The 71,181-nt window shown below is 49.0% G+C and overlaps 1 protein-coding gene across 6 annotated transcripts; it reads right to left on the minus strand.

The window, feature by feature from the left end:
* Positions 1-1,180: 1,180 nt before the first annotated feature.
* On the minus strand, positions 1,181-59,224 carry GSN (gelsolin). 6 transcript variants are annotated; one of them, XM_071217026.1, is made up of 19 exons: positions 59,116-59,208; positions 45,267-45,355; positions 29,518-29,588; positions 27,895-28,099; positions 27,008-27,162; positions 20,281-20,442; positions 18,590-18,739; positions 17,373-17,462; positions 14,928-15,060; positions 13,262-13,350; positions 12,902-13,117; positions 10,850-10,983; positions 8,074-8,164; positions 5,643-5,813; positions 4,882-5,056; positions 3,700-3,824; positions 3,432-3,509; positions 2,157-2,217; positions 1,181-1,565 (listed from the first exon to the last, which is right to left on the minus strand). In XM_071217026.1, exons 3-19 carry the CDS (start codon positions 29,539-29,541, stop codon positions 1,396-1,398), a joined length of 2,229 nt encoding a protein of 742 aa, XP_071073127.1. In that variant the 5' UTR covers positions 29,542-29,588; positions 45,267-45,355; positions 59,116-59,208; the 3' UTR covers positions 1,181-1,395. The 6 variants fall into 6 exon arrangements, with proteins under 6 accessions (XP_071073127.1, XP_004483626.2, XP_004483625.2 ...); XM_004483569.5 differs by lacking the exon at positions 29,518-29,588; XM_004483568.5 differs by lacking the exons at positions 45,267-45,355; positions 59,116-59,208 and adding an exon at positions 29,988-30,140.
* Between the last annotated feature and the right edge of the window lie 11,957 nt (positions 59,225-71,181).

Genomic DNA, 71,181 nt, shown 5'->3' on the forward strand with positions numbered 1-71,181 from the left:
ATGAAGTCCCTCTCCCCTCCCCAGAGGCTGCGAACATTGAGATCATCTGGAGGCATCTCTTGTCACGGGAGCTGCTGCCGCAGAGATTTCTCCAAACAGCTTTGGGGAAGCAGTTACAAAACTCGGGGGAAGCAGAGGATGAGAGGAAGGTCTAGCAGATGCTGCAGGGTGTGGTGGCTATGATGATGCACCTTGTAGACCTTGTACTACAGGAAATGCAACTGATCACTGGCTGCAGCTGGTGGTTTTGAGATCCATCCCCACACGTGCTCCCAAGGCCACACCTCCTTAAGACCGACTGTGGTGGGTGATTAAGATCCACCTCCTCCTGGGAGACTGCAACTCCTTTGTTGGCCAACTTGGACTTTGGCTCAAGAACACTTTGACTTTGGCTCAAGGATTCCCCAGAAGCTTCACAAAACCCTCCTGGCCTGTGTACCAGTCTAGGATGCTTCCTCCCAACCTCCTCTCCCCTTCTCCTTCCCCTGGGGTCAGACTTGTATCTAGGTCTGATGACTTTTCCAGCCTTCCCCAGTTCCCTCTCTATTTCCTTTTTTTTCCTTAAAGATTTATTTTATTTATTTATCCCTTCCCTCCCCCCCGTTGTCTGTTCTCTGTGTCTATTCACTCTGTTCTTCTGCGTCTGCTTGCATTATCCAGAGGCACTGGGAAACTGCGTCTCTTTTTCTTGCGTCATCTTGTTAGTGCGCGCATTTTTCACGCAGGCGGCTATCCTTGCAGGGCACGCTCCTTGCGCATGGGGCACCCCTATGCGGGGGCACCCCTGCGTGACACAGCACTCTTTGCACATGGCAGCACTGCGCATGGGCCAGCTCACCACACGGACCAGGAGGCCCTGAGGATCGAACCTGGACTCTCCATATGGTAGACGGACACGCTATCAGAGCCAAGTCTGCTTCCCCCTATTTCCTTTTACACAAGAATTCTCCCTAATAAAATCCTTGCACATTTCATTTCACCTTGGTATCTGCTTCTCAGAGGATCAGGATTAACACACAGGGTAGATGTAGCTTATCTGCCAGTTTATAGGCACGTACAAGGCACCTCCCTGGGTATTCTCAGAATTACCAGGGGCACCCTCCAGCAGGGCATAGGCTGACATGTTATATCAGGTGGGTAGGGGCTATAGAGCGAAGAAAAAAATGAAGCCACACTTGGCTAACACACTTTAAAAGCTTTTATTAAGTTTCCAAAGCACAGATATTTGAGACAATTTGCAAGGACCCTTAATTTTAGCAGGGCTGTTTTTGGCTACTGTAAAAAAAAAAAAAAATACACACACACCAGAGTTTCCCTGCTCGCTGTAGGGTCTCTTTGAGGGATGGACTGTTCTCAAAGGCACTGACCAGAGACACTGGTGGGGCCTGTCCTTCCTCAGGCTCCCAGCTCAGCCATGACCCTGTCCAAGGGGTCCACAGCCCAGTAGTTGTCATCCCAGCCGAGGAACCAGCCCACAAAAGAGGGAGGCTCAAAGCCTTGCTTCACAACGGTGATGGGGGTCCGTCTGTCCCGATTAGCTGGGTCTGTCTCGATGTACCGTTTGGCTGCAGCACACAGAGAAGAAAAGGAAGCCCCAGGAGGTTTTAGTGCCTCCTGCATCAGGGGGCGGTCCATTCCGGGCAGGAGTTACCAAGCATGGTATTTGGCCTAATATTCAGCCACACCTTGCACTGGACATCCCCGTCCCCGCAGGCGATGCACCCACCCCCCTCCACCACGCTGCCCTGGAACCAGTATACAGGAGGGAACAGGTTTAACCCCCTGCTTCACAAGGCTCCCACTCTCTCTTTGGATATATCATTTTCTCTTGCTGTCCCCTCTTAGAAGATAGTAAAGAACGGGCTTTTAGGTTCCCTGCTCCCAAAGCAGAGCTTTTCTGCTACCAAAAATCTGCTTTGCAACGTCTGAACGCTGAAGACTTGAAACTGCTTCCCACCTGTTCTTCCTTCCCCTGTTAGACCTCGGGGCTGTCTGAAGGAACCCAGCTGCTCTCTCACCGCTGTGGGCAGGGCTTATGAAGGGCTTCCCACAGAGGAGGAAGTCCCCACCCCACTGATGCCACTCCCAGCCCCAAGCAGGGAGCTGTTCCCATCACACCAAACCCAACAGACCCACAGGCAGACCAGGATTCTCACCTGAGGTCAAGGCTTCTGTCTTTTCCTCTTCCTGAGAATCCTTTCCAACCCAGACAAAGACCTACAGGGGAGACACAAAATAAAAGGTGAATGAGATGTGCTGACCAAGTTGGCTACTGGAAAGAGAATGGTGGGGTTTCAGGTACAGGACTGACAAAGCCCACAGCGAACAGAACCCATAGGCTAGGACTGGAATTACCTGGAACAGAGGTTACAAGTAGTGGCCTACAAGCAGATTTTGCTTACCCATCCACTGCCCTGTGTTGGCCTGCAGTGCCTTTTAAAATAGATTTAGTTATCAACTGATAACATAAAAATCTAGATTTCTAAGTTCTCTTAAAAACAATTGGAGGATGGCACCCTGGGCCTTCACCCTCACTTGGATGAAGCTGAGCAGTGACTGGCACCCCTTTGCATGGGCAGTTCCACTTTGCCTCAGGCCCTACCATTCCATAATGTCCCCCTATCCCAGCCTGCTTCACTCATTAACCTTACCAGCCAGGTGCCATCAGGCATTAAGTTCGAGACCCCTGTCTAGAAGCTCATGAATTATTCTTTAAAGGTATTTATTTCTTCAAATGAATGAATGGCCAAATATATGCCCAAACTCATTTATTCACCCAACAAATTATATATTGAGAGTCCACCATGTGCCGGTCTCTGTAGGTCTTGGCCAACATGGCTCTAAGGCTTGGCATAAAAACATTTGAAAACTATAGACCAATCTCCCTTATAAACATAGATGCAAAAGTCCCCAATAAGATACTAGACAACTGAAGCCAACAGCATATTAAAAGAATTATTTATCATGACCAACTGGGGTTTATCCCAGGAATGCAAGAGTGGTCCAATATAAGAAAACCAATAAATGTAATACACCACATTAATAGAATGAAGCAAAAATCACATGATCACCTCAATTGATGCAGAAAAGGCTTGACAAAATCTAACATTACCTCTTGACTAAAAACAAAACAAAACCAAAAACCACTCCAAATAATAGGAATAGAAGGTAACTTATTCAACGTGATCAAGGGTACATATGAAAACCCACAGCAAACCGTATATGTAATGGTGAAAGACTGAATGCAGATAAGGGAATAGAAACTCAGAAGCTCTGAAAGGGGAAATGTCATGTAGCAGCTCAGGGACTTTTCTAGTAACACCTTGCACTACCTCTCATAAGCCCTTCTGGCAAGCGATCTTAGCGCTGGAAGTCCAGCTTCTCCTTTCCCCTCAGACCCCGACGGCCTTCACCTTCTGTCCTTCACCCACCTGGTCCCAGGTGTCCAGGAGCATGACATCATCAGTGGCCAGATCTTCCTGCATGAGCTCTCCAGGCACCTCTTCAATCTGAAAGGAATGGAAGGGGTTAAAGAGAGAGCATCAGGAAGGGGCTCTTTTGCCCCCAAGTAGAGGGGGATTGTGTCCTTCCTCCATGCTGTGTGATCAGAACTTTTCCCCCTCCCCTCTGCTGACTGGCCCTGCTCCTTGGGACCCACCCACGGAGGGGAAAGCAGGTGTGACCTCTGCAGGGGCTCACCACAAAACGTCCAATCTTGTTGGAGCAGGCAAAGAGACGAGGAGGGTGGGCGTCCATCTTCTTGTCCTTCAGCCGCGGGGACGTGCGGTAGGGGGCCTTTCCACCCAAGGCCTCCCAGAAGCTGTCTGTAAGGGGAGGCCATGGCAGTTGCTCAACTGGCAACGCTGCCTTCCAAGCTCTTCTCCTCAGACCCCAAGACACACTCTTCCTGAACCCAGCCAAATCCCCACCCTCCATCTAAAACTCCCAAGGTGTCAAAGATGGAATTTGCCTGAGAGAATTTGAAGGTGATGAAATAGAGGCCCGGAGGGGGCAGACTTGGCAGGAGACTGCTTCTGGCTTGAGACTGACAACAGCACAGCGGGATGAGGATAATGATTCCCACTCAAGAAATGAGGTGACTGAGGCTCAGAGAGGATCAGCAATTCACCCAAGACCACTCAACTATTACATGGGAAAGCCAGAATGCAAATCTTAACCTGTCTGACCCCAATATTCTTCCCACAATACTTGTGCTGTCCAAGATGGTAGCCATGGCCACATGTGGCTATTTCAATTTTAATTAATTAAAAATTAAATACAACTCAAAACTCGGTTCCTCAGTTGCACTAGCCACATTGCAAGTGCCAACGGCCTCATGTGACTAGTGGTTAGCAAAATGGGCCTGCATATCCAGAGTATGTCCAACCCCACAGAAGGTCCCCTGGGGCTCTACACCAGGCTATGCTTCCCCTCTAATAAGCATCAAACAGAGTGAATGAGCTCAAAGTAACAGCAGAAAAGAATGAGGGTGCATAAGGAGGATGGCCCTGACCTTATGATTCTGGAAACAGAGCAGGCTCGTGGCACTGCTGTCCACGAGGACACTAAATATTAGGCAAGGCCCCTGCCCCTCTGATGCAAAGACCTTCCCCACGATCCTCCAAGGCTTCCTGGCAAGTTACTGCCTCCTCCAGCAATCTTTGCCAGCTGCCCCAGCTGAGCTCCCCTTTCTCTAACTCCTGGAGCTGCCCTCCCACTGGCCACAGCCCTCGTTTTAATCCGCCATGTTTCTATTGAGCACACCTCGGGTGGCTGGCACTGGGGAGGGGCGAGGATAGAGAAGTCCCCAAAGCAGAAGGAAGAGAGAACCCAATAACTACAGTGCCCCGAGAGCAGCCGGCCCCTCCACCCCCGCTTTACCTGGCTCGCTGCCTTCTGCCACCTGCACGGGCCGGGCCCGCAGCACCCTGAGCAGCTCCTGAGCCCCCGTCTTCTCTGCCTCACTGGCTCCTGCACCCACCCAAAGGTAGGCGGCCGAGGGGGTTTTCAGGACAAAGGCATCATTGGAGTTCAGGGCACCAGCCTTAGGGATCACCTGGCAGGGACAGTGCTCAATCAAGACCCAGACAAAAAGCCCCTGGTCCCTTCTTCACAGCCCAGGAGTCCCCACAGCAGGGCTAGCTTTAAGGTGGAAACTTGGAGGAACACACCCCACCAGGTTAGGGCATTAGTTACACCCATAAGTCACTAATACACTCTGTGAGCCAAGAGGATTCTAGAATTCTGGGCTGCATTAACAGAAGCTAAGTGCATAGAACAAAGGAGATGATAGTCCTGAGCTCCCCTGGGCTGCTCACACATTCTTAGAGGCTTTTGTCCAGGTCTGCACCTTCTGCCATGAAAGGGCCAGGGACAGCCAGAAAGACTATCCAGATTGAATAGAATGAACTAGCTAAAAGGTGGTGAGCTGCCCATTCTGGGAGGTATGCAAGGGGCACTGAGCATCCTTGAATCGGAGGGAAGTCTATGGCATACAATCCTGCCGCCAGATCAGGAAGGCACAAAAAGCTGCTTAAACCCCTCACCTAACCCCAGGGCTCCGTGCCCCGGGATCTGCCCACCTAGCCTGGGAGGTTTCAGCAGGACCAATCCCTCCCTCTGGTCCAGGACCTGGGAGTTACCTCAACAGCTCGCGTGGCTCCAGAGCTGCTGGCCCGGACCTGGAAGAGGCGGGTGCTGGCAGGGGCCGTCTGCCCGCCCTCACGGGAGGTGCCGCCCTTGTAGATGATCATGGGCTTCCCGCCGAACAAGCTCATGAGGTGGGCAGGCTCCTTGCCCTGGACAACGCGGCTCTGGCAGGGAGACAGGAGACGGAGTCAGGGAAGGAGGAAGGCACCATGCTGCTGGGCAGCACCGGGCTCAACCCCCCACCCCGGCATGGCCCGACCCCCCACCCCACATGAGGCCATCACGCCTGCGTCTCAGCAGCACAGAGCACGCGCAGGCGCCAGGCAGGGAAGCGGGACCTCCAGGAAGGCTGGCGGCAGTGCTGTTGCCTAAGGTGCCCCAGGCACTGCCCCTGCTGCCCTCCCCCTCCCGCGAGGACCTGGCTGGCCCACCCTGAGTCTGGGCCAAGAACTCGGAGGGCCCATGTTTGCAAATATTCCCTTAAATGGGAGCACAGGGATTGTCTGTGGACATTCTTCCAGGATAGTGACGTCAGCCCCGGGTCTGAAAGCCAATGCGGTGCTGAGAATGGAGCTTTCCAGATCTGGAGAGACCCCCCAGATGCAGGCTGCAGTCAGGGGCTTGTGGGGAGAGGGCAGACAAGGAGAGCTACACCGAGATTTATCCCAGCTGCTCACAGCCTGTGTGCCCACCTCATTTCAAATAAGCTTGGTGGCTCTGGCTAATAACATTGAGATAATCTCATGTGTACATTGGGTGTATGGGACCACTTCCCACCATGAGCCACCACCACTCGATGAAAGTTCAAATCCACAGCCACCCTGCAGGGAGAACTTGGGCATGTGATTCAACCTTTTAGGTTCTCTTCTGTAAACAGCCCGTGAATGCTCCTCCCAAGGCTGTTGTTGGGATAAAATAAGACACAATCATCTCACTTGGTGCCTGGCACCCAAAGGGACCCCACTGTCACAGTCAAAAGTCAGAGCATCAACCCCCAATCCAATTCCTGAGCCCTGCCCACTCTGAGGCTCTGAAGATGCAGCTGAGGTCAGCTGGAGGAAGGAGGCTGCCTTGGTCGGGGCAGGGATTCTTATCTGCCTCCCCCACATCTCCCTGACCTGGTTCTGGCCCATGCTGTAGCCAGAGGAGTCTTTTAAAGGCATAACTTGGGAAGCGGACGTGGCTCAACTGACAGAGCATCCATCTACCATATGGAGAGTCCAGGGTTCAGGCCCCAGGACCTCCTGACCCGTGTGGTGAACTGGCCCATGCGCAGTGCTGCCATGCACAAAGAGTGCTGTGCCACACAGGGGCGCCCCCAAGTAGGGGTGCCTCAAGCACAAGGAGTGTGCCCTGCAAGGAGAGCGGCCCTGTGTGAAAAAAGCGCAGCCCACCCAGGAGTGGTGCCACACACATGGAGAGTTGATGCAGCAAGATGATGCAACAAAAAAAGAGTCGCAGTTTCCCACTGCCACCAGATAATGCAAGTGGTCGCAGAAGAACACACAGTGAATGGACACAGAGAGCAGACAATGGGGGGAAAGGGAAGATACATAAATAAAATAAAAATCTAAAAAAAAAAAGAATATGTTTAAAAAAAAAAGAGGCATAAACTCCTTCCTGTCAGACTGACCATTCAGCAACTTCCCGTTGTCCTCGGGATCAAGGTCAACATCCTTTCCATGGCCTCATCTCGCAGTACTTTCCCCTTCGCTGTAATACCCCATCCTCCCTCCCTGCTCAGGGCCTTTGCATATGCTGGTCCTGCAAAGTGCCTTCCTTCACTCTTTGCCTGGCCAGTTTCTACTCCTTTTGGTCCCAACTGCAAGGTCCCTTCCTCAGGGGACCTTCTCTAATCCAATTAGATCTATCTGGGATTTATGTCTTTAAAATGCATATATAGGGGCTTACTGTGTGCTAGACAGGGCTCTTAATGCTTTATTTATAGATGCTGTTTCTTAATCCTCACAGCAATCCTGTGAGATAATGACTGTTATTATGCTCATTTGAGAACATGGAGGTAGAGAGGCCACGTAACTTGCCCAAGGTTTCCCAAAGGTGAAGACAGAATTCAAACCCCAGCAAGCCTGCTACAGAGTCCACCTTCCTCACTACTCAGTCATGCAGCCACACTCACTACACTCTCTGTGTCTGATCATTTTCATTTGGGGTCTGCTTGCACCTCCATCTGGACCCATGTTTGCTGAATGTCATTCACCCACTGAGACTGTCAACCCTATCAGCGCAGCGGCCGTGGCCATGCGTTCACGCATGCAGTACCAGTGTCAGGTACTTGGAAGCCCTGGATAAATATCTGTTGCTTGGATGGAGGGAGAGATGGTTGACCGGCAGGCTGATGAATGGCTGGAGGGACAGACGAATGGACGAGGCCCAGAGTACAGTCGGAGGCAGTAGGAGGCTCACCTGGACAGGGGTTCCTCCCAGCTCCTCATCCAGCTGGGCCGTCAGGATGGCAGACGCGGCGACCTCATCCTGGGTAGACTGGGCGCCCTGCCTGGAGGAGGAAGTGCTACTCAGCCCAAGGCCACAAAGTGCTCCCAGTCGGTCCCTTGCCCTGGGCCTGAGTAACCCACAAATCTCCACATTACAGGTAGTGAAACCAAGACACAGAATGGGAGAGGGAGTCTCTCGAGCAACCGGAGTCAGGAACAAACCAATCTCCACTTCCAGCTCAGGATCTTTCCTTCTCTTATGGCATAAAGAATGAATTTCCTTCTCTTAAATGTCCTCCCCAAGGGACTGGACAGTCATCCCATTGTGGGCAGCCACAAGAGAAGGTGCTCTGAGACTCGAGCCAGGGATGCAGGAAGGTGGCCAGGACATTTCCCCACGTGGATAGCAAGGGCGACACGTGCCCACTTGTGGGAAGAGACATTGGTCAGCCTGGACTCATGTGGACACATGCAGAGAGAGGTCTGCACAGATGTTCACCAAAAGGTCCATGCCGATTGCCCTAGAGGGGAGATTTGGGGGTTTCTGGCCTTCTATGTCGCCTTTTCCTACGTTGTCTGAGTTTCCCATAACCAAAGTATGTTATCTATATGAACATACAAACGAACAAACTTGACAAATCAATGTGCTGGTAAGATAATAACTACAAAAATGTTTTCTTTTGAGTTTTGACCCATGTGTGTACAACACCTAGTCAAAAAAAATTATTTTTAAATAACTGATGAATATTTTTCAAAAGTGTCAACATCATAAAAGAAAAAGAAAGATGAGGAATTGTGAAAGACAAGGAGACTAAGGAGGCCTGGTGGCTAAATGCCGTGTGGGATCCTAGATTTGCTCCTCGTCCAGGAGGATTAGGTGGGAAAATCGATGAAATCTAAATAAGGCCTATGAGTTAGCAATTAGTATTCTATCAGTGTGAAGTTCCTGGTTTTGACAGTTTGATCACTGTACCAGGGCTATATGAGATGATAACACAGGGGAAGCTATTAAGTGGGGTGTGGGAACACTCTACTATTTTTGTAACTTTCCAGCAAGTCTATGAATATTTCACAATAAAAAGTTCAAAATGAAGCAACTCAACAGGCAAAACTCAAACTAACAAACAAAAAGTTGGAGACTGGGAAACAGATGTGGTTCAAGTGATCAGGCTCCCATCTACCATACGGAGGCCCGAGGTTCAATTTCCAGGGCCTCCTGGTGAAGGCTAGCTGGCCCGTGCCACCACACTGAGCTGAGAGCTCGGCCATGGGGAGCAAACGCAAACAACGGGGGAGGTGGGGGAAATAAATAATCTTTAAAACAAAAAAAAAGTTGGAGATTGAGTTGGTGCTCTCCAAAAGGTAGATAAGAGAAGTGCAAATTAAAAGTACACTGAAATACACGAAAAAAAAAAACAAAAACAAAAAGTACACCAATAAAGACAAAAAAATTTAAAAAATAAAAAATAAATAAAAAAGTACACCAAGACATCATTTTAGAAACTAGAAGACTGACAAGGGAGCAGATGTGGCTCAAGCAGTTGAGCACCTGCTTCCCATATGAGAGGTCCTGGATTTGGTTCTAGGTGCATCCTAAAAACAAAAAAACAAACAAGCAAACAAGTGAAAAAACAACTCAGGGGAACCAATGTGGCTCAGTGGTTGAGCACCGGCTTCCTACATATGAGGTCCAGGGTTCAATCCCCAGCCCCAGTACCTCAAAAAAAAAAAAAAAAAAAGATTGACAAACATCCAAAAGTTTGACAGCACATTCTACTGTTAAGGCTGTGGGGGAAACGGCACTCTTATACAATGCTGGTGGGAATGCAAAATGCTACAAATTATCAAGGGAAATGCACTATCAGAAATGACGATTGCATTTACTCTTTGACCTGATAATCATACTTCTGGGAACTTACTCTACAGATATCTCTGTACACATTCAAAATGACGTTTGTTTAAGGTTGCTAATCACAGCAATGATTCTAACAGTACAAGTCAGGAATCAACCCAAGTATGCATCAACAGGGAATTTGTTAAATAAACTGTAGTGTAGCTACACAATGGAATATCGTGCAGTTGTAAAACAAGAATGAGGAGAAAGCTCTCTATGTACTGACATGGACTGACATCCAGGAAAAATTAAGTGAAAAAAGCAAGGCACAGGACATCATACATAGTATGCTATCGTTTGTATACAAAAGGAAGGGAATAAGGAATACAGAGTCCTATTTCTTTATATATAAGAAATTACTGAAAGTGGTTATTCCTAGGAGATAGGTAATGGGATGAAAAGGGATGGGGGTGGGAACAAGATTTCTCAGCAAATACCTTTTTGTTCTGTTTTTGATTTTTAAACCACAAAGATGTATTATCTAAAGAATTAAAAATAGAGTTTCGAAATTAAACGTATCTGGGAAGTTAGATACCAAAGTGTGCACAGCACTCAGCTCAGCATGGGATTGTGGGAGGGGATTTGTCTGCCTGTTTGTTTGCTTCTCCCTGGTCACATCTTCTACAATGGACAAGCAATACCTTTATAAGAGGAAGTTTAAAAGTTGTTGTGAGAAATAAGTGGTGCTGCCCTGTGGATGTGGCCTTTGCAGAGGAGGCTGGGTGTCCCGCCTGAGGCCCGCACCCTCAGGCTTCCCTCAGGCCTGCCCGCCCCCACCACTCTTGCCCTGCTCAGGGCCCAGCTAGTGCCCTCAGCACCTACCCACCCACCCCCAACGGTCCCAGACCCTCACCAGTTGTAGATGATCTGTCCCTGGCGGCCGCCGTGGCGGTAGTTGTACAGAATAATGTAGCTGTCTCCACCATAGAACTGCCCATACGTGGAAGGGTCCACGGGCACTTTATTGGTGCCTTCAATTCTCCAGATCTGCCAAAGCAAAGCTGGGGTCAGACACCCGTGCAGCCCCCCAGCCCCCAACTCAGGCCCGCTGGGAAAACTGCAGCTCAGTGGATTGAGCTAGACAATGGGTCAAGCTTCTTACACATGACATCACTCGGGATCAGGCTGAAGTTAAATAATTTGCCCAAATCACAGAACCATGAAACGGCAGGGCTGGGATTCAAACCCAGGTCTTCAGACCTTCCTACCACACCTCTGCCCCACCCTCTACTTTCCCCCTGGTCTGGTACCTACATGAGGTGCTCAGCACGTGCACTTAGTGAGTTTAACACAATGAGGGTTAAGTGGACAGGTCTGAGTTAGCCTCTGCATTAACTCTTAGAGGCTGTGTGACCTAGGACATCCTGCTTAACCTTGCCAAGCCTCAGTTTCCTTGTCTGAAAAACGGGGACAGTAAGAATACCTACCTCAAAGGATTGTTGTGCGATTCAAATGAGATTATTCACAAAAGTCTTTAGCACAGCGCAGCAGCTGTCCTTAGCATTGTGTTATTGTTGTTATTACTAGTGTTATCACTCTCCATTACTATTATGGACTTGACTGGAAGTGACCACTTCCAGGAGCAGGGCCATCACCAAATAACCTCAGAAAGACCCTGGCTGGCAGGCCTTATTGCAAAGCTCCTGCGACACCCATTTTTACAAGCGGGCATGAGGTCCAGCAGCGCCACCTGGTGGTGCTATGGAGACGTGGTCCCGGATCTCCAGATCTTGAAATTGGTGATGATGGATGATGGGATTAAACCCCATCATTAGGAACACAGTGAAGGAGGCTCAAGGAAGAAATTTGCTCAAGGTCACATAGTCTGTTAACCAGGGGTCATACACACTGCCGCATCCTTCATACTTTCACTATACTCCTTCCCCCCCAAAGTAATGAATTATTAAAACCATTGAGAGGATGTAGTTCAAGTGGTTGAGTGCCTGATTCCCATGTATGAGGTACCAGGTTCAATCCCCAAACAAACAAACGAAAACCCCAACTCTCATTGGGGAGCAAATGTAGCTGAGTGGTTGAGCACCTGCTTCCTATGTACAAGGTCCTCGGTTCAAACCCCGGTACCTCCTTAAAAAATATATAAAAGACTAATTCATTAAAAATGAACATTTTTGCTATTTCTAACATGAGGAATAGAGTCAATCTTTGAAGTGGATTTACCTCATAAATATCTCTGAACCCTGTTCCTCACCTTTCCATCACCACCTTGACCATCTTACTCTCAATGTCATATGCCTTTTCTCTCTCCGACTATTAAACTGACTTCCTCTTGAGGTCTCTTCTCTTTGTTTTCCTGTGTTCCACCCATTCGCACAGTGAGTTTTTAAAGCACAGAACTGAGGATGTCACGATTCTGCTTCACCAGCACCCACTGGCTCCCTGCCCTTGCACACAGCATTCAAGCCCCTTCCCTGAGAATGCCGTCGGTAACAGCTTCACGGGACAGCTCCCTCTTCCACAAATATTGGCAAACTCTTACTCATGTTCTGAGGTCCCACTCAAGGGTCCTCTGTGAAGGCTGCCCCAAACCCTGCCCTTAGGGCTGGATTTATCACTGTCCTCTGTGCTCCCCAAATCCCCTTTGCTGGCCTCCAATCTTCCCAGGACCACACAGAGTCTGAACAAATGACAGTGGTCTTCTCCCCTTCCAGACCAGACCCTCTTTGGGGACAGGGCAAGATGTGAGGCATTAGGCACATAGGAGGTGCTCAGGATACATTTGTTGTAAAAATTAAGTGAAACAAAACTCTCATCCACCAGAACTGTGATCAAAGTCTCACAGAAAAACCTCCTCAGGGAAGCAGGAGGCTGAGGATGGGCCAGAGGTAGCTGCAGATGGAGTGAGGGAGTGGCCTGGGCGACCCCATCCCCAGCCCACCCCAGGTACCTGTTTCTGGCCTGTGCCGTCGTCATCCATGCCGTGCTGGGCGGCCATGGCGGTGGAGGTGTGCAGGGTGGCTGCGTCGAAGGGCACCCGCTCTATGTTAGCAATGTGGCTGGAGAGGTAGGCCAGGCCGGGGCCATCCGTCTGGTCTGGGTCCCGCCAGTTCTTGAAAAACTGCTTGAATAGCGGGGTCTCACCGCCCTCGGGAAGGACTGCGACCTGGGAAGGACAGGGGGTTGAGCAGGATGTGGCTGGGCCTCAGGGGTCCACAGGGGAGAAGGAGATACCCAGGTACAGAGGGGGTGGGATGCCCACCCCAGCCCATCCCCATCCTCACTGTCCTACCAGGCCTCCAAACCTCACCTGGGTCTGCTTGGGGTAGCCCATCTTGGAGATGAAATCAGAGGCTGTTTTGAGCGCGGCCTTCCTCTCCTCCGTGTTGGCCTGCTTGCCTGTGGGCAGCCAGAGAGAAGGCAATGGAAGTTTAGGAACCTGGAATTAAAGCTACACACCAACAGCCAATGGTCCAGGGACATGTGCTCTCTCAGACCCTAAACTTCCACATAACGGAAAGGACCAGCAAAGCCTTCTGCCCTACCCTTCTTTTCCAATCCTTTTTCTTTTTCACCATAAGGGCTTTATTGAGATTTAATTCACATACCATACAATTCATCCATTTCAAGTGTACAATCCAATGATTTTTGGTATATGCATAGAGTGGTGCAACCATCACCAAAACCAATTTTAGAATATTTTCATCACCCTATAAAGAAACCCCATACCCATTATCAGTCATTCCCCATTTCCCCTCAAGTCCTCAGCCTTATTCTGCAGATTTCATATAAACAGAATCACAATATGTGGCCTTTTGACTGCCTTCTTTCACTCAGCATAATTTTCATCCATGCTGAAGCACGTATCACTACTTCAGTATGTCATTTCTTTTATCTGCTCTACCCTTCTTGGACTGGATAACCAAGGTCAGAGACCCCTACAGCTCCTGGGGTCCAGCTGGGGGGTCCTGGCTGATGACAGCAACCACGACAGCCATAAAAACAGCTGTACCTGCTTATGAACTAATATTTTGTGCTCAGATGATTCACAGATTGTATCATTTAATCCTCAGAACAACCCTGTGTCGTCTTAAAGACCATTATTATATTGCCTCCATTTTATACATAAGGAAACTAGGGTCTTAAAGAGGTTAAGAGACTTTACCAAGAACCACTCAGTAAGTGGGAAAGCTGGGACTGAAAGCGGCCCATGGACTCCTGAGGCTCTGCCCCGTACACTCGGCCGCCCTCCTGCCGCCCAGGCCCCTCATCCCCAGTGAAGGGCGCTGCCCCACCACAGCCTGAAGTTTATTCCCACCTGAGCGCTCCTCGTGCCAGGCGAGCTCCCAGCCATCTGGCACAAGGGCGTGTGGGTCCTGGGTAAAGCAGCCTCGAGCCTGGTCTCTCATTCCCTGCCCACCCACCAGCTCCCTGCCTTCTGCCCTCTTCCCTGCCCCACTGGAGGAAGGCGCCTCAGAACCATCTGGGCCACAGTTTTCCAAGGGAATCTCAGAACCAGTCCCTCAAGACAGGCTACCGAGTTCCATGGACCTCCAGTACACTGCATCCCAAACAGAACCCAAACCACCCTCTTGAGAAGCCCTGCAAACATTAGCAAATTAAAGGCTTTAAAGTCCTGCAACAAACAAGCTTGTTTAACATGATCTAACCCAATGTTGCATGAACTTATTTGACCATACACCTTTTTTTTTTAAATAGGATGCCAACTAACTTCTCAAAACACTTGAGAAACAGCAGTTTTAGCTCATATGGAGAATCTAAGGCCCAGAGAGGAGTAAATTGCCCAAGATCACACAGTGAGTCAGACTCGATTTCCTCTCGGGACTCATCCACTGTACCAGGGTGCCTTGGACATTCTCTACCCTCCTTTGTGTGCTGAGTTCCTGGAAGGCTGCTGGACCTCCCACCCAAGGTCCTGAAGGCTGGTTGGGAACCCCTGCTCCTATACTCAGTACCTTTCCAGATAAAGATTTTCCCATCACTGCCATGGTCCAGGATGAAGCAGTCCTCTGACCTCAGGGCCCCCTGGGCGAAGGGGTTCTCATCAGCCACGAGGGAGACTGACATTGTGCCCGCGTCGTTGGAGACCTGCGGGGAGGAAGGGCAGAGAGCGCGGCCTGTGAGTGTCTGCAGCTGGGAAGGGCCGCCTAGGCCTGCAGCGCCCACCGTGAGACTTCCATCACCTTGGCCTGCCCAGTGGGGGTCCCCACGCAATGCATGGGCTGGTCTTCCCCCGTCCCCTTCACCCATCGACTCTACGGAGGAACACCTGGACTTTCGCCATCAAGCTTGAGGCACCTTTCAATTTTTTCCCTTTTCTGCCACATCTGCTGGCCTACACCTGGTATCTGTATAGCAAACAGATGACGGAAAACTGCACTTTGAGGAAGGGGAGATAAAATGCAGGATTACAGGGAGCACAGAAGAATTGCATGGTTTACTGAGAAGATATTCAACCTCATCATTGGTAGAAAATAAAAGGCTGCCAGAACGGAAAACTGGAAAATCTGACTAGTCTGTAGTTTAGTTAATAGTATTGAACCAATGTTAAGTTCTCAGTTTTGACAAATGCTAAGATGTTAAGGAGAAGCTGGGTGAAGGGGAACTCTCTGTACTACCTTTATAACTTTTCCGTAAACCTAAAGTCATTCCAAAATAAAATGTTTATTTAAAGACCTGGGGGTAAAAGCAAGCCCTAATGTAAACTATGGACTCTAGTAAATGGTACAATTATAATAATATTCTTTCAATGATTGTACCAAAAGGTACCATACTGATCCAAAGTGTTAATAAGGGCAAATGCAGGGATATATGGGAACTCTATTTTGTTTTCTGCATGATTTTTCTGTAAACCTACCATTTCTTAAATAAAATAAACAAACCTGGGAAGAAAAAAAAGTATCATGCTTGCCAAAATTCAAAACACTGGCCATACCCAGTGTTCACAAGGCTCTGGATAAAAAGGTACTTTCACTCCCCCATTTGGCAATATGTATCAGAACTTTTAAGAGTAAATGTTCGACACGTATTAGAGCACTTACTTTATGCCAGGCACTGTTCTAAGCAATTTATGTAGTTTATATTATTTTCATTATATAACTCAATCCCTGCAACAACCCTATGAGAATTCTATCACTATCTCAGGTTTTATCCATAACGAAACCAAGGTACATGGAAGTTGAGTAATTTGCACTGATAGAAAGTACCAGAGCTGGAATTCAAACCCAAGCAAGCTGACTCTAGAACCAGTATTTTCAATCATCGTTGACTCGTTATTCAGCTTGTGACCCAGCAATTTCATATATAGGAACTTGCCCTAATGTCATAATTATTAGCACAAGTGCACAAAAGGGACTGATTGCAATTGGAAAAGGTGGAAACAATTCCTCAATTAAGCATCTGCTTAAATTCCATGTTTATAAAATAGAATACTATACAGCTGTTAAAAAAGACCATGTAGCCCCTATTGCAGCTAGATAGTCCTGACCGTGTGGAGTGGGAAAAAGAAGTCCACAATACAGCATGAACATGGTGTTGGAGCCACTTACTTAAAATAGAGATGGGAAGGTGCACAACTGCTACAGAAAGATGCCTGGACATACTTTCATCAAAATGGAAACCATGCAAACATGGTAACCCATGAGGAAGAGAGGGGAGGGAAAGAGAGGTTGCTTTCTATTTATACAGAGTATTGCTGTTTCTGTAATTAAAATATACATCTAATTTAATACTGGTTATATTAAACTAATAAAATTTTGACTTTTATTTCTATTTTTATATTCTTGAGTACTGATCACCATTGTTTTTTACAATGAACATGTATTATCTTATAATCAGAAAAAATTGGAGGTGATGGGAATCTGCACCCCATTTTGTTCTTGCTAGAGTACAAGTCTGGGCTTTCTCCCAGGGTTCAGCCAAAAGAACCACTGGCTTGAGAAATGCTTCAAATCTCCATGCTTTAAAAATCACAGGGAATAAATCACTAAGTTATTAACCCTAAACCACCCACCCACCCACCCAGCCACACACACACACACATTCCGTAAAAATCCCTCAGAGTATTTCCTGAAGACATCTTCCCATCAATTATCTCTTTGGACTCCCAGAAATCCTGCCAAGTTGACCCTACTGCCCTTCTCCCCACTTCCGAGACTGGGAAGCTGAGGGCCAGAGAGAGGACATACGGACATTACACAGCAGTGCGTGGGGTGTGTTACATTTCCTGATTTTTGGCGCAGGGAGGCTAAGAAAAGGCATGAGTGTCCCCTGCAGAGAGGAGGACGCTGAGGCCCTCCAAGGGTGCACTTTGCTCAAGGACCCCAGCTATGGAGCCGGGAGAGGCCCAGGCGCCTCACCTCCCCATCCCACCAGGGCCCCACAGAGCACCCTAGGCTCACCTTGTAGAGCTTGGCCAGCTTGCGGTTGGCTGCATCCTCCTTGGCTGTGTCCTCAGTCCCCGCGGGCAGAGCCGGCTTGGGGCCCAGCACCTGTGAGAGGTGGAGTGATGCGGAGAGGGATGGCATCCTCCCTTGGTAGGTCCTGGGGTCCCGGGAGAGCTCCAGTGCTGGCAGGGTGCATGCAGACACCCAGGGCAGCTCTCCACACGGGAGATCTCCCCTCCAGCGATGCCTGCATCTGCTCACATGCCCCCTATTGGGCAGAGATCCCACAGACCTGCCTGTCAAGAGAACTTCCTGCCCCCTCTCCCTAACCCAGGAGCTCCGAGAGGACCCCCTATTCCTCTGACCCCAGGAAAGCCCTTCAAAAGTTTACTTTATTTATCATTTCCTCCTAGGCCTTCTAGTAGTGATAACTACAGCTACTGAACATATTCCACATGCCCTTAAAAGATTCCATTTAATTCTCACACCCACTCTAGAAGGCACAGATTATCACCCCCATTTTATAGAAGAGGAAACTGAGGCCCAGAGAGATAAGGTAACTTGCCCCAGATCCCTGTGACTTCAGACCCTACTTGGACTCCTCAACCCTGGGCTGCTTTCAGCCTCAACAACCCCAACCCCTACCAAGCCATGGTTGATGTCCTAATACAGGATCTAGAAGCCCCAAACCAGCAGGGGCCAAGTGGCATGGCACAGAGCCCATGGTCTCCTCCTTTTCCTACTGTACTTAGCCTCTATTGACGTGTCCTGAAAGATCAAGAGCTGGCAGGCTCATCAAGCACATGACTATATGGGCCATAAACTACCAGGCTTGTCAAAAGAGGAAAGAGAGGATTGGAACTCAGTTTCCTCTTGTTGACCTGCTCCAGCACCAGGCTTACCCTCAAGGGATGCTCAAGACCCTCCTCCTCAGCCCCTTCCAAGGACCTGGCCTCCAAACAGAGGGTGTGGCCCCAATCCCAGCATGCACCACGCCCTGGGACTCCAGCTCCACCTCTCAGGGGAGTCTGGGAGTTGCCCAGGGAAGCTGTTTCCCACCACTTCCTAAAGAATTCCCATTTGGAGGAAAGACAAGCTGTCTTAAGGTGGAGGAAAAACATTTTTTTTCTTCACATTCACTTCAAAATTGCCTGCTGAATGGAAGAAAGCCGTGAGCACCCTGGCCCTGCGCCCAGGCCCACCCTGCACCTCTGGGATGTGGCCGCAGGTACCTGAAGCATCGCTTCGGGCTCGGCGCCCTCCTCAGACACGTGCACGCGGGCCCGGCCGCTCCGCTCATTGTCACGGATGCCCTTGGACACCTGGGTGGCCTTCAGTCTCTCATATCTGTTGCTGTTGGAGCCACACCACTGGTGGATGTCCTGTAAGACAGACTCCACATGAGGCAGCGCCCCGGCTGTCATCAATGCCCCACCCCAGTAACATGGCAAGGAAGGAAGGCAGGCCCTGGGGATGGGCGTGCATGAGCTCACCTAGTTCTGTGTTTGCCCAGGTGAGGGCTGCACAGAGTGCACACGTGCATGTCCAAGTTCAGTAGGGGTGACCCATGTACACCAGCATACACGAGAGCACATCTGGGGATATGTGATTTTTCACAGGTACAAATACATGTGGAATGTGTATTAAAATGTTTGCCTGCTGGTAGGATTGCCCATTGGTACAATCACTTTGGAATTCTGGCTACAGCTACTAAAGCTCAGTATACTATGCCCTATGACCCAACACTTCCACTCCCAGAAATAAACCCAATAGAAATGCATTCTAATGTCCCCAAAAAATCTATACAGGAAAGTTCAGGGCAGCACCACTTGTCATAATAGCCCCAAACCAGAAAGGAGCCCGAGGGCCCCTCGACAGTAGAGAGGACAAATAAATTGTGGCATAACCACATGCCTGAAGCTTATGCAGCAGTAAGAATGACAACCTACAACTAAATGCAACAATCTGGATGACTCTCACAAATGTAACGTTGACCTAAAGCCAGACATAATAGGGTATGGTTGCATGTATATGAAACAAGCAAAACAAAGCCGAGCTATTTAGAAGGCTCAAGACGGTGGCTACCCTTGTGGATGAAGGGACTAGAAAAGGGCAGGCACAGCCTTCTGGGGTTCTGGTGATGTTCTGTTCCTTGATCCAAGTGTCAGTTACTGGGCGTGCTCACTTCATGAAATCCACCGAGCTGTACGCTTAGGATCCGTGTGCTTTTCTACCTGCCTGTTATACCTTAAAGAAGAAGCTTGTACTGAAAACAAAGTGTGTGCTTAGGTTTGCATGGACATTTTCCTGTATGTATATATGCACAAGAGGCTTGGAATGGAATTTCTGGCCATAGACACTTGCAGCAGATATGAGGTCATATGGATTTGTAAGGTGAAAGTACGCAAAGCAGCACACATCTGTAGATGGGCCTGGGTGAGTGCATCCCATACACATTTTCATATACAAGGATACACAAATGACTACATGTAAAACATACAACTATGTGGGTCCCAGAGCACATCTGAGTTTACATGTGTTATGGTGCACACATTCATGCACGGTGGGCAAGAAGCTATAGTTTGTGCACATACCTAACATGCATTTTAACTGCATGAGTATATGTAAAAATGTATACAAGATGTGCATAAAGTGTGTATTTGAGGTCTATACACCAGTATATGATAAGCTTGAGTCTACACGTGTGGGAGTCTATGCATGCTGGGCACATTTGTACATAGGACTTGGTAGGTGTGTATGTTTCATGTGCAGAGCACATGTGTACCTGGGGGCCTACTACATTCTGTGGCTTGCCCTGCCCAGGCCTTCATATGTGTGCATGTGGACATGTGGGTGTATTTACCACCCCCCCCCCACATCCCCCGAGTCAGTGCCTCCTGGGAAAGGGCAGGTCAGCACTCACGTTGCCCAGGTCTAGGATGAAGCAATCACCGTTGTTGAAGCTCTCCCAGGACACGGGTACCTCCGTGGCACGGACCACACGCCGCCCTTTGACCTGGAAGAGTCTCTGTACCACCACTTCATTAGGTACCACATGTTTGAATCCTGATGCCACGCCTCCTTTCTGCAGAGTCAAAGAGACAGTGTCAGTCCAGGAGAGAGGGTCCAGGGAAGCAGGCATGGGTGAAAAGGAGAGGACACATTGAAGGCAATTCTGCCCTATGGGCCAGCATCTTCCAGCAGCACAGTGAATGTCAGTTAACATAGGACCCTGACACACATTATCTTTTTTGAGCCTGGAACGTACTTATCCCCATTTCAGAACCTGGACTAAGACTCAGGAAGGGAATAAAATTTCCCCAGGGTCACACACTTAGGAAGTAGTAGACCACAGATCTCCTACCACTGCACTCACTGCCAGACCTTTGAATCTCACACTCCACTAGCAAAGACACCCTGGGTCACTTTCCTGGATCAAAGAACTATAAGCATTCCATTCCCCAAACCAGTATTCTCCAAGGGATGTTCTGTGAAATCCTAGTTACTCCAAGACATTCTGCAAGGAGAGGGTTCCATGATCAAATAACAGGGGATGTCTTCTACTCATCTTCCCCCTGACTGATACACAATGCACAGGAGCATAATAAAGGCTCTGGGAAGTCCTATGGCAAGTAAACCCATTTGCCTTTTGTTTTCCACAGCATTTCCCTACTTTATCGAATCACATCCAGCCTGCAGCTCAAGTGTTCTCAGAGCCCACTTTGAAAAGTGCTAATCTAAATTGCTTTCCTCCTTCAGCAAGTCTTCTTAGACTACTCCAGTCTACCCCATCCTTTCTCTCCTCCCGTGGCACCAGCAAGCCCCACCTGGCTGTGTGCTCACAGGTAACTGTAGCTAAGGGACAGCACTCTGATCTTGTGCTCACAAGCTCCTGCCCCACCACTATAAGGCTGGGTGGCTTTGAATAAATCTCTTGCCCTCTCTGAGCCACAGGCCTCCCGTTTGGGAAATGGAAACATAATCCTCTGCTCTGTCATGCTCTGTAATCACCCAGAGAAGGGACCACCAGGAGGGCTTCCCTGTAGCCCCAAAACTGCCCTTGGCTCAGCAGAAAGCCCAGTAAAGACAGTTGGGCCTTCTTGTAAGCAGCCTCCAGCCCCAGGTGCACACCAGCCTGAAGCCCCCAGGGTTTTTCTATCAAATTGGAGCTGAGAAGGTCCTTATGGAGCATCACATTTTGCCCTTAGAAAAACGGAAGCCCAGAGAAGTGAAGTGATTTACACAAGGGCGATCAGCAAGTGTGTGGCAAAGTCAAGGCTTGGTTGGAACTTTGGCCCCTGTTCCAAATCCAGTGCTCATCTCCTTGGTCTATGTGTCATGGGACAGAGGCAGTTTCCAATAAGGCCAGAAATGCAGCCACCCAATCCAAGCCCCTCTCTGCTGCCTCACTTTACAGAGGGAAACTAAATCTGACTCGAGACACACAGACTTAAGGGCAAGGAGGAAAAGGTTGGGTGCTGAAATTATGTGCCTGCCCTTGTGTATTTTGCACGCATCATCTATGAGGGAGCTATCACTACTCCCATTTTTAGATGATAAAGCAAAGCCCAGAAGTGAAGTGACTTGCCCAAGATCTTTCAGCTGATAAATGGTGCAGCTGAGATCAAACCCAGCTATGTCTGAATCTCTAAGGCCCTCATTCTTCCCCTGACTCAGGTTCTCTTACAGCAACGGTCATCAGGATCATCCAGGATGGGAGGCAGGCACAAGTCACTGTTCAGAGCAAGGTCAAGTACAAATTGTAGTTTTTTCTAGTGCTAGCAATTGGAGCGCCCCCTGGTGTCTTCTTCATAGCAGCCTGAGACCTTTGAAGAAAGTCCCCTTTAGTTCAGCAGCACAGCCAAAATGTTCACAGAGCAAAGGGTAGGATCATGGCTTTCACCCCTGGCCTTGCTGCCCACAACTGAGTGTCAGGGCAGTAACTTTTCCCATGGTCAGAGGAGGAATGAAGTTGGGCCTGGAGTGGGACCAGGTCTCAGGACAGCCCAGGGCTGGGATGGTTTTGCTGCCTGGGATCTGAGAATAGAGCAGAATGCAAAGGATGGATCGAGGTGGTAGCGGGGAAGTACGAGAAATGGGAGAAAATAATCGGAATGACAGGTTGGCAAGAATGTGGGGAAAAAAGTGCAACACCCTGTATCCGGCTAGAAATGATTGCAGTGGCTGCTACTGAGCTGTTTCAGGGGTTCAGCCACCTGATTTACGTACGTGCAGTCCTCCCAGCAAGCCCATGGGGTAAGGACTCACTTCACAGGCCTGGAAACGGAGGGCCAAGGAGGTTAAGCTTCGTGCCCAGGGTCACAGCTAGTGGGCATCCGTGCTGGGTTTTACCTCCAGGTTCACTCTTCCAGGCTCCCACCCACCTACCTCGCCCACCAGTCCAGGACCTGGGGACAGCCCCGACCTGGGAACTACATTTAGCTTGAGGTAAAAAGACAGTGAGATTGCAGATCTTTTCCAAAAGGTCCTAGAAGGACACACTGTTTGCACTGATGCCTCAGGGACAAGGAAAGAGGGAGGTGTAGGGCAAGAAAAACCATTAACTTTTTTTTTTAATACAACTTGAAATTATTTTACTTGTTCAAGCATGCATTTTATTTTTATTAGTAAAAAGTAGAAAACGTTTTAAAAGGAAAAGAAAAGGCAATTTTTTATGTAGTAAATCTCAGTTACAAAAAATTCCCTGCCTATGAACTTAGAAAAGAATTCTTGATTTTTAATGATTGTGACCATAAGTTTCCTGATTGATGAACTAATCTATTGATATAGGAAATTACACTTTGGGAGATTAGTTACCAGAAAATAAAAGCAAGCTCATAGAAAGCAGTGGCTCTATAAAGGCAGGAGGAGGGATTTCTAAAAATTTTCACTCTAACCTTCAGGCTTTATTGGTTGTTGTTTTCTATGGTCTAATCATTAGGTGGGAAGAGCCTGGCATCAAATTATTTGAGCAAAATTCAACAGGATAAATGGTTTAAAAAGCCACTTTCCAGACTAAAGTGATGATAGACACACACATGTTGAAAGAAAGAGAAAAAAATTGTACACCGTATTGTATACAATATGTTTATCTCCAGGGGTGGAATTAGAGGGGACTTTTACTTTCTAAAATCCTTATTTCCACAATGTTTGACCTTTTCACAATAAGCTTGTATTACTCTTGTAATCAAAAGTGGAAAAAAAAAATCAATAAATACCTATGTGAAAAAGGATTTTACGCTGTTTATAGAAAAAACAAAAAAGTATTCATCAGACTCGTTCTTCCATCCTCTAAAACTCAGGGATTCGTCTCTGAGAAATGGGATGGAGGAAGGGAAAGGGTCAAGTGAAGCTGTGGTTTCCCAATCTTGCTCCGCAGGTCCAGGGCCCCCTAGGACTCTGCTCAGACCAGATTTCACCAGAACAAAGGGTTTCAAATAACACCAGCCCTAGGGGGTCTCCTGGGTTCGGTCTCGGAGTTGAGGAAGGGGAGGAGGAAGAAAAAGAGGAGGAGCAGGACCTGTGTATCGAGGGATCCTGAGCCACTTGCAATAACTTTGGGGGATCCAGGGGTGGAGGACAAGGCAGGCCAGGCCCCGTGGCCCCGCCTTGCCCCTCCCCAACTGGGAAGAACACAATTGGCTGGGAGGAGGCGGCTTTCACAGAAACAAGTCTTGCGGAACCGGCCCTGCTCCTTGGGGATCTATAATTGATGAGGGCCCCAGGCCGAGAACCTTGGGCTGGGCCTGCCAAGTGCGGGGGCAGCGAACGGCTGCAGAAGGTGGAAAACAAGACCCGCCTTGGCCATTGCGTTTCCCCCAGGGTCCCGTCCGTGCCTTTCAGAACTGAAGCCCCATGTCTAGGCGGGGTCAGGGACCTACCTCCTAGAGCAAGGATTCTTAACCAGGGGTCCACAGAACCCCAAGGGGTCCATGGAAAGATTTCAGGGGGTCCGTGAGCTTGAACTGAAAATTCAGAACAACATTATTCTTATGGGGACGGGTTGGTGTGGGTGAGCCATAAAAACTATCTGCCACTACATTCTGAGAAGGGGTCCATTGTTTTCACCTGGCTGGCAAAGAGGTCCATGGAACAAAAAAGGTTAAGAACCCCTGCCCTAGAGGATTCCTCAGAGCACAGTCCAGGAACAGCCCAAAAGGCACCTGGGGGCAGTGGAGGCTTGCTAAATATGCAGATTCCTAGGTCCACCCAAGCAATGATTAAAGACCAGGGAACCTTGAGGTATCTATTCTGAAACTAGCTGTGTGCTCAGCCCTTCCTACACGGGCTTCGGAGTCAGCAGACCTGGCTTTGAATGCTAGCTCCCTCACTACTAGCTGTGTGACCTGTGGCAAGTTACTTAACTTCTCTGTGCCTCAGTTGCCTCATTTATAAGATGAGACTACTAGTAGTAACTACCTGATGAGGTGAGATGAGTTGAATGAGTAAAGCCCTCAGAAGAGTTCCCGACACAAAGTGACCAATATGTATGTGTCTGTAAAATGATAAACATCCTTTACTAATTGCGGGATCTTAGGTGAGTGAGTTCATCCCTCGGAGCCTCCCGCTTCCTCGTGTATGAAATGGGACTATTAGCATCCACCTTAAAGGCTGTGGTGACAAGTACATGAGATCATGTAGTTAAGGCTCGACATATGGAAGTGATTCTTATTTTCCTTACAAAAACACGGGGAGCCTGTGTCCTGTTCCACAATTCTCTGTTGGCTCTGATGGAACTGTCCTTCTTGTGTTTATAAGCACTTGCATATTTGTGGCCACGTTAGAGTGTCAGGCTATCTCCTAAGAAACAAGTAACTGAGGAAAGACAAATGGACAAACTCCTCCTCACTGGTCTAGTCCCTGAAACCCTTGCAGAGCTGCCAACTGCCTGTGTGTCCACCTATCCCCCCATTGGGCACAAAGGATTGTGGTTCCTTGTGAGTCTGGACACTCAAGGCAAGGGTCCACCTTCTTCGTTGGGACACCCCAGTGCCCAGCCAGCTCCTGGCACAGCGTGGGGGAACACGCCTGTCTTGAATACTGCTCCTGTCATTTACTGGTTATGTGAACCCCGAGCCTCGAGGTCCCTGATCTGTACAATGGAGCTCTGATTACCCATCTCCCCGGACTGTTAAGAGGCTTACATGAAAGAGTGTAAGTTCCTGGTACAGGGCCTGCCGCACGGCAGCAACAAGAGGCAGGTGCTGCTGTGTTTACAGAGGCTTCCTAAGTGTTTGTTGAGTGACTGACCAACGGAGAATGTGTGCATGCATATCCCTGAAGTACTTGCCCAGTCTTACAGCAGTTACAAGGGCGTTACTGGGATCTGAACCCAGACCTACCTGACTTCTGGTCAAATGCACCTTCCACTTCCTGCTTCACGACATGCAAAAAAGCCTGATTTTCTCCAGGCAGGGGGCCTGGCTCCCAACCTTCTCATCTCTCCTTTTTCAAAGGACCAAGACCCCAGAGGGGGTTTCAGGAAGATGGTAAAGCTGGACGGCTCAGCAAAAGGAGCCCTAGGCATGGTGGACTGGTGTACAGGGCCAGGAAGGTCCCAGGGAATCAGCCCAGCTCCACCCAGCCCAGGGCTGAGGCCCCTTTCCCAGGCCACACCCTGCCATTTCCTTCTCAGTCTCATGGCACTTTCCAATTCCCTGTGTCTCACTGGGGCCATCTCACTGTCCCCGAGGACACTGAGAACCCGAAGGCCCAAGAGGGTCAGTGACTTCTCTAAGGTCACACAGTGCCTCTATGGCACAGATAGGGCTTGAGCCCTCTCCTAGACCCCTGCCCATGAGAGGCCGGTTGTGGAGTGGAAAGAATGTTAACAGTCAGATGTGCACTATGGTCCTAGCTCTGATACCGACTCCCTGCATGACCCTGAGCCAGTGGCTTACCCTCTCTGGGCCTCAGTTGCACTGCTGTAAAGGGAAGGATGTGGACTCCACTGTGTAGGCCATCTTACTTATGAAAGCTTGTGATCCTCTCCCTCTCCTGACCAGAGAAACCCCAGCCTTACAAAATGACAGCAATCCTCGTGCCCTTCCAAGGAGCCAAGTCATTTCCCAGCTACCCCTTCACCAAACCCACTCCCTGGCCCTGTAGGGCAGGTAAAACTGGCTCAGTGGAGGGCAGGCAGCATGACAGGGACTCACCCTCTCAGGTCTCCCAGCCTGCTTGGCTTTGCTCAGCCCCAGCTGGCTGGGGACTTGGGGGAAAGAGCTCTGTGTTGACCCTGAAAAGTTCAAGTTCAAAGGGAAGGCCAAGGGAGTCCTTTCAAAGACCTTACAAAGAGCCCTCTGTCGGCAGGGCCCTAAGAACAAAGGGGTATGGGAGCAGAACTGGGCTCAAGGTCCCTGGGTCTGCAAGCCCCTGGGGCTGGGAAAATAACTCTATGAGGTTACGGGGATTTTCTTTTACCCATTTAAAGATATGGAACCCAAAGCCCAGAGAAGAGGTGTGATTTGTCCAAGGTCACACAGCTAGGATTGGGTCAGGATTCAAACCCAGGACTGACCAGCTCCAAAGCCTGAGATCTGACCCATCTGCACACACCATTCCACAAGGCCCAAAGATGAGCTGGCATGAGCTAGTCCCGCCACCGGTGCATCTGTTCCTGCCGCCACGCAAGGTGGGGCCTGACCCACCTTGTACTTGAGGCCAGACTTGAAGTAGCCGAGGAAGGTGGCCGACTCGAAGCCCTGGACCTCGCGGTGCTGTATGGCCCGGCCGTTCAGGTAGTCATCCAGCTGCACAGTGAAGATGGCAGCCGCCCCACTCTCATCCTGACTGCACTCATTGCCTAGGGGGTGGCAGAGTAGTATGAGTCTGGCTTCCAGTAAGTGGTCCCAGCCCTCCGGGGGGAGGAGTCCAGAAGCCTGGCACTCCCCTGGCCTGGCTGCAGAAGCTGGGCAAGCCCTGCCTTCTGTGAGCCCCAGTTAGTCCCTCTGTACAGTGGAGGAGTCCCAGATCTGACTCTTTCCCTATACTCAACTCTCCTACCAGACTCTCTGCACTCTAGGCATGAAATTAGGACTAGATGCATCAGCTCATTTCACAGATTAGCAAACTGAAGTGCTGTGGGGGACAGGCCTGGCAGTCACACAGCAGAGCTGCAGCAGGGACTCCAGGCTCCAGACTCGGAAGGACTCTGGGCCAGAGAAGCTGTGGAAGGGGTCCAGAGTCTCAGAGCACCCACAGTTCTGAGTGGTATGCAGTGCTGTCATCACACCCACTTTCCTTTTTTTTTTTTTTTTTAGGAGGTACAAGGGATTGAACCTGAGACCTCACATGGGTGAAGCAGACACTCCATCACACTCACTTTCAGGACATGGTCAAAGGGCAGACAGTGGGTAAGCGACAGAGTTAGGCTTTGAGCCCAGGCAGGCTGGCTCTAGAGGCTGAGTGTATAACTCCAGGGTCTGGCACATACTTGGTGCTCAGTAATCAGTTAGCTTCCTTGGGTTCTTCCATAACCATCCCTCAAGGTCCGTGCTTTACAGGGTAGGGCTGATGGGGCAGGGGCAGGCCTCACCCAGCCAGTAGTGGAGGTCGTACTGCAGATTCCCGTTCCTCAGCTGCACCGTCTTCAAGATGACATAGGCATCGCCGGTGAAGAAGTCTCCATAAAGGTTGGGAGGCACGGGCACCAGGTCGAACTTCTCCACTCGCCAGACCTGCAGGCCAGGCTCCTTGCCTGCCTTGAGGAACTCTGGGTGTTCTACCACCATGGTGCTGGGCTGGGAAAGAGACAGGGCAGAGCCTGAGCAAGAGGCAGGAGCTCCAGCCAGGGCAGACAGTGCTCGGCAGACCCAGGGGCACGAGGGAGGCTGGTTTCCAGCACTAAGAGCATCTCACTTGAGTCTCTGGCTCTCCGCACCCTGGAGGCAGGTCAAACCCTTCTAAGCCCACCTGTACCAATGAGTTGGCAAACAGGGCAGAGTGTGTGCTCCAAATCTTGTGCCTAGGCTAGCGTTCTAGCTTTCCTTTTCAGCTCCTGGTCTTTTCCCCAGGGATGGGAGGACAAATGACTCCCCCTTCCTCCCTTGGCTTCTTAGAGCCAGTCACATGTGGCAACTGAGGGACAGAGAGGTGAAAGGACTCTGCCAGGGACCCCCAGCTAGGAGATAGCACAGCTGGAATTGCCCCAGGCTCCAAGAGCATGGGCTCCGGGGACCACGGGGGGAACCCTCAGTGGGCTACGGTAAACTGGGGCCCCCAGGGGTTTCATCTGCTCTCCTCCACATCTTCAGTGGCTCTTAGAACCTTAAGGGGCCCTCTCAGAGCTCACAATCCAATCCCACCCTTGCAGGTGGGGAAACTGAGGCCCAGTGAAGGTTGGGGACTGGCCCAAGGTCACACAGCCTGTTTGCTTTTACTTTGGAAGGGGGACGATTTCCCACGCCCCCTCAATCCCCCCATCACACCCCCAAGATGGGCCTAGATAGCTGAGCCCATGTGGCCTCCTGCGCTGTCTGCCTCCTCCCTCCTGCCCCCTAACATCCCACCCCCAAATGCCATTTCTTGGAAAAGGCAGCGAGGACACAGCAGGAACTGCAGGAGCCTGTTGGAGAGGAGGTGGTAAAGGGTGGGGGGAGGCATGCACTGGGCACGACAGTGGGCACAGGAGGGTTAGGCTGCAGCCTGAGGCTAGACGTCAGCAGGGCACCTCAGACCCGAGAAGGGAGCTGGTGGGAGTAAAAATCAGACCAGACCAGAGAAGGAGAACTCATCAGAGGGGAGGAGAAATTTAAAGGTGGAACAGGAGAAGAGGAGAAACCAGATAGGGCTGAGGAGAAATCGGAGGGCAGAGAATAAATCACAGTAATAATGGTAATGGCGTAGGTGACACCACACGAGGAAGAGGAAAGAAATATTGGAAAGGCAGAGAGCAACCAGATGGGAAAGAGGAATGTGAAGTGGAAGAAGAAAATCAGACGAGGGAAAGGGGGAAAAATCAGGAAAGAGAAGAAATGATGCAGGAGGGAGGAGAAATTAGACTAGGAAGCTAAGAAATTAGGCAGCAAAGAGAGAAGAAATTAGAGGGGCGAGGGTAACGATCTCCGGCCAAGGTGAAGTTAGCTTCCAGGGAGGGAAACAGCCAGGGTCCCCGATGCTCCCACCCCCATCCGCGGCGGAAGCAACAGGAGATACTTACAAAGCAACAAAACAGTTTTTCCATTCTAGACCTGAATTACTCCCCTTTTCCTAGCGCTGTATCTGCAAGAACTTACAATAGAGAGTTACTCCAGGAACCCCCGGACCACCCGGGCACTCACCCGCGCCTCGGGCACCCGCCCCTGCGGCGCCTGGGCCGCCCGCGCTGGGGCCGCCCCCCTCGACGCGGTGGCCCCGCGGGCCGGCGGCGACAGCGCGCACAGCGCCAGGACCAGCGCGCCGAGCAGCGCGGGCGCGGGGCAGCGCGGAGCCATCGCGGCGACGGCGGCAAGGACCGAGTCGGCAGCCGCGGCCTCGGGGTCACCAGCCTTAAGTAGCCGCCCGCCCACACCGCCCAGGCAGGGGCCCGCCCCGCACGGAGCAGCAGAGCAGGGCGAGGCTCCCGGGGCCCGCGAGGGGCGGGGATCTGGCCCGGATCTCAGAGACATCGGGGTTTCCACCCCGACAGACCCAGGTGGGCGCGGCCGCGCTGCACGGAGGCCGACCCAGGATCTGGTATCCAGCGGGTGCTAACTCAGTGCGCGCTGAACCTGCGCATGCACGAATGGAGGGGGGCCCAGCTCAGCGAGGCCCCTCCCCTCTCCACGCAAGAAAATGACGAACTCACATCTATGGAAAGCTTTCCACCAACGGACACATCTTAACACCCTTAACAGAGCGGGGACAATGGACAGTCCCGCTTTACAGTGGAGGGAAACCCAGCAAGGCCGCTGGGGAACTTGCCCCCAACGGCACCCAGGCAATGTGTCTGGACAAAGCCTTCGCGCCCTTCCCGCCCCACCCCTCCCCGCCCCCAGCCCGGGCAGCAGGCAGGGCCACCAGCTAAGATGAAACAAGATCATAAAAGCAAGGCCCAGAGAGCTGGGAGCCCAGCGCTCAGCTCCGGGGACTGCTGGTTCTTTCTACTTTACTAAAGACCGCCTTTCTTTACAAAAAGTTTATTTTCTAATTGTCTTATTTTCATCAAAACCTAAAAGTCATATACTTGTTGGCAATTTTTCCCTCTCCATCCCATTTACCTCTTGCCAGAGGCAATCACGTCTACCTCCTCTAGCTGATGATTCAGTACATAAGGTATTCTCCAAATGAGAAACTTAAGGGTTTTTTCACTGTTAGGTGCTACCTATTGCCTCCTCCCCTCTCCCCACCCCCGCAGGAAGATGAGGATTTGGCTCTCCCCCACACCTTAAGAGTCCTGCAGTCCTTTCAGCTAGGAATAGCCCAAGTCACTCACCCAGGCCCGATTCCCACCTCCACCAAGCCCTCTCCTCTGGGCCGCCCAACTTCTCTCTCTTTTCTTTTTTAAAGATTTATTTTTGTTATTTCTCTCCCCTTCCCCACCCACCAGTTGTCTGATCTCTGTGTCCATTCGCTGCGTGTTCTTCTGTGACGGCTTCTATCCTAATCAGTGGCACCGGGAATCTGTATTTCTTTTTGTTTCATCATCTTGTTGTGTCAGCCCTCCCTGTGTGCGGTACCATTCCCGGGCAGGCTGCACTTTCTTTTGCTCTGGGCGGCTGTCCTTACAGGCGCACTCCTTGCACATGGGGCTCCCCTATGCGGGGGACACCCCTGCGTGGCAGGGCACTCCTTGCACACATCAGCACTGCGCATGGGCCAGCTCCACATGGGTCAAGGAGGCCCGGGGTTTGAACTGTAGACCTCCCATTTGGTAGACGGAAGCCCTAACCACTGGGCAAGTCCGCTTCCCCAACTTCTCTTTGCATTCAGATTCCTCCCCTCCCCCGACCACCTGGTGCAGTAAGAGGAAAGCGAACTGGAGAGCCAGAAATCTGGGTGTGATCCACACCTCCACCTCTCTGTAGCTGTGTGACCACTCCTAGATTACGTCCTGGGTCTAGGCCTTAGTCTCCGCATCTACTAAATGGGTATAGCAGTTGCTAAGAATAAATGAGGCTGTGTGTGTGAAAATAGCCTGCACTTAGATAAATGGGAGTTCCCCTTTCCCTTCCGCACAAGCGCTTCGCCCACACCTGCTCCTCCTCCAGTCCAGCTTCTATCTAACCAGGCTGAAATTTGTCCCCAACCCCCCCACATCTTTACACTTAAAGGGGAATGTGGGTCAGATAAAGGGCTAAAGAATCACAGAGAGGAAGATAATTCAGACTGCAGGGATTACTATAAATGAAGCCTTCACGGAGAATGGGACTTTTGGCCTGGACCTTGAAAGACAGGGAGGATGGTGACATTTGGAGATCGATCGGGAAGAAAAGGCATTCCAGGGAAGGGAACAGCCTGGGCAAAGAGCAAGCAAATGCAGGGCACAGCCAGTGACTACGGAGCGGGCCGGCCTGAAACGGGAGCAAGAGGAGAAGAGGCTGGAGGGGGGCAGGGGTCCTAGGGCTTTCGCTGCCACACCAAAGTGTCTGAAGTTTAGCCTGGTGTCTGGGGGGTGGGGTGGGGGAGCCACAGAGGGACACCTGAGGTCTCGGGGCTTAATGTCCCGGTGTATCCAGCCGGCAGTGGGCCAGCTCTGGCCTCAATTCACAGGGCTCCTCTCTACCCCCAGCCATTTGGGGGATTATAAACATTACCGCAGCTCTCAGCTCTCGCAGGCCCTCGGTGGAAGCATAAAATGCAAAGCAATTTGATTCTACCCATCCAAATGTAAAACACACAAAGCAACAACAGTTCTACTTTCTACAGAATGACTTACTGACAAACAGAAAGATACATAAACAAGGATGCTCACTGAAGCATTGTTTGAAGAAAACTGGAAAGGACCCAAGTGTCCTGGTTAAACAAATTACAGGGCCACCACACAATGGACCACTATGCTGCTGCAAAGAAAGAACGTGCTAGATCTGATTGTGCCCAGCACATAGTAGGCACTCAACAAACACAGAGAGATCTCCAAGTGAAAAAGTAGACTGTACAACGGTGTGTATGGTATGTCCCCCTCCTCTTTTTTATAAGCCAAGGAGGGTGAACACCAAAAAATTAAGGCAGTTTGCTTGAAAGCAATGAAGGAGGGGATTTCACCCTAAATATTGCTGTGTTTGCCTGGATTAAGGGTAAGCAGTGAGGGAACTCCTGGGAATGATGAAAATGTTCTAACACTGGATTATGGTGACAACTGCAAAACTGACTAAATCTACAAAAAATCATAGAACTGTATACTTGCAATGGGCAAAATTTTATAGTATATAAAGTACACCCCAATTTTTATACCTGTTAAAAATTGCTGTTGTATGTATCCAGTGCAGGTTTAAAAACAATAATAAAACACTAATATGGAAACAATACATTTGAAAAATAACTCAAAGCGATGCCTGTTCATTAGACAATCTGAAAAATGCAAGCAAGTAGGAAGAAGAAATTTCCTCATCATCCCAATCCAGAGTGAACCTGAGCCAGCAGCTGGCCCCGCTGAGCAGCCCCGTCTTGGGCAGTGTGGCCCCAGCGTGCCTAGTTGGTGATTAACAGAGGACTGCTGTGGCTTGGCCTTGGCCCCAAGGTCCCTGACCCCCAACCCAGGGTCACCAGCCCCCAGGTTAATGATCACAAAGGCCCTGAGCTTGGCCTGGAGCCTGGGCCCTCGGCACCCTGCCCTCTGGGATCCCACAGCCTGGAAACCCTTACTTACAGGGTAGCAATATTTGGAGGTTGTGGCAGGAAAAACCTTTTCTTACTTTGCTCCCTGTCTGGAAGAGGATTAAGAGTTCAGGGAAGCGAGGGGATCAGGGTGCAAGAGACGCTGCACCGCTCCTAGGCACTCAGGTCTGGGGTGGTTTTGTTGACTTGGGAGGCAGCCTGGCTCGGCCACCGCCTTGCTTTGTGAGCTGTGAGCACATCCTAGTTCCTGCCCATTTCTGGGCCTTGAAGAGCCCCGTGATCTCTGACCTTGGGTGTTCCTGTGTCCTGCTGAGCGCCATGCACAGTACACAGCTCATCAGTGGCTACCACAGGATGGAGCTGTAAAGCCCACATCCTCTGGCAGGCCTCTCTCTTTCTGTCATTGGACCCAAGACCCCCACATCCAGCTCACTTTGTGATGGTCCCAGTGTCTCTCTGGGCCTCCAGAGGAGGCGGCCTCACCCTTCCACCCCCAGCCACAACATACAAAAGGCCTTGGCTCGGCCTGCAAGACACCACCCTGTTCTTTTCTGTTCACCCCAAACGCTGTTGTTCTTGATTTCCCAAGCAGCCGGCTACTCATGGGAAGCCCTCTCAGAGCCTGTTTGTTTTCTGGCTCCTGGCTGTTCACTGGGCCCTCCTGGGAGCACCCACCCCTCTGGCCTGGGATTTTGCTAATCAGGACAATGGTCAGTAAACAGAGAAGCCAGTTACGAAACCCGATAAAACTGGACAGGGCCTTGGCAAATTGTGGGGAGTCCTGTGGACTTGAGAGAACTAGTGTTTCAGAATCTGGCAGGCTCAGCTCCTGTGATCAGGGCCTCAGTTTCCTCATCTATAAAGTGAGGAGGTGACTGGTACCCAGCTCATGTTGTAATGAGGAGGCCAAAGGCCTGACACAGTAAGAGCTCCCCAAAACTGAGCACCCTTCTTCCTGAACAGAATCTGGTTTCTTTGAAACAGAGGTCTTTGTTTAGCACGTGTGTACCAAGTGAGAGCAGCACAGTGGCACAAATTTCACAGGGAGATTCTTGCAGGTCTGGGCTGTGTGACCTAGACCAAATTACTCCCCCTCTCTGAGCCTCAGGTTACATATTTGTAAATAAACATAGTGGGACCCAGATGCAGGATTGTTGGGAGACCTGGAACTAACATGTGTGGCAGCTACGTTCATTTGTCCATCCATTCTTTCATAGACAATGGCTCTAAGAACAAGAGGGTGACTTCTCAGGGTCACACAGCAAGTTCCGGCAGAGCAGGCCTAGGCTCCAGGTCTCTCCGTTTCCAGGCCAGAGTTGAGGTCTGGGTCTCTGTGACATAACATCCTGTAAGGGCTGGTTGGGCCTCTGCTTTGGCCAAGTCCATCCTGGGTGTGGACAGCTGTTGGGGGAAATGGCCAGTAGGGCTTGGCTGAAGCTACCTCCAAGAGGCCAACTATTCCCGGGACCAAAGCCACTGGCCTTTTCCCAGCTTCTGGAGCCAACCCCACCTTGTGCTGAGAGCCAAGGCAGAACACTGGGAGCAGGCCCGGCCCCACCATTTCCTGACCCTGAGCCTGAAAACAGTCAGATTTGGCCATGGGTACAGGCTCCAGCCCTGCCTGCCAGCACCCACTTTGGCAGTTTGTCCTCCCTCCGTGGGTGAGAAGCTGGCTCTGGGACGCTGGGCAGGCTAGCAGCTGGGACTATAAGTATCTGTATCCTAATCCCTTCCATACCCCACAGCCCAGCCCCGGGGAAGCCTGGGAACAAACGTAAGTCAGCAGCAGAGAGAGGAGGTCTAGTTGCAGACACTGGGATAGTAGAACCAGCAGAAGACCTGGGGGGACACCAACTTTGATGGCAAATGTCCTGGGGAAAGGGGAGCAGAGAGGCTCTATGAACCCCCAGCCAGAGACAGAATGAGCAGGAGAAGCTACAGGAGGCAGCTTCCTATTGTACAGAGGAAAGACTTTCCAAGAAGGAAAAACAAAATGAGCAGCCTCTGCGCGTGATTGTCAAAGAGCTCTCTAACCTACTACTTCTAGCTGTTTGGCTCTGAGCAAGTCATATCAACTCTCTGAGCCACAATTTCCTTATCTGTAAAGTGGGAGAAGATCCTAGGACCATGCCTTGCATGAAATAGATATTTTAAAAATGTTGGTTTCCTTTCCTTGCTTCCCGAGAGATAATGAGCTGCCCACGGTGCCACAGCCAAGAGGACTCAGATGACAAGCCCTGGGAGTCTAGGATCCTGAAAGAAACAGCAAAAGGCAAACAATGTTTGTGCAGCTGGTCATCTCCTACCAGTCTGGGGATCAAGTTCTGACCTGCCTGGGATGGTGGAAGCTCCCTAGGCCAATTATCATTAGGATGGGAACAACCATGACAGGAAATCATTGTTGGCCACATGCCCCTCCTGTTGCCAGCTCCAAATTAAGCCCGTTTCTGTCCTCAAGCCTCACACAGCGGCTACAGCCAAGACTTCCTCTGTGCTGGGCAGGAAGCAGGTGCCCATTAGTCTGCTTGTCATTTTGGATCCTACAGGCAGAACTCCCTGAGAAAGACAAAAAGGGGCAGGTGCAGGGAAGAGGCAAAGGCAACGGGACCCAGGGGTGTGTTCCAAGCCTCCTGGGGCCCAGTTACCAAGAATGACCAATAGGGTGAAGGTGAGCTACCTTTGTCCAAAGGAGGACAAAGCAATGTGGGGGGAGAAGTCTGGACAGAGCCCAGGTCCAAGGGGCCTGGACAAGTGGCTCCTTCCACAAAACCTCATTTTCCTTCTCTATAAATGGGGTGAGGATTCCTACTCTGCGGGATGGCTGGGAGGATTGAAGAAGGGACCAGCACTGTGTCTGGCATACAGCAGGTGCTCAATAACCATAACATCCAAAAACTGAACCTCCAGCATGTGTCCGGCCCCAACACACACAGAGCTCACAGGTGCCTGTACCCACCCTTGACTCCTACCTCTGGGTTTTTGCATCAAAGCAACCGAGGCCCAGAGGAGGGAAACATGGCAGGAGAGGACCTCAAGCCAACACTTGAAGAGCCAGCCTAGCTACCCACCCCTCCATGAGTCTCTCCTCCCCGTCCTCTGAATTCAGTGTGTTCTGCCTCTACACAAAAGAACAAAGTCTCCGAGACACCGTCTGATCCCAGCCCCTCCACTTACTCCCTGGGTGACCCTGGGCAAGTTACTCAGCCCCTCTGAGCCTCAGTCTCCCAGGTCGAGAATGGGCAACCTCTATTTCAGAACTTAATGCTAGCAAAAATCAGTTGTAGAAAAACTCCAAATGGTAAACAGCATGTTTATGGAGCCTTTTTGCAATTTCTCTTAAATTTTTAACTAAAACTATCAGCAATTTATTGTTCTTAATCATTGTAATTCTAAGGGGGCTTTTTAAAAAAGTCATGAACGGATGTATAGTTGGAATGCTTTTTTTCCTTTCCAGGCTGGAGGATAATTGCAACCAGATGGAAGAACTGTAAACAAGATCCAGCATCTAAAGTGCAGTGCCTTGCACGAGTGCTGCTCTCTCCCGGGTGTGCTCCCAGCCTCACGTCCATCCAGGCACCTGCCCGATCACCAGCATGGCCCTCCAGGGCCCACCTCTCTAGGTGCTGTAGGAATGCTCTGGGACACCCTCGGAGGCAGGGCCCAACCGGAGTCATCCCACCAGGACAGTGTACCAGGGCGGAGACCAGAACTGAGACGCTCAGAGGAGCCGAGGACCTGCAGCCCTTCCAACGCCCCACTTTACATCCACCTCCTGCCCCATCCCCAGCCACTACCATGATCCAGTGACCTCCCTGCTTCCCTGGAAACTGCACCAACTGTCTCACCGCCTCACTCTCCCCACTCCCAGCCCATTCTCCATCGAGGCGGTACTGTTCCCTGCCCAAGGCCCTTCCATCGTCCCCCAGAGCAGACAGAAAGAAGCCAGGGCCCTGAGCTCTGTATGAAGGTCCTCTGTGACCTGGTGTCCACAGGCCTTCGCAGCCTCATCTCCAACTGGCCCCCCAACAATATCCTCTGCTCCATCCCGTCTTGATCCTATAGGACCACAATTTCCTGCCTCCACCCTAGGCAAAGATAAAAGGTCCCTGGGCCAGGAATGAGCCCTGGGGTCTAGTGCAGCTCTGCCTCTGACTTCCTGTGTGGCCTTGGGCAAGCTCTGTGCCTGAGTACTGGTCTCCTCATCAGGGTGGCGGGCCTCTTGTGCAGATGAAACAAGAAAAGATAGTGAGTGCCAGGTGCCAGGAGGGCTCAAGAACTGTTAGCCTGCAACCCACTGCCTCCTCCCGTGCCTCCCGCCCTGCTCTGGCTGCAGCTGTTAGCAATCTGCTTCCTCCATCTCAACAGCAGTGCGGGCTCACACTCTCTCCCTCAGCCTAGAAATGCAGTGGGCAGCTAGGGAGGGGAGCAGGAGTGAGCAAGGCTTAGAGGAAAATTACCCCGCTCTGGCCCCAGCTAACAGGCCCTCACAGCTCCCTCCGAGGAAGGGGGCCTGGGGGTGCAGCAGCCCCTCCTGAGCCACTGAGCTGGCCCCAAGCCCTGACCCCTGTCTGAGCTGGTGGGTTGGGTGGGCCCCACCACTCCTCTGGGATACTCCCACTCTGTGGCATCCAGAGAAACAAGGAAGAAAAGGGAAAAAAACAAACAGGCCTTTGTGGGGAGAGGAAAAAGAGGAAAACTGGCTCCTGCCATTGCCTGCTGGGACTCCAGGTGCTGACATGGGTGGGGATTCCCAGACGAAAAGGGGTCTCACTGTGGCCCAGGAGCCTGCCCCAATTTCATACCTTAAGTCCCATAGGCTGGGTCCCTTGCCCCTGTATCATACACCTGTGCCATGCCAGTGTCACGTGCAACCATGGCTCTCAAGGCCAGGTACCAGGCCCTGTGTTCTCTATCTGTTGTCCTGTGTGTGTACCTTGTGGTATGTACCACAGCACAGAAGGACCATGTTCCATGACTATCACTTATACCTTAGATCATTCTCTGTGCACCCTATCATGTTGCTGCATGAAGCACTCTGTACCATCTCTCACATCCCATGACCACTGGGCCAGGTTCTGTCCCTTGATGGCGGGTGCCATAAACCACGTCCTGGGTCCTGAAGGCCAAGAACTGTGTCCCTTGCTCCATGACTCATATCCGGGGTGGGGGGGAGTTGCAGTGTAGTGTTATGTTTGTAATGGTTAAGGAGGGCAGGCTCTGGGACAGACCCCCCAGTCCCAAAAATCACTTCTGTGACCCTGGGAAAGTTACTTCCTTTCTCAGTGCCTAAGTTTCTCCAAGTATAAAATGGAAATGGTATGATCACCCACCTAACAGAATTGACTTAGGGGATTAAAAGACATCATGCATTTGGGGTTCTTAGCCCAAGGCCCGGCACAGAGTGAGAGGTGGAGATATGTGTGCTCTTATTAGTACCACTGTGTCTGGGTAGCTCTATTACGTCGTGTGTGCTGTGGGCCAGGCTCCCACGACCCCAATCCTAGGGTGCATTTCCTATGCAGAGTAGGACAACAATGCATAAAGAAGGCATGATTATCACCCCCTCCCCCACAGAGAAATCCAAGGCTCAGGGAGGGGCAGTAACTCGCACAAGGCCGCTCAGCCAGAAAGAGTGAAGTGAGAAGTCGAACCTGGTCTAGGCAGAAAGACAAAGAGACAGAAAGTAGAGGAGGGGGTGGCTGGGGGTGGGGGTAGAGATTGACTGCAAACAGGCACGAGGGATCTTTTGGGGGTGATGGAGATGCTCTGAAACTGGATTGTGGTGATGGTTGCCCAAGTCTGCAAGTTTACTAAAGAGCATTGAACTGTACACTTAAAATGGGTGCATTTTATGGTAAGTCAAGTATTATACCTCAATCAAGCTGTTTTAAAACACACCCGTGCATCTTCTGGGCACCATTCTGTCAGAGCATAGAGCAAGAGAAGTGAGCTCTCCATCAGCGAAGATGTTCGAGCAGAGGCTGAGCCAACACTTGGAGGCCCAGCTGGGAGTATCCTTCAGCCACGTGGTTCCCCAAAGCCTCTGCAGACCAGGCGTGCTTCGGAATCACCTGGCAGGTTTCAGAGAACTATAGGCTCCCGGGCCCACCCCCGGTTCTGAGTCTGTAGGTCTGGGGTGGGGCCCGGGAACCTGCGATTCTTAGGCTCAGTCAGGACTGGGAACCACAAGAACCCAACATCCTCCCTTCACGCTTGTGGAAACTGAGGCCAGGCAGAAGACGGGACTTGTCAGACCTGTAGTCGGACAGCAGGAGAGCAAGAGCTGGAATGGGAGCCCCTCTCTCCTCCCCCCCTCTCCCCCTTCCGCCTTCCCCCCTCCTCCCCCTGTCCTCAACCTCTGGGTGACTCAAGGCTCTGAGTCATGAGCAGCCCCACAGAGGAAAGCTTCTTAAGAAAAACAATCCCAGAACAAAGCTTCCCTAGATTTGGGGAACAGAATAGGCCCAGGGGGGCCCCACCCAGCCTGCCAAGAGGCTGAGCGAGGGAGTGAGGAGAGGACACCGGGTAGCCTCACAGCAGGATTCCCAAGGCCCAGTCTCTCCTCTTGCCCACTGACTTGTATGGGACCCGTGATAAGGGGTGTCCCTGCTCTGAGCCTCACTTTCCCCACCTGTAAAGAACACCTATTGCTACACTATAAACAGTATGGTCTTGTTGAATTTTCCCCCAAAACCCATGGCTGGCATCATTTATATTTCATAGATGGGGAAACAGAGGCTCAGAGAGGTTTAGCCCAAGGTTACATAGTTAGCAGAGTGCAGCGCAGGTTTGAATCCAGGGCTGTCTGGCTCTGGAATCTTCTCTCACTCCCATGCATCTTATTTCTAAAAAGTTCCTACTGCTTGGAGTGGCACAAAGAGTAAAGTGAATGGCCACAGCAGGTGCTCAGTGGCAAAAGCTTTTCTCCTTTCTTTCTCCGTCTGTGCTAGGCCTGCCTTGGGAGTTTCCGGCTCGCTCCAGAGGCTGTGGGCGGTGGGAACACAAAGCTGGGAGCAGCAGCTGCCTGCCGGAGCCTCAAAGGAGGAGCAAGCGAGCAGCACCTTGAGGGATCAATGGGGTTTGTCTGCTGGAAGAGCGGACACCAGCCTACAGCAGGAGCAAAGCCTGGAGGTGTGGCCCAGGCAGGGAAACCTAAGCCTCATCTGAAGCAGTGCAGGATTCTGAAGCAGAGTCAGAATTGGATCAGAACTGGTATGTCTCTGCAGGGGGCCTGGCTGGAGGCAGAACTGGGAGTCCAGCAGGAGCACGGTTGCCCATCAGACCTCCCTGGCGCTCCCCCACCCAGCAGCATGCTGACCCACCCCAAGTCTTGTTACTCACCCACGGGTCAGAATCCCCCCCGAGGGCCTCTTCCTCGGCCATTGCTGTGCGGGGTGGGGGTAAGGCGGGCCTCTCCTGACCCACGCCAACCTAATCACATCAGCCTATAAATAGGATGCTGTGGTGAGTCTGAAATAGCTGTGCCAGGCCCAACTCCACAGGCGTCAGGACACACAGTCCCGGAAGTGGACGTTCTCCTTGTTACATTTAAAAACCAAAACTTCTTCGGGAAGCCATGGTTCACGCTCTACTTCCTTATGCCAGAGGCAGTGCGGGGAGAGCCCTGCCTACTGCTGATTTTTTAGGGGTCTGCCTTGCTGCACCTCTTCTGCTTCCTACCCTCTGGGGACCCTGGACAAGGCACTACTTCACTCTGGGCCTCAGTTTCCCCAAGCTAGGGAGGTAGGATGCGATGCCCTCAGGGCCCTTCTAGCCAAGACAGAGTTTGGGGATGGGGGAGTAAGGGTCCTATCCCCAAATGCCCATTTCATTGTTGCCACTGCCCCAGGCAACTTGGGGACTTTTAAATTATCAGCATCTTAAAATGAGAATTGCAATAAACATTTGAGCCAGGGAAAGAACAGGCCCAAGCCCTGCCAGTGAATGGTTGGGCAACCTTGGTAAGTCACTGTCCCTCCCTGGACCCAAGATTCCTCAGCCAGAAAATGAAGATGCTGGCATTGATAATCCCAAGGTCTAGATTTTGTTTTGTTTAATTGTTTTTCTCTTTCAGTGTTTATGAAAAACCAGACAGCCGGCCATGATATGCCAGCCTTGAGCTAAGTGCTAGATTTAAAGAAATAAAGGGAAGCAGACTTGGCCCGGTGGTTAGGGCGTCCGCCTACCACATGGGAGGTCCATGGTTCAAACCCTGGGCCTCCTTGACCCGTGTGGAGCTGGCCTATGCGCAGTGCTGATGCGTGCAAGGAGTGCCCTGCCATGCAGGGGTGTCTCCCGCGTAGGGAAGCCCATGTGTAAGGAGTGCACCCCATAAGGAGAGTCACCCAGCGCGAAAGAAATTGCAGCCTGCCCAAGAATGGCACTGCACACACAGAGAGCTGACACAACAAGATGACGACAATGGGGGGGGGGGGAGGGAATGGGGGGAGGAAGAGAGAAATAAGTAAAAAAAAATAAATCTTTAAAAAAAAAAAAAGAAAGAAAGAAGACCCTGATTCAGGGTCAGTCCTCTGTGCCCAGCCCACTGCCAGACAACAGTGGGAGAAATGTCAAGGCATTTCCAAACCCTTCAATGTCCCACCAGAAGGCTCCTTTGTGGCTGCTGGGCACACCTTGCTTCTAGTCCAGATTATGGACTCAGGCAGCAGAGAACTCCCTCAAGAGCAGATTGTTGTATGGACTGGGGCCATCACCAACCAACTGGGAAATTAAAAGATAATGGGGGAAAGTGGATTTGGCTCAATGGATAGAGCATCTGCCTGCCATATGGGGGGTCCAGGGTTCAAACCCAGGGCCTCCTGACCCATGTGGTGAGCTGGCCCACGTGCAGTGCTGATGCGCGCAAGGAGTGCCGTGCCACGCAGGGGTGTCCCCTACATAGGGGAGCCCCACGCACAAGGAGTGTGCCCCGTAAGGAGAGCCGCCCAGTGCGAAAAAAACGCAGCCTGCCCAGGAATGGCGCCGCACACACGGAGAGCTGGTGCAGGAAGATGACACAACAAAAAGAAACATAGATTCCTGGTGCCGCTGACAAGGATCCAAGGGGACACAGAGGAACACACAGCGAATGGAGACAGAGCAGACAAGGGAGGGAAGGAGGGAGGAAGAGGACAGAAATAAATAAAAAATAAATCTTTAAAAAAAAAAAAAAAGATAATGGGTACCACTGACCAAGAAGCTGTCACCAGGCACCAGGCATATGCAGAGGACTTTACTTGCTCATCGTTTAATCGGCAACAACCCTGTTATCGCTCCCAGTTCACGAATGAGGAAACTAAGGGAGGTTAAGGGACTTGTCAAGGCACACACAGCAAGTCAGTGATGCTTCAGGCTCAGGCCTGTTGGTCCCCGGAGTCCAGGGAGCCCATGCTCCCAGCTATGAAGTCACTCCTCAGCTAGAGGCCTAGGGCTCCCTACACCCACAGGATCAAAGTTCACCATTCTAGGACTCATCCCACCCATTCACTCCTCTTCTACCACCACTTCCCACTTCAACCCTTGCACTCTTGCTTCAGCCGCACTGCTCAGTACTGCTCATCACTCCCCAGCACGGTGGCACTTTCAGGCTGCCAAGCTTTTTGCAGGGGACGGCTCACTCGTCTCCTCACCGCGCTTGCCTCCCCAGGCACCCAGCCAGGAAGGCTCTCCCGCACAGCCTAAGCCCTGACGCTGACAGCAAGGCACTCAGCGTTGGCCACCCTCTTCCGGGCTAGTGTGGGATCTCCAAGGGCGGGCGCGGAAGTTCAGCAGGGATGGGCGGGGTAAACGAAAAAATGCCAAGAGCCAAGAGAGGACATTTCCCAGGCCCAATGCCAAGCCCCGTAGCTGAGGCTCAGGATCAGCACGCCACGGTGTGGAAAAAACAAAACTTACACCCTCAGAACTTATCAGGATGGTCCTTGGTGCTCCTCTGTTCCAGGGCTTGTTTCCAATCATGAAATCTGGGCAGGTAGTTACCCTGCTTCAGAGCTTCCAACGTTTTTGGTCTAGGCTAAAATCCAAATGAGGCCCCCCAGGCCTGCATGACCCAGCTGCCAGTGGGTCTCCAGCCTCTTCTCAGGCCAAAATCCCCACCCCCTGCAGCAGCCTCCCTCCTTTCGCAGTTTCTCAGAGGCTCCACACATTCACACTCCATCCTGCCTCAGAGCCCTTCCCCTACCGTTCCCTCTGCCTAGGGGCTCCTCCTTCCCTGCTCACTGGTACCTTCCACTGCCCCTTCAGGTCTCAAGGCTTGCCCTGACCTGTCTAGACGAGATCCCATCATGCCAACTCCATGCCACAGGTGCTCATAACCCTGCGTTGTTTCCTTCACAGCTGAAGAAAGAATTAGTTATGTGTGTGATGACTTAGTGTGCATCTCCTTCCCAAAATTGTGAGAATCCTGCCTTGTTCTTTGCTGATTCTCCAACAAATGTCAAATGAATGCATGAATGAATGAGTGAATGAATGAATAGATGAATGAACCTATTTATGTAGCTTAAGACAAGAAAGTGGTCAGGATCCTGACACATTTGAGGCAGAAAAGCAGGGCTGAGACAGAGGGTCTAAGAAATAACCAGCGAGGTAGGGTATAAACTGGACAGTGCAGCCTCCCAGAAGCAACAAGGAGAGAGAGCTTCTAGAAGAAGGTATCCAACGCGGCAGAGCAGTTGTACATGGAGACCTGAGGAAACACCACTGGACTCAACAACTGGGAGCTCATTGGGGCCTCCTTGGGCCCAAGTTCAGTGGAGGTGGGTGTGAGGCAAGAGGGGCACATTGCAGGGGGTAGAAGAGTAAAGAAGGGTGATAAAGTCCAGCTTGGAGCTGAGAGGTTCTGAGCTTGGCCTGAGCAAGCCTGACCTTGCAGGATCTACAAAGCGGAAGAAACCAGAAGAGAAGGTTCCCAGGTCATCATTACCAATTGCATTAACAGAGGCCCTTTTTGGTGACAGATATCTTGGAGGCAATTCAGCTTTTGGAGTTGCCAGGGCTCAGTCTCAAAAACAGGAGCATCGGAACCAAGATGCCACCCTCAGTCCCTCCTATCTGGGTGGTATCAGGCTGCCCCTTGATCAACAGAACCTTCGGGCTGCAACTGAAGTAGGACAAGTCCCCCACTCTGGGCCCAGCAGGCCTGCTAAGAATCCCGGACTCTGTGGACAAAACTTTTTGGAGACCATCAAAAGGCCTTTTCATCTTAGCTTTGGGAAAGAAGAACAGTTCTGACTGCAGCTGGCTCGTGTCACCACCAGGAAGCCAGATAGGCCTTGAATGATGAGCAAGTCATGTGGGTTTGGCCCCTTCTCCTTTTGGCAACCACAGGTGATGTCATGAGCTTAAGGGGTGTTTTCTAGGCTGTTCTCACAATTGCTAATTAGGAATTTACTTCTGTTCCAGTGGTGGAAACTAGACCATTTCCCCTAGTAGTAATCCTTCCTATTTCACAGCTCATGAACTCCTTGTGCATCAGGAAGCTCATTCGTTCCTCACGACAATCTTGTGAGGTGGTTGGGGGAGAGACTAAAGCACTCATTTTACAGGTGGGGAAACTGAGGCCTGAACTAGACTGTGAACCCAGGATCAACTCCACCGCCTGCCTCCCAGCCTACTTCAGTGGGTCAACTGTGAATCTGATAGTCGGGTGTCCCATCCCCGTCACTGTCCCATCCCCCCCTTAACCCCCCACCTGCCATCCCCAGGTGAGCGTGACTCATCACCTGCTGGTAACTCACACTTCTCAGGTATTCCTCACACAGTCAACAATAAGCAGCCACGCCACACCCCAGCTTTCCTCCAAAGCCTCTAGGGAGAATTCCCGCACCACCCCCTCGTGGGAAATCTACCTTTCTACAGAACAGCTAACTGGGCCCTGGAAAAGGAAAGCAACTCCCCGAAAGTCACACAGGGAGCAAGCAGCAAAGCCAGGTGGGAGCCCAGGTGTCCCTGTGCCCAGCCCAGGTGTTGCCTCCTCCCCACAGGATCACCCTTGCCCAGCCACCCTCACAAGAGTGGTAAGGAGCAGATGAGGCAATGGATAGAAACGTACTCTGAGCCTTATTAGGAAAACCTTGGGGATGCAGCTACTAGTGGCTGCTTCCACTGGCACCTCCAGACTCCCCTGGGCAGTCTGGGCTGCACTGCTCCACCTACCTCACAGGGCTGTGCAGAGTGAGGACAGCCGGTGGGGAGGTGCTTTGCCCAAGGTGGAGCACTGCACAAAGGGGAGTTATCAGCACCACCTGCAAATAAAGGGCCCAAGAATCAGTGTCACCAGTTTAAAGTTTATCTGGTTATCCCCATTTGATGCTTCAACTCCTTCCCTTCCCCATCAGGGGTCACACAGTCCTTACTTGCACACCTCCATCAATGGGGCACTAAATCACTGCCAAGACTGTAAAACCTTCTGTTGGACAGCTTGGCTGGTTAAGAATTGTCCTTATAAATGTGATTGTGGCTGAAAGGGGTTGTCTAGGGAGATTAATATTAATTGAAAGGCAGCTAGAGGATAATCTAGGGACCGTATAATATAGTGATTTTGATTGGGTAGAAGAAGATTGTTCCTCAAGAATGTTCCTCGGGAGCAAATATGGTTTAGGTAGTTGGGTGCCCGCCTCTCACATTGGAGGTCCCGGGTTTGGTTCCCGGTGTCTCCTAAAGAAGACAAACAGACAATGAGCATAGAAATGAGCAGACAATAAGAAAAAACAATGAGCAAGACAAGGAGCAAACAAGCAGACAGCAAGCAAACACAAAAAATAAGCAGGGAGCAGATGTAGCTCAAGGAGTTGGGCGCCCACCTCCCACATGGGAGGTCACAGGTTCAGTTCCCAGTGCCTCCTAAAGAAGAAACAAAACACACAATGAGCAGACAACGAGCAAAAACAACAAGCAAAAACAACAAGCAAAAACAATGAGCCAACAGAAGAGGGAACCATGGGGGGTACAGGAAATATTTAAATTAAAAAAAGAATATACCTCTCTTATAAGGTATTAAGAACTTGGTGATACATGGGGAAAATACAACTAACAGACTACAAATAACAGTAATGTAATTTTTTTGGCAAAGAAAGTACTATATCAATGCTAAAGGTGAAAAAAAAAGAATATGGGATCTAGCTTTTTGAGATGTGAATATGATCAAGCATTTTTTTTTCATTTTTTCATTAACAAGGAGACCTTAGTCATGTCATTTAACCAATCTATGCTCATTCATTCATCTTTCACAGCAATGGAGAAACAACTGCATTTGTTTTGGGGATTAAATAAGATTCATGTTCTTGGACAGGACTTTTTAAAGCAATGCTTCCAAAATCTGCTGAGCTACCTTTTGAAGTTGAAGTAAAGTTTAAAAAAAAAAAGAATTGTCCTTAGGAGGCACTAAAATCTCTCTCCCTATGCCTTGTACCTGTTGGTCCTAGCTCTGCCCTCTGGGGCAACACAGAACGGGTCTGTTCTCTCTGCTTCCTGATGCTCCTTGGAGACTTGAAGACAGTAATCCTGGGCCCCTCAAGTTTTCTCTTCTACAAATTGAGCAACCCTTTCCTCCAGTTCTTCCTGAGACCAGAGCATCCAGTTCTCCCCCCCACTTCCCAGATCTGCTCCAGGTTAACTCCCTACTGACAGTCTGATACCCAGAATTAGACATTCAGACAAGATTTACCCAGAGCAGGGCAAGGAGTTTCACCCCCATCATTCTAGATCTCATAACTCTATTAATTCATCTCAAAATCCCATTAGCATTTAATGCAGCCCCATTACCTGCTGAATTTAGCTGACAATCAACTACAGAGCTGTGTTTCAGGTCTTTGGAGTTAGACAAACTGACCCTTTCGCCTAATTAGCGATGTAACTTGAGAAAGTTACTTCACCCCTCTGAGTCTCAGGCTCGTCTGTAAAAAGGGGGTAATGTGAGATATTATAATGAGCTAAAATATGTCAAGAGTTATGCACAATGCATGTTTCCTCTAATAATTACTAAGACTAGTTTTTATAATTAAATCCCTAAGTCACCTCTAAACTGGATCTTACCCATCTAGTACATGTGCAGTTTAGGGACCACAGCTGTTTACCTGCATATTCCCATCTCTCTGCCACAGCACTGCTGTCTTTTTTGTTTGTTTGTTTGTTTTGTTTTGTTTTGTTTTGCACTGCTGTCTTATAGCACTAAGCAAGACTACATTATAATTGTCTGATGACACATTTTCCTCTCCCACCAGTCTATAAGCTCCTAGGAAGCAAGAAGGCTTTCTGCATCACCTCTGAACCTTCAGCCCTGGTCTAACAAAGAGTAGGATCAGTGAACGGATGTTAGATAAGTTATTAAAAAAAAAAGGACCATCCTACACCAGCCCCACCATGGACTGTACAGTCAAACCTCCAGCTCCTGGCCTTTCAGGGACAACCTTGATCTTCACCCTTCTTCACCACCTATAGTCCCAGTCAGCTACATTTAAAGAAAGCAGCTGAGCAGGCCAGCTCCTGCCTACAAGCAGCCCAAACCAGCTCCTCCAAGCCAAGGGAAGACTCCCATATCCCAAATACAGTAGGGCCCTGCAGGTTCAGACATTCCTAATAGATTTCTGCACTGTGAGTGACACTGGTGCATGGCAGGGGAACTGGGTTCCTGGTACCCACAAGTGGCTTATCTGGACCCCAGAACTCTGGTGTTAAATGCCAGCTCTGTGGACCTTCCCCCAAAGAGTTTCACAGAAACTTCCTGATTCCCTGGGATAAGTCACAGCACAGCTGGATTGTGTTGTTTCTGCAAATGACTAGTTACCTCCCACTTTCTGTTCACTCTTTGTGAGGCAAGCCATTCCAATCCAGTTCTCTTCTCTTCTCTACACATGCCAAGTACAACCTGCTCCCCTCCCAATGTTCCCCATCTCAGCAAACAGCACCATAGCTGCCATCCACACCTTGGGCCAGACTAGAAACCAGGGCACCCTCCTCCGCAATGTCCCCTGCTCCTTCACTTCACTCTTTTTTTTTTTTAATATTTCTCTCCCCTTTCCCCCTCCCTCCCACAGTTGTCTGCTCCCTGTGTCCATTTGCTGTGTGTTCCTCTGTGACCGCTTCTATCCTTATCAGCAGCCGTGGGAATCTATGTTTTCTTTTTGTTGTGTCATCTTGTTGTGTCAGCTCTCTGTGTGTGTGGCACCATTTTTGGGCAGGCTGCACTTTCTTTCACACTGGGTGGCTCTCCTTATGGGGAGCACTCCTTGCGCGTGGGGCTCCCCTACGCGGGGGACACCCCTGCGTGGCACAGTACTCCTTGCGCGCATCAGCACTGCGCATGGGCCAGCTCCACACGGGTCAAGGAGGCCCAGGGTTTGACCCTTGGACCCCCCATGTGGTAGACGGATGCCCTATCCATTCGGCCAAGTCCTCTTCCTTCTTCACTTCACTCTTGACTCCAACAAATCACCACATCCTGCCAGTTCTCCCCGACTACCTCCAGAACGCATCCTCTTTTCCCATCCCTGCTGCCCCCATCTTGGTCCACAGGACTGTCACCTTTCACCTGGGTGACTGCAGTAGCCTTCTAACTGCTCCTCCCATCCCTCTCTCACTGCTCTACAATTCAGTCTCCTCAAAGCAAGACCAGACCATGTCACTCCTCTGCTCGGACTCTATCATGGCTCCCCTATTGCCCCCAAGGAAAGTCCAACCTCCTTAACGAGATGTTCAATATCCTTCATGATCTGGCCCCTATCAGTCCCTTGAGCCTCAGCCCACATCAGTTCCTGTCTCCCACCCATACTCTTCCAAGATCCAGCCAGACAGAACCCATTTTTTGTTCCTTGAATCTTCAATGTAATTTTTGCACAGATTGTTTCCTCTGTCCTGGAACTCTTCCATCCATTTTCTTTTTTTCCTCTTTCATTCATGCTTTAAGTCCCAACTTTCCTCCAGTAAGTCTCCTCTACTCTGCCCCTGCCCTTAAGATAGTGCATCCTTCCTCTGAGCTGCCACAGCCCCCTAGTCGAATTTCTTGTCACCTGTATTGTAACAGCCTTATTCCAGGTCTGCCTCCCCCATTAGACTAATCTGTGTTCCAAAGCCTAGCACAGGACCAGGGCTACCACAGCTTAAGTCGCCAAAGGAAAGAACTAGTGAATCACATGCGTCCGTCTGCACACATACACACGGGGATGGCTAAGTGTACAGGTGCTGCCATCTATGGGCAAAAGAGAATGACACTCTTCCCTAGCACACTAGGAGCTCTGAAACTGCAGGGTTTAGAATTCACCGTGGCTAACTCTAAGCTGATCTGTTTTCCATTTGGGATGTTAAGGCTGCAGCAGTTTAAAAACAAGGTCTGCAAACCACTGACTCTAGTCCACCGCCCACACTCTCCAGATGGAGCCACAAAGAGAGGCGTTTTGTTCCATACTCACGATGACAGCCCCCGCTCTCTCACGGGCGCGCGTTTGCTGAATTATATCCTAGAGCACAGGGAGGGCGGCAGATACCACCAACCCCCAGTAACCTGTCTGGTTGGCTAAGGAGGAGCTTTCTGCCCTGAGGGTGGTGTGGAGAGCAGCTGGAGCAGAGGTATTTTCTCTCCTAAAAGACAGCCTGCAGTGCTTCGGTATGTATTCATGAGTTGTGACAAACGTACCACACTAGTGAAGGATTTTGTTGGTGTGGCAGGGACAGGGGGTAGGGCATATGGGAATCCCTTATATTTTTTATGTAATATTTATATAATCTAAAGCTTCTTTAAAAATAAAAATAAAATAGGAAAAAAATGGCCCAGATCACTGGGGGTGGGGGTGGGGGGCCTTCAGACTTAATGGGAGAAGTGGGAACCTGATATCTGTCCAATTACGCAATAGGGTTCAAATGGCCACCCTCAACAACAGCTATAATTCCTGAGCATCTACTAAGTGTTCAACTCTTTACATACATCATGACTTATCTTCACAGCTCTGCCAGGTGCATATCATTGTCTGTTTTGCAAAGAAGCGACACATTCTCAGAAAGGTGACATAATGTATTCAAGGTCACACAGCTGACATGTCTGGACAGTTTCCACCAAGTCAAGCCACCATCCCTAAGTCTTGGTCTCACAAATTTTCAAGTTTTAAGGCCAAGCCTTTTGATTGCTAGAGAAAAAACATAAAGCTTTGGTTACTCTGGATTAGGGGATGGCAATTTTTTTCTATAAAAGGTCAGATAGCAAATAGTTTATGTTTTGCAGGCCACAGATTCTTCTCTGTTTTAATTTTATTTTTTAACAGCTCTTTAACAATGTAAACATAATTCTTGGCTTGGGGTATGCAAAAATAGTCACTGGGACCTCCCCCAGGCTATAGTCTGCCACCTAAACATATTCTGAGAGAATCTGTCATCTTATTTTTAAATTGTAGTAAAATATAGACAATATAGAATTTCCCATTTTAACCACTTTCTAGTACACAATTCAGTAGTGTTAATTACATTCACAATATTGTGCTACCATCACCACCATCTGTTACCAAAATTTTCTATCACCCCAAACAGAACCTCTACATCCATTAAGTATTAATTCCCCATTCCCCAGCCCCCAATGTTTAAACATTGTTTAAACAGTTATATACAATGTTTAAGTATATAAACTTGTGGTGGAAATGTTTCTCAAAGCCATACTTTAGGTCCTTTGCCTGTATTTCTCCCCCTTTGAATGGCTTCTCACTGAGAAAATCAACCTTAAAAGGCCCTACCTCACTCTGTCATCAGGCAGCAAAATATTTCAAATGCTGTTCAGATTCTAGGAACTCACAGCTGTGGACTAAACAGACAGACTAACCCAGCATTGGGAAGAGAAGAAGGAGGCAAATATGATGGGTCACAAAGAACCATATAGATAAGACATTAAAAGACCTGGGAACTGCTGTGTACTAGCTCTTTGGCCCTTAACAAGGGACTTTCCTCTCTGAGCCATTTTCTCCATCTGGAAAAATGAGAAACTGATTTGATTCTTAAAATGCAAAGTATGGTTTGTGGACCAGAGGCATCAGTATCATCTGGGAGCTTGTTAGAAACAGACTCAGTCCCCATCTCAGACCTACTGAGGCTGAAAGAGCATTTTAACAAAATCCCCAGGTGATTCGTGTATACAGTTTAAAATGCGTGCAGAGTTTAAATCTGAAATGACCTGGGATATTTTATGTCCAGCTGCAACCTTGTTTAACAAAACCCTTCACCCATCTTTATTAAGCCTCTGCTCTAACATCCAAGTCAGTGATCACAAAAAATACTCCATTTCAGGAGGAACAATAAACAAGCCAAGAACTACTACCTGGATCTTGAAATTAAACCATCAACTGGTGGAAAAGCAAAGCTAGGAGGGCCAAAGAAGGTGAGGAAGCAGGTGGGGAAACAGGTCAAAGAGGGAAATGAGTTACCCAAGACAAACTAGGGTTTTCACCATGGACCTGAGAACATTTCCAGGCTTTCGGTTTAATAATAACTGAAGTAACTGTGGGTGAGATGGCTAATTTTGAAATCTCACAAGTGGTAGAGTAGCAATTAGAGGACTTGCCTTAGGAAACCCACTTGCTCTCTCTGGCGTGAGTATTCCTAGCCATAAAGTAAGGGGGTGTGCCAGGCAGTTCCCAAGATCCAGCTAAAAGGTCTGAGTTTGGAAACGATGCTTCTGGGTGAGGAGGCAGTCAGGAGAGGTGGCCTCCCCCAAGGGTCACTGCAGACACACAGAGTCTCTGGGGCTGGGGACACAAAGTCAAGCTCTTTGGACCTAAGTGTGGAGTCAGACCAGCAAGCTGGCATGAGTACTGACCATGGACCAGGTCCCTGGCAACCCCCTCAGCAAGTCACCTGGGTGGAGGGGATGCTTAAAATGCAGCCCATTTTACAGATGAGGAAAGTAAGGCCTGGAAAGAGGCCAGGGCTTCTTATCAAAGACATGTCACTAGCACAGGAACATTTCCCTTCTGCTGACACTGATACAGGTGTACTATGATTAAGAAAACCCAACATGTGAAAATGTAGATGTATGTAAGTGATTGATTTAGAAATAATTATGCAACTTACAAAAAGTGAGTTCTCTTTTCAAAAAGGGTTCATTATAAAAAGGATTCGGCACAGGATTTGATGGCAAGGCCCTTAGTGCAGTGCTTCTTACACTTGAACTTGTACACAGATGGGAAGTTTTTGAAAATGCAGATTCTGATTTAGTGGCTCCAGAGTGAACAGGGTTGCCAGATAAAATACAGAGCATTCAATTAAATTTGAATTTCAGATAAATAACAATTTTTTAGTACAAATAAATCCCAAATATGTCCCAAAACATGGGACATACACTAAAAAATTATTCATTGTTTATTAAATCTAACTGGGTATCCTGTATCTTTATTTGCTAAATCAGGCAAATCTAAGGGTGGAGACTGAAAGTCCACATTTCTAAAAAACTGCCAGATGAAGCCAAAGTGCACTTAAAATAACATATAAAACTTTGAAAACTGAATTTTATGTAATTTTTTTTATGACCACTAAAAAAGCTAGGCAGGCAGCCCCCATCTTCAGAAAGAATTTAGAGAGGAGGCAAGAGAAACCAAGATACCACTGGGGACTCGGGGTCCCAGGCTAGCCCACAAAGAAGTTGGTTTTACCTCCCAAATGACAGTCCAACTATACTTTCTGGTGGGCCTAATTTGAAGCTCAGGAAACCAAGGTCACATGGTCAGTCTCTCTCTGAGTCCATAAAATGAGAATGATCTGTCCCTAACTGTTTACTTCCCAGAGCAGTTCTGAGTCAGATGAGATGATAATAAAACCCCCTGGCACCTAAGTAATAACCACACACCAAACACTGTAGAAGGCATTTTACAGAATCCTCTGAAGTTCTCACTTTACAGCTGAGGAAACAGAAGCTCAGAGAGGTAAATTTCCTTAGTGGTGAGAACACAGCAGAAACTGGAATGAAAACTGGGCTTTTTTTTGTTTTTTTAAGTTTTTCTTTTGAAATAATTTTAAACTTACAGTACAGTTGCAAAAATAGTACAAAACCAATACAGAGAACTCTACTATACCCCCTCCCTAGATACCCAGATTTACCAACTTTTAACATTTTGCCACATTTGCCATTAGTTCTATCTATGCATCTCTATACACATGTATCTATCATCTATCGATCTGTTCATTTATTTTCTAAACACTTAAGAATAGACTGCATACATTATGCTACTTGAACACTTAATACTTCCAGGTATATCAGGACCAGGTTCTCTTTGACTCTTCAGCCTGCGATCTGAATGGCTACCCTTTACTGCAGCTGAACTGTTGAATGAATGAAGTTCACTGTTTCAGAGAAAGGGTCCCTGAGACCTCTAATGGGACAGCTGGGCTTTCTCAAGAATGCTGCCACTCTCATTTATGGCTGATGGGAATCTATATAATAAGAACTGCTGCAACCTTTCTGGACAGCAACTTGACAAAATGTAGTAAAGCCAAAAAATGTGTCATTTTTGACCCAGTAACCCTATTTCTGGGGCTCTCCTCTAGGCGATGCATAGGAGTATTCATTGCAGTGTTGTTTATGCACAGCCTAAATGTCTAATAATAGAAGTTTGGGTAGTGAAACATGGTATTTGCACACCACAGATATAATATTAAAATGTGATGAAAAATCAGGCTGGCATATATCACTCTCATGATAAAAAAAGTAAAACCTATTTTTTATAAATACAATGTATTAATTTACTCTTTTAATCTCCCCGCCTATTGCAGTGAAAATATCTTAAACAGAAATAAATGTTTTCATCTACTGAGGCATAGTATACTTTTAAAACTCTTTTAAAAAAAATACTTTAACAGCATGAGAAGATATTTGTTTTAATGTTTAGAAAAAAAATAGAAAATTCTAAGTGCAGTTTGACCCCAGCTATGTGGGGTAAAATATGTCCTAAAAATATCAGGAAGGAAATGCATGCAAATGTTAGCAGTAATTATCTCTGGTTGGTAGAATTATGGGAAGCTCTAATTTTAAAATATATTTTTTTTATCTTTTATCTTAAACATCAGAGAAAGAAAAAGCCCCTTGGAGGAGCAGTAGTGGGGAGTGGGGGAGCAGAGAATATATTCCACCCATACTACCAAGCCACCCCCAAAATCTTAACCAGTATTTACTGAGTACCCACCAAGAGCCCAGCCCAGCCACAACTGCTATAGAAAAGAAATTAAGGGCCAAGCCCCACCCTGAAGTCTCACAAAGTTAGGCTATAAGTAGATATACATGTCTCCTGCTTGGCAAATAAGCCTGATGCAGATGATATCCTTGTTGAGGTTGGAAAGTAACAATACTGTTTGAATGAATCCACTCCCACTGGTGCACCCCTTCATCTGAGTTCCCTCAGAGGCACCTTGGCTCAAACCCTTCCTGAGAAGAGTGGGTTTGGGGGATACTTTACATCCCTTAATCTAAGCACTGAACGCAAGAGGTGAAACAGAACTAAGACCAGAAAGGAGCAGAGGGCCTGGGGAGGAGCCTGGCTGGCTGGGAGTCCCCTGTTGGCCCCAGGGCAAGAGAGCAGAAGTCTCCAAGCCTCAGTTTCCTCGTCTATAAAATGGGATGGATTGCAACAACTTCCTAGGGCTACTAAGAGGCTCAAGAAAGAGAGAATATGTCATTTCACCTCTCTAGATTGAGCCTCAGTCTCCTCATCCATCAAGGTGAGTCAAAATCTCCTCCCTCACAGGGCTGTTAGAAGATTAAACAAGGCAATGAAGGCAAAAGGTAGACGTGCACAGTAGTCGCGCTACATACCGTGGCCACTGTTATTACTGCTTGTAAAACAGGGAACAGGATACCTAAATTAATCCTAGGCCCCAGTTTCCTTATCTGCAAAATGGGGCAATGAGTCTCCAGCGGGCCCTGGAGCAAGTAACTTAAATAAGTATGGCTGCTGTGGGTTCACTCTGTGCCCACACACTTGCAGGTCCCTCTGCTTACATGCTGAGCTCAAAGCCCTCTGACCCGCAGGCTGGGAAAGCCTGACATTGTCCTGTCTACCCCCCTGGTGTGCAGTGGACACTGAGGCCCAGAGAAAGGCCTCACATTAGCCCAAGTCGCCCAGCACTTTGTTAGTGGCAAAAACCAGGACTCAAGCCCAGGCCCTCTGCTGCCCAGCCTTGCCCACCGCACTCACTGCTTTTCTCTGCCCTGCCCTTCAATTGCCCACGTGGGCCCGGGCAGGGCAGGGCAGAGTAGGCATATGGCCAGTTAGGGAGCGGCAGGGAAAAAGGGGAAACTGGCAAGCAGCAGGAACCTAGCCTGCTTGTGGTCTCCAACCTCACAAACCACATCAGACTGAAACATGACACACGCTCACTCATTTGAAGGGGAGGAGATATTTTTACTTAAAATATATCTGCTGCCTAAACACTGGTCTCTTTCTCCCTTCCCCCAAAACTGCACAGCCCCTGGGACCTGCTTATCCCTGCTTCTTCTGGCATGTTCCTGGTGAATTACCGTGGGGGTACGGGGGTACCCAGTTTTCCCAGCCTCTCCGCAGAAAGCTTTCCAGAACTTTCAAGTGGCAAAAGGAGAAGGAGGTTGTAGGGGAGAGCTGGTCCTGACTGGGCCCCCCAACTCACCAAGTGACCTTGGGCAAGCCTTGTGACCTCTCGGAGCCTCATTTCCCAGAATGGAGGGGAGACTGACCCAAACTCTGGAGGCGTGTTCAATGGTATAGACAAGTGTGAGTTCAGAAACAGCCCTGGGAGGCCCCTGCAGCCCTCCCTGCAGGACTTGCTCCCCAAGCTGTGCACACTGGCTTGCATCCTGTACCACAGCCACAGCAAAACTCTTGTTTTCATAACATCAGGACTAGAAGGAGCCTTGGGGAGAATGCTCATTGAGGTGACTGAGAGCTACTGGCTCTGCAGTCAGGCCTCAGGAATCCTGGCACCATCACCCAAGAGCTGTTTAACCCGAGGCAAGCTATTTAACCTCCCTAATCCTCAGTTTCCTCATCTGTAAAGGGAGGAAAATAGTGCCTATCTCAGAAGACTGGCTGTGGGGAGTCAATGAAGTGATCAGTGATCTAGGGCTTATAATGAAAGGTAGCTTTTTCACTATTCTAGCAGACCAACCCTCCCCCCGAATTTGGAAAATGAGGAAGATGAGGCCCAGAGATTTTTGGACTTGCCTAAGGTCACCCAAAAGAGCAACAACTCAGTTCCACTCCAAGTCACTGCTTATACCTTCTCTCACTCCAAGTCACTGCTTATACCTTCTCTCAGACAATAGAGTCTTGTCTCTATTAAGCACATGGACACACTTGGAGCCTGCAGCCATAGGCTGGAAAAGTTTTCTTGAAGAAAACCAGGGACAGAGGCTTCAGCAAATACTACAGACCATGCAGACACCATCTCCACGACCCAACAACTTCTCATGAAAGACCCCAACTACTCACATGGGGTAGGGAGACAAGAACTACTCTAAAGGGCAGAGAAGTGTGAAGGCATCCAATCAACAGCTCTTGCTCCTAACAGTTCGCAAAAGCTCACACACACACACCGCTGTTAACAGTGGTTACCTTGGTTCAGAGGAATGAAGGCACCTCTATCGTTTTCTCTACACTTGAATCTTTAACAATTTTTTTTTAATTTTAAAAATAATAAAAAAGAAATAACATTGAAAAACTCAACATAACTTAACAGCCTTATTCAGTAGCTTTTAGATGAAATTTATAGCAAGTTTCAAGACCTTCAGCTGAGCTTCCAAAGACTGCCGCTCTGCTCCATCCCACCGTGCTGGTTCAGACCTGAAGCCTTGTGCACTTGAATCATTGCAACCCAGCCTCCTCCGGGTCGCCCTACCTCTAGTTTTGTTCCTTGCCATGCACCCTCTTTGCCAGCCACAAGATTAAGCGATAGCTTTTATCACTCCTCTGGCCAAAAATCTTTCTCCGCAATCACTGCCTTCAGGATAAAATCTAAACTCCTTAGTTTGCAATCTAGTTCCAACTATTTTTAGTCTCAATTCCCCCCACTACCTTTCTACCCTCTGCTCCAGCCACACAGGTAAGAGTTCAGAAAAACCTCAATGCCTTTGCATAAACTGTTCCTATTTCTTAGAATGTCTGTTTCCTCAACCCCCTTTTCCTCCTGGTAAATTATTACTCATTTCTGAGGTCTGGCTTATACAGACAGAATTAGTCACCCCTCTGACAGGCTGCAGTAACTCTCAGTATTGCATGATCCTGTCAACCACTACAGATGGGAAGCCTCTTGAGAGCAGGGAACTCCGGGACCCCTTGCAGGGCACAGAACACAAGCCCAGAAGAGTGCTGAATCAAGAAGAGGGAAGGAAGGAAATGCCATGAGAGGCAAACCCCTGCTGCCCTCCCTCCCCTGAGCAGCCCGCTATCCCAGCCTCGTGTTAGTCCGTAAGAAAAACAACCATGGAAAATTCTGGAGTCAAGTTCCCTTCCCTGATTCACTCGGAAACCTTCTTTGCTGCTGTGTAACTCCCCCGGGTGCCAATCCAAGCTGCCCCAACTGTTTACAATTTCCTGGCATTTATAAATAGTGAGGCCCCAAAAAAGGAAAATAGAGTTTTAAGGGAGTTGGATGCCAACTTCCCCCCTCCCATCCTTCCTCTCTGTTCAAGCCTCTTTCCCTTAACAACCCCCCAAAACACCAACCAGCACTCCCAAGTCAGAACTCACAGTGTGTGTGTGTGTGTGTGTGTGTGTGTGTGTGTGTGTGTGTGTGTGTGTGTAAGAGAGAAAGAGCAAGAGAGGGAGCGCATACTTGGTCCCTTAGTGAACAGACCATCCAAGAAAGAGTCTAAAGTCCCACCAGCTAGAAGAAGGCTGCGAAGGGCAGCTAGGCACTGGGTCTCAGTCCTGCCCCTTCTTTACTATGACAGCACGCTAGACACAAACTCTCAAGGCCCTTGTGGCCCTTGAGTTTTGTCAGCTGTGGAATCGTATTTGGGGTGAGACTCCAGGCCCAGGTGCCCTAGTCTGAAATGTGGCCCTGGGAGAACAGGACACACCAGATTTAGTCTCTGAAAAATCCCCAGAGGCCAAACAAAAGCCAGGAGGCCACAAGGGCCCCGCCTTCCTTGCAGCCCGCTCTCCCCTCTACCCCCACGGCAGTATTTGGCTTTGCAAGGTTCTGGATGTTTCGGACAAGTCCCCTTTGCTCTGAGGAGGCCTGGGGAGCAAGAAAACGGTGGATGTCTGGGCAGCTGTGGAGCTCTGGGAAGCCAAGGGCCTCCTCTCCCCCCAGTCCAGTCCTTGTCTCCAAGGCCTGTCACTCCTTGCCAAGGCCCAGGGCAGCCAACCTGCTCTGGGCAAGGAGGAAGTTGCTGTAATCAGGTTTGGGGGTGTTTGAACTGCAGAAGAGATGGGAGCCGAGGGAGAAGAGGGTTTCCATCACCCCCTTCAAGTCTGAAAGTAGTTTCCGTGTGAGTCAGGGAGGGGAACGTGCACCGCAGGGCTCGGAAGGAGACAGGCCCACAGGTAGCAGATTTCAGAGTACAAGGAAGAACTTTCTAACAGTGCAGGGGCCCAGAAAGAGGAAGGAGATGGAGGTGGCCCTGCCTAGAGAAAGTAGGCAAAGGTGCTCTCCAGGAGCTACTGATCCGGAGAGAGGACTACCCGGAGGTGCCCAGACCGCGGGCGGGCGGCTACCTGCACGCCCCGACAGGGTCTCTGAGAGCCGGGCAACCCCGGGCCCAGCTCCCCCCACACGCGGGGGGCGGCGTCAAGATTGCCTCGGGTGCTTGCGGCCCAGCCGGGCCTATGGGTGGAGGCCGGGCCCCCTCCTCTCATTCCCCAGCTCCCCCCACCCCTCAAAACCAACACTCCTTGGGCCCCTGGAAGCCGGACAAGGAGGCGGGTAGCCTTTCTCCAGCGAGATGCCCGTGGCCGGACGCAGCTCCTGGCGCGGGCGAGCTCGGAGCCGGCGGGGAAGGAGAGGGGGCCTCAGATCAGCCCGGGGAGCCCCAGACGCCTGGGACCTAGCCGCCCCCCTCCTCTACCTGCTGCTGCGGCTCTGGCGACGGCGGCTGCTGGGACCAGCTGTGCTCAGCTGGTTCCGGGCGACTGGGCGGGGGCGCTGAGGCCGCGGCGGCGGGGGTGGGCAGGGCGCGAACCGGAGCCGCCCTCGGGGCGGGGCGGCCGGGCCGCGGGGGGGGTGCGGGGGGGGGAAGGCGCGCCAGCCGCTCCCGTGGGCGGCGGGGAGGTGGCGACTCCGGCTCAGGGCTGGCGTTCGCCGAGTGCGCTCGGTCACTTAAGAAAACCCCTCACTACACGCCGGCAAGGAAGGCATAAAGGGGAGGATGCTGCGGCCGGGCGCGGAAGGGGAGCTCGACAGGAGCCTGGGGTGAGGGGAGGAGATCCAGGGAGCCCTGGCACCGGGCTCGGGCTAAAGAGCTCAGGTGGGGCGGGCAGCGTGCTACGCTCGACTAGGACCAGCGGAGGCGGATTCCAACTCTGCCTGAGGACAAACTTCAGCAGCCAAAGTCCTCAGAGGGTGCAATGGGCTACCCGGAAACGTGGTGAGCTCCTGGGCAGAGGAGGTGTGCAAGCAGCAGCTAGAACCTCCGAAGATCATAAAGATTCCCAACTTCTTTCCCAAATCATAGAGATTCCCAACTTCATTCAGAGTGAAGGAAACTTAAGAACATCAGGAAATGCCAAAGGGTTCCATCAGCAAGGCCTCTTTGCCCTGGATCCTCAGTGAAAGGGTCTTTTTTCCTACTGATTTGGATCCCCTCTCTCAGAAGAATTTTGATGTATTCTCTTGCCAGAAAGACCACTTCCTCCCCAGCAGAGAGGATGAAGAGAAACAAAGGCCACGCACAGGCCGTGCAGTAGACAATTTGAGGTGCCTGCTCCCTCCCCTGAAGCCGCCTTTCCCTAATCAGAGGGGAGCCCTCGCTTAGCCCGCTTAGCCCTTGTTCCTCACTGCAGTCGACAGCATTAGGAGTGACACCAGAACCAAGCTGGGCTGTCTGAATTGAAACTGGAGCTTGGGATGTGACAATTGTGCTTAATTAACTGGGCAGTGAGGACTTGTAATCTCTGAAAGCCAAAGCATAGCCATTGTCGACTTTGTTCACAGAGAAAGCCTATGAGACTCATGTTAAATGAATAAATGGGTGCTAAGAAACCCAGAGAAAAGATGACTTGCCTGACCAGGGAAGATTTCTGAATCAGGAAGGCTCTTTCGGTTACAGATCTCTCCTGGAACTAGCTTTAAAAAAAAAGTTATAAGGACAAGCATTTATTGGGTATTGACTGTCTTACATCAGATTCCAAGAAGCAGAGCCTGAGATGGGGATTCTTATGCAGGGGATTGATGGAGCAAGTGCCCTTAGGACATGCTGTCATGTCCCCTGGAGCCCTAGGGCAGGGGTACTGTCAGGCCTTAGGCTCAAACCAGAACCAGGGCCTAAGTACTAAAGGGATCCCGGAAAATACACTCACCCTATCTTTCATTTCTACTGTGTCTCGCATCAGAGACTCCCCAGCAAATGGCTTTCACCAGCTATGAGCTGGAATCTTTGTCTGTGAGCCTCATATAACTTGGTTCAGATGCCTGCCAGTTATCCAGAAGGGCATCCCACTATAGAAACATGGCGGCTTCCACCAAGACCTAGGGATAGAGAGGGCCTTGAAAAGATGGAAAGAATAGGAATAGAGGTAAAGAAGGGGACAGCACCTTCTGTTAAAGGCACAGAATAAGCAAAATGGGGGAAGACAGGCCTGGAGGATGGGAAGGAGTCTCTTATTTTCTCCAGGATAGAATGAGTTGGGATGCATCAGAAGGATTCAGGACAGGTTCCATGTTGAATTCCAGGAGCTGCCAATCCTAACCTTTTCGGAATGCCCAGAGCAGGAGTGTACTTATCCCATTATTTTAATGAGGACTTAACTTATGATTTCCATACAGCCACTGTCAACTCAGTCATCAGAAGCACAGTTTATGGAATTCCACATCATTGGATTCCTGCCGGCATGATTATATAATTAAGCCCTATAAATACCAGTTCTGTTTGGATGATGCTGTGTGAGATGCTGAACAGCCTGGGCATTAGCACACGGTCACTGATTCTGTCACAGAGGATTTCCCTTCCATTCATTCTCCCAAGTCAGATTTTCAAAAACAGCAAAAGTGCCCAGATGTCTTTCATTCTGCCAGGCCTGTCACAGCTGTGCACAACTCCATCTGACTGGCCCTACAAAAACCACACTCATAAGAATAAAAACTAAAAGAATAATTGTAACTACCACTTTTGAGTGCTTATTATATGCTGGCCACCTTATTATTTTAACAAAGCCTAACAACTACCCCATAACTTAGGCAGTATTATCTTCCATTTTACAAATTAGTAAACAGGCACGGGCTAAGGTTCCACAGCTGAATGCATGAGAGAAGTGGGATTTGAATACAGGTCTGTCTCCAGTCAAAGTAAAAGAAAGTCAAGGGAGAAGTAAGGACTTTTCCACACCTTCTATTCAGGATCAGAAATTATTTAATTTCATCTTGACAACATGAGGGCCTGACATTATGCCCTTCCCTGTACATTTCATGTAGCACTTGGTAAAAAAAAAATACCTCATTATTTCTTTATATGGAAGGTATTTAGAGTTGTTTTAGAAATGTAGAACTATTTTAAGAACCATTATAAACTGCTGTGCTTTAGAAAGAGAAACTGATTCATAAAATCCCTTAAACACACACACCAAACAATCATTCAGGCAGTGCAATGCTTGTGTTCTTTTGGTTTTATACCACATAAGAGGTTCATGTTTTCCGTTTCTTCCTTACTTACTATTTACTTGCCACTTTTCTGAGTACCAACTGTGTGCCACACCCTGTGCTAGGGGCTAAGGATCTATTGATGAATCAGTCATAGACTCAATCTTTGCAGGGCCTGAGGTCAGGGAACAATTACAATAGGGTGTTATAGGAACTACAATAGAGGAACACAGGGGTGGGGATGGGGTGAGGAGAAACAGACAAGGCCAGAGCAGACTACAAAAAGGAGGTAAGCCAGGCCTTGGAGGACACCCCAAGTCACTTAAACCTCTCTGTGCCTCAGGTTCTTCATCCGATAGTATTGCCTACCTCAAAAGGTTGTGAGAAAATAACATGAAAGTATCCATGTCAAGCGATTGCCGCCAGGCCAGGGACATAGTAAATAGTGCCTGGTACCATTATAGGAACCCCATAGATACAGGCATGGAGCTGTGAAAGATGAGTGTGCTTGTGCCAAGGCGAATAGAGGAAGGTCCGTTGCCTGAGTCATGGAAGTCGAAGCCAGATGGGTCAGCAAGATGCATCAGGCTTAAGTGAAATAAGAAGACAATGCACCCATGGGTGTTTGCTCTGGGCATTATCTCCAAACCTAACAACAAACCTATCAGATTAGAACTAGGCTTACTCCCAGTTCATGGATAGAGAAACTGAGGCTCAGCAAGGTGAAGTCACTCGTTTACATTGCACAGCTGGGAAATGGCAGAGCTGAGGCTGGAACCCAATTTGCCTCCAAAGGGATTGCCTCCTATGTGGGGCTGGGAGCCACTAGGCAGAAGGGACAGGGTGGCAGGAGGATGTCGTAGGCCCTTAAGCAGGAGACAGACACTGTTGGAGCCGGATCAAGAAGACCTTTCCTGCGGAGTGACTCAGGGACCTGCTGGCCTCACAGCTCCTGCCTGCCAGGGATTTAGCGGGAAGAGCTGGCTTTTGTTTGGGATGAATCAGCCCAGCTGTTTCTGAAAGCCCAGCCCAGCTCCTCTGGACTCAGCAGACCAGAAGGCATTCAGCTGTCCCCACAGGTCCCCAGTAGGGAAGGGAGGCGGGCAGTGCTTTGTACATTGGACTACTGGACTCTGCCTTTACAGAGAGTGACATTATCACAATAGGGAACAATAGGCTCTTCAAATGCTGCCTGGCATCTTGTAGTGGAAACGGAATCAGGCCAGCAAATGCCTTACCTTCTTTGGGATTTCGAGGGGAAAAAAAACACAACACTTAACAGCTGAGTAGATTAAGGTCAAAAGTGGATCTCCCTCCTGCTCTTTCCTCATCCTCTTCCACTTTCCTCCTCCTTTCTTTAACCTATTCTTTCGTACTTCTTTTCTTTTCTGTTTTTTCCTCTTTCCCCTCTCCTCTTTCTCCTAACTCATTGTCTTCAGCCACAGCAGTACCTTGTTGGAGTCCAAATAACCTCGCCAGGGAACTAGAACACCTGAGGTCCACTCCCTGTCCAGCCTCTACCTTGCAGAATGATCCTGGACAAAACAACTGTTGCACTGAGCCTCTATTGTCTCACCCACAATCTGGGACAATAGAAGTCACTACCTCTAGGGTTGCCTGGAGTTTATTATACCTGACTCATAAAGATAGGAGTTTTCCAGTCCCTGTTCTGTAGCACTAGCCCTAGCAAAGGCTTTCTGCCCCAAGAAGGAGCCAGACGGCATTTATCTCAAGACCAGTAAACTGTCCTTCAAAATGTTAGACCTAAGGTCAAGTTTTTCTGGGTTGTCTTACTTTACATCCATAACTTGTAAAAATGTCTTCAAAAACTCACAGTGCAAAAACGATCACTTCATTATATATATATATATATACACACATACACATTATATATATATACACACACACATGCATATATATAATGAGAATTTGAGGTCACAAAACAATCATGTGTAACATGCAGAATTCTCATACATCACCCTTCCACCAACACCTTGCATTGTTGTACAATCACTTCATTTTGATTGTTCTCAAGTCAAACCACCAACCCTAGAAAAAGAGCGCCTGATGAGCAAGAAACCAGGTGTCACCCCTATGGAATTTTTCTCTCTACCTTAAATGTTCTGCTAACTCCGGAGTCAAAGCAGCACCAGTAGGGAGGGGATTGGTCCACTGCTCAAGCCAGGCAGTCAGAGCCTGGAGTTTTGCTATTTCCTTGGCCCACAGTCTTGCTGCTTTGACCCTGTGTATGATTCAGGTCCCTAAACAGGCACCAGGGGTCTCAGGGAGCTGTGCAGCCCTGAGCTCAGTTTCCCCCCCAGACAGTCTCCAAGGCCCCTGCTGGCCAGGAACTCTGTATCAAAATTTTTATGTCTGCCCCTTAGGGACCCCAAAACACTCTCCTTTTTGTCTCCTGTTCCCCTATATATTGTCCTTTAGGAATGAGGGAGCAACCTTTAGTTGTTTAAAGGTGAATTACTCCAAGAGGATTTCCAAGCCTGTCTTTCCCTAGAGCTGAAAAAGTAAAAAAGGTAAATCCTCAGCAGATAACCTGTGACATCTCTTTTATAGTATACAACTTGGTTGTGGCATAAAATGCAATCAGCTTAAAAATTACAATTGATGCAGTTGTTTTCCTCCTCCGTTTTGAGACCCACATAGCATTCTGGGAATCTCGTGTGCCAAGGACCATGGGTTGGCAAGATCTACATTTTATCACCATCTGGGTAAATTCCAAGCTCTGTAGCAGGCATTCATGGTCGTGTACTGTCCTACTTTACCTCTCCAGCCTCATCTAGTCCCCTTCCCACTTGAACCCTGTGACCCTATGCAGCTGAATCACCGGCTGATCCCCCAGTGATTCATACCATCACTCACAGCTACACCTCCATGCCTTTGGACCTCAGATCCCTCCCTTGGGATGGCCCATCTTCTCCTTTTTGCCTTGTTTAACCCCTCCTATCTACTAAGACTCCATTTGGGGTCACCTCCTTGGAAAAGCCTTCCCTGATTCCTCCAGGTGCATTATGATAGCTGTCCCTCCCTGCTCCCACAGGACCCTGCACATACCTCCATCACAGCTCGTCCTGGACCATCTTCTCTGAAATGGGTTCCCCCTTCTGTTATTCTTCATCCCAGAACCCCGCTGATCACTATTTGTAATGATTTAGTCACTGGTTTGTTTACTATCTCCCCACTAGACTGTAAGCTCCCTGAGGGCAGGGACCAGGTCTTGAGACTCTCTACTGCCTATGAACGTGCCCCTAGCACAGTATCCTGGACAGAGCAGGCCCTCAATACACACGTATTGAGTTGAATTGAAATGGTGCATTTTACACTGTGTAATAACGATCTGCTCATGTGTCTGGTTCTGCCATTGAACCTCCCTTGGGCAGACACCGAGTCTTGCTCACTGTTATGCTCCCAGTCAGTGCCCAGCACGGAACTTGGCACATAATAGAAGACTAGGAAATGATGAACGAATAAATGGCTGAATGAAATGAACAAGGGGAAGAGCAACACGAAGGCAGGATGAACAAATAGTCTGATAAGGGAATTCCAAATAACCTGTCTGTAACAACAAATTGATATATCTTACTATTTGAAATAAGCATAGGTTCCTCTCTTGATTCTGCCTGTGTGTACTGCTGAAAGAAAAAAAATCATAATGGAGTTAGTCAAGGCTAACCTTTAAAAAACAATCACCACAGAAATCCAATGACTGGAGTAGCCTTTGAATGAATAGGCAAGACATTGATATCAATTTACATTAATTAGTGAGGCTAAGATACCCTATCAAAATGTTTGCTTCCTTAACCTTCTAGATTTGTATCAGATGTCACCCCTTAGTTTTTCCAAGTTTCATATTTTGAAGATGTTTGATCCACCGTGACAACACTGAAGACTACATGGGTGTGCACGCACCTGGGTATAGGTGTGTGTGTATATATATATCATAGTATTACAAACACAGTAAATGTCTTTGATACAGTTATTAACTATAACTAACACAGCCAAATTTCCCCAGATCATAACCCCAGAAATAGTACTGGCAACAATCAGAAACTTTAAACCCAATACTGTCCTAAAATATCCTGGATGGATAGACAGCACGCCATAATTTTTTTTTTTTTTTATACAGTGTGATCACCACATAGATACAATTATACACACAGCTTTTTTGTCCCTCATCATATTATTCAGCAAATGTTTTCCATGTTGCAATGTGTTCTTTGTATTTCTTCTAAATAAGTCATTTAACCTCTTGAGCCTTGGTTTTCTCACCTGTAATTACCTCATTGCTAATGACACCTGCCCCCAGAGCTCTGGAAAGTTTACTGAGGAATGGAGGGAGAGCTATTTTCGTGATTGAGAGCCGTATTTGAGGGTCAGACACACCTTTTTGGAATCCTGGCTCTGCTACTTCCTTGTTATGTGATCTTTAGCAAGTTACTTGTCATCTTTGAGTCTCCGTTTCTTCACTTGGTATAAAACTAAGTGGGGGAAAAATGCAGGTAAAGTATTTAACCTAATGCTTAACACATAGTAAGACCTTATTAAACAGTAGCTATTATTATTTGTTATTATTATTATACTTTCATTTTCTGTAGAGTTCATACAATTGTTTGGTTACTTAACACCAAATAATTTCCTATTCCCTACTCTTATTGGTAATTCTTCTAGGTATACCCTCAGGCATACAACTTTTTTCTCTCAAAAAATTATTTCTTCAGATTAAACTCACAGAAAGAACCAGTATGGCCACACAGACACTGCCATCCCCCCACTCCACCCCCACCTGGTGAGCCTTAGATTCTTCAAAACCCAATTCAAGAGAGTCCCTTCCAAAAAGCCTTCTCTGAGACCTCTAAAGAGAGTGAATCTTCCTTCTTATAGGTTCTTCCCACCAAACTTTGCCTAGAACTCGCCACCTCTCTAATAGACAACTCCAGGTCCTCTCCTGGATTTCCACATGGCCCTGAAAGGATTTCTTCTAAAAATACAGTAGAGCACTGTGTGGGAAAACAGAGTCTCTTAATGGCTGGTGAGAGTACAAACTGGTACAAGCCCAAAGAAGGGCAATTTGACAATTATTATCATTCTCTTTGACCCAGCATTTCTACCTCCAGGAATTTATTCAACAGATAAATTCAAGAATGTGCAAAATGACATATCTACAAGGCTTAGGGCAGCACTGCTTATAGGAAAGATTGGAAATACCTTAATGCCCATTAATAGGGAATTATCTAAGTAAATTATGATACATACAGAAGAATGAGGGAGCTTTTTATGTGTAAAATAGGGCATTTCCAAGCATACACACATATGTATATGTGTGTTTGTGTCTGTGTGTTGGTGAAAAATGCAAAGGTCAAAGCAATATGTATGGAATACTATCATGTATGTTAAATATAAAATGAGGGAAAAAAGCAGATACATGTATTTGCTTGTACATGCAGAAAATGCTTTGGAAGGATACATAAAAAACTGATCCCTTGGGTCACCTCTGGGGAGAGTGATGGGTGACTGGAAGATAAGAAAGAAAGAAATTTATCTTGTATATCCTTTTGTTCATTTTGAATTTGAAACCAAGTGGATCTGTTATCTATTCAAAATAATAATAATAGAAATAAAACGCATGTCATAGAGATGGAAAAAATGCTGTTAGTGTTCATTGTTATAAGAGATGGCAGAAGAATTCATTTGCCAGAGGAAATTGCTCTTGTGCTAGAAAAAACATTTCTAAGGACCTTTTGGTGTGCAAAGCCAATGCCCTGAGCACAGTCTGGAGGAGAAAAGTTGAAACCGTGAAAGCATGACTTCTTGGGGTAGAGAGAGAGTTCTGGTTTTAAAAAATTCCTTACCTCCTATGGGGTGGCTCCAAGAGACAGGAGTGTGGGGCACTGGGAACTGGGGGAGAAAAAAAGGAAAGAAAAGAGATTTAGAGCTAAATAAGAATGGACCTCTGGGGCTGAGATGGTTCCACATAGTGGAATAAAACTGAAGGGCTTTGAGCAAGTGAATTTTGTTCTGAAGGGAGCCCAGACCTTGCTAGTATGTATGTGGAAGGATGTGGAGGCGCAAATGGTTTAATTACCAAAGTTTAATTGTTTTGTATTTGCCTCTGAACCACAATTATTTTCCCTTGCTTCTTTTTTTTTTTTTAAAGATTTATTTTTATTTATTTCTCTCCCCTTCCCCACCCCCAGTTGTCTGATCTCTGTGACCATTCACTGTGTATTCTTCTGTGCTCACTTCCATTCTCATCAGTGGCACCCAGAATCTGTGCCTCTTTTTGTTGCATCATCTTGCTGTGTCAGCTCTCTGTGTGTGCGGCGCCATCCCTGGGCAGGCTGCACTTTCTTTCACGCTGGACGGCTCTCCTTACAGGGCACACTCCTTGCACGTGGGGCTCCCCTATGCGGGGGACACCCCTGCATGGCATGGCGCTCCTTGCGCACATCAGCACTGCGCGTGGGCCAGCTCATCACCCGGGTCAGAAGGCCCTGAGTTTGAACCTTGAGCCTCCCATGTGGTAGGCAGATGCCCTATCCATTGGGCCAAATCTGCTTCTCTCCCTCACTTCTTGTACACTTTGAATGTTGAGTCCTCCCTACTCTTAAGGAAAGGGAAATTTGGGGAGAAGGAGGAATGGTTGGTTTGCTTGTTTTAATAATGAACCATACTCTAAAATTACTAGGTCGTCAAAAGGATGTCTGTATGTGTTCTGTACGATTTTTGCAACTGTCTTGCAAGCTTGAAATTATTTCAAAATTTAAAAAAAAAGTTTAAGAAAAAAAAACTGGAGAAGAGGGGAACTAAAGGAGAGAAATAAGGAAGTATATTAAGATGAAAAAAAAGAGAGAAAGGAAGATTTCTCAACATTATAAGGAAGTCAGAGGAAGGGAAGGAGAAGAAGTGAAGAGGAGAGGGTTACTGCAAGGTTCCTGCCAGCCTGGCAGCTGATCTGGGCAATTTACAAAGAAGGAGGAGGAATGGAAGTTCAGTTAAGCTAGGTGAGTGGAACCAGCAAAGAATGGCTTCCAGGGTCATTGTTTGAGCAAAGAGGAACAGGGTGAGTGCTGACTCATTGTCATAAATCGCCCAGCCATGACCAGAGAGAGAATCTCTTGTTGCCTGTTACAAACTCACCTACGCATTGCTCCTCTGTGGGCTGCTGGTGAATATATTACTTCATCAGCCCTGAGACCTCTCCTGTTGCCTGCCAGCTGGAGAGCTGCCCATCCATACCATACAATTGGACATGAACCTGTGCAATCACTCCAGGTGACAGAACCTTACACAATGCCCAGTATAACATCTATAAACTGAAAGCAAGGTGATGGAGTCCTGGACCCAGTGGAGTGTGACAAGGAAGCTCTGGCCTCCCATATAAGGGGAGAGGAAGGAGAAAGATAGAAGCTGAGCTGAACAAGCAGAAACCCTCTTGAGTTGGGACAGGAGTTAACAAGACCACTGTAAGTCATTAACAGGAATAATATGGATGACATTTGTATGGCAAATCTGACCACATATTACCCTGCTTAAAACTCTTCAAGGTCTATTGTTTACTTCTGGGGTAAATCCCAAATTTCTTAGTTTGATTTATCAGTCAGGATAGGCCATGTTATGCCTCAGTAACAAATTATAACCCCCAAATCCTAATTGCTTAATACACAAAAGTTTATTTCTTGCTCACAGTATATCCAAAGCATGAAGGCAGGGACTCTGCTCCACGTGGACCCAGAATAATGGAAGTTCCATCATGTGGGAGTTGCACCACTTGGACATGCAGCCTCCTTGGTCACTGTGGCAAGGCAAGGGAACTCACATCCGCTCTCCCATGCTTTGACCCAGAACTGACAGGTGACTTTGACTTACTGCCCATTGGTGAACATGGTCTCTCCAATTGCAAGAAGACTGGAAAGTGTGGGGAATACATGGATATTTGGTGAGTAATAAATATCTCTGTCATACATGGCACTCATGTATGACTGTTTTGCCCCCAGGAGCTCCACCAGCTTCATTTCCTGCCACCGCCCCCATTTTCAAATTTATAATCCATTTCTCACTACAGGAGCCTTCTCCCAGCTTCCCAAACATGTTCTTGAATCACCATTATCCCATAATTTTGTTCATGATGGTTCCTGAACAAATGTCTTCCTCCATCTGCCAAAATCCTTTTCTTTTAGATCCAGCTCAAATGCCACCTTCTCCATTCCTGATCCCTCAGATAAAATTATTTCATGCTTCACAGTTCTGCCACATCTCTTCTTCTCTTCCCCCATTAACGCTTAAGCTCCTGGTTTCCTGGCACACTTCACAGTGCCTGGCAGATAGTGGGCACTAAATAAATTTTTTTTAATGAATGTTTCTATTTTAGAATTTCTCACGTTATTTTTCTCTTTCCACACCCATCTACCTACACCAATAGCTTGTGAACTCTGGATGATAAATAAATATCAAGAACGACTGGACATTTTGAATGATTTAAACTCAAATTTTAAAAAATTCCTACTACTATCTCAAACTTCTGAATCTTCTAGTTTAACTGAAAAGAAGTTTAGTTTAGGACTGTGAAGGAAGATGTGAAAAACTGTTTCAGTTTACAACTACTTAACCTGTGCAAATCAGGATTTTTTCAATACTGTGTAACCAAAATAGAAGGCAGATGGAAATTTGAAGCCATGGCAGATGGAATGCTATAGTTGTTGCTTTGCACTAGTCTCAGCAAGGCAAGTGGTCTGCTTAGGCCTGATGATGCAGTAAAAAATAGAACAATGTGGAGCAAGTGGTCTGGCAGGAGTTCCCTTATGTGGAAGTGGATGGGCCCTTAGGCACTGACATGGCCCTATCTTCAAAGCCTGAGCACCTGTGACCTGGCTGCCCTGATCACTAAACTTCAGAGCCTCTCTGTGAGGGTCCAGGAGGCAGCAGGGAGCAGAGTGCCCTTACTTGCTCCTTCTGCACTTAGGCATATCCTCTGCACTACTTGTTCACTTTCACTAGTCAGCCAAAGTTAAAATGTCCAAGTCTGGAGATGAGGGTTCACTTTTCCTTTTTAAGATTTTTCTGGTTGTTCAGGACCACTTACCCTTCCAAATAAATTTGATGGCCATGTGTAGCAGTTTGATAAAATTGATGAATTCCAAAAAAAAATATTGGATTATATTTGTAATCTGATATGTACCTGGGCATATTGAGTTATCATTAGGGCATGGAGTCCCCATCCAGTCCCCACCCCTTGGTAGGTGGAGACACAGATAAAAGACACGGCAAAGGACAGAGTTAAAGCTTTTGATGCAGGAATTTCTGATGTTAGGGTTTGATGCTGAAGACC

This window comes from Dasypus novemcinctus, chromosome 8 (assembly GCF_030445035.2).
Source record: "Dasypus novemcinctus isolate mDasNov1 chromosome 8, mDasNov1.1.hap2, whole genome shotgun sequence".
NCBI classification, from domain to species: Eukaryota; Metazoa; Chordata; class Mammalia; order Cingulata; family Dasypodidae; genus Dasypus; species Dasypus novemcinctus.

What these genes read in the sequence shown, in the direction of transcription:
- GSN (XM_004483566.3), bottom strand. Translation starts at nt 29,965, where the DNA reads ATGTCTCTGAGATCCGGGCCAGATCCCCGCCCCTCGCGGGCCCCGGGA. An exon ending in GGCGGGTGCCCGAGGCGCGG is followed by an intron (nt 28,100 to 29,638) that starts GTGAGTGCCCGG and finishes TCTCTTTCCCAG; the next exon opens with CCCAGCACCATGGTGGTAGA. An exon ending in AGCCCGAAGCGATGCTTCAG is followed by an intron (nt 17,463 to 18,589) that starts GTACCTGCGGCC and finishes CACCTCTCACAG; the next exon opens with GTGCTGGGCCCCAAGCCGGC.